This window comes from Ranitomeya imitator, chromosome 2 (genome assembly GCF_032444005.1).
Source record: "Ranitomeya imitator isolate aRanImi1 chromosome 2, aRanImi1.pri, whole genome shotgun sequence".
Taxonomy (NCBI): domain Eukaryota; kingdom Metazoa; phylum Chordata; class Amphibia; order Anura; family Dendrobatidae; genus Ranitomeya; species Ranitomeya imitator.
Window position 1 is genome coordinate 236407584 of NC_091283.1, and position 72089 is coordinate 236479672.

A 72089-nucleotide genomic window follows, 5' to 3' on the forward strand; every position below is an offset into this window, starting at 1 on the left:
TGCATTAGGCCTACAAGTTGGGTCTGGGTTGTAGAGACGGTGTCTTCCGCTCCAAGGTGTTCTCCAGGTTGCCTCTCCATAGCTTCGATATTCTAGCTCTCGTTAAGTAGTTGTTGAAACAACACTGCATTAGGCCTACAAGTTGGGTCTGGGTTGTAGAGACGGTGTCTGCCGCTCCAAGGTGTTCTCCAGGTTGCCTCTCCATAGCTTCTGTCTTCTAGCTTTCGTTAAGTAGTTGTTGAAACAACACTGCATTAGGCCTACAAGTTGGGTGTGGGTTGTAGAGACGGTGTCTTCCGCTCCAAGGTGTTCTCCAGGTTGCCTCTCCATAGCTTCGATCTTCTAGCTCTCGTTAAGTAGTTGTTGAAACAACACTGGATTAGTCCTACAAGTTGGGTCTGGGTTGTAGAGACGGTGTCTGCCGCTCCAAGGTGTTCTCCAGGTTGCCTCTCCATAGTTATGATCTTCTAGCTCTCGTTAAGTAGTTGTTGAAACAACATTGCATTAGGCCTACAAGTTGGGTCTGGGTTGTAGAGACGATGTCTTCTGCTCCAAGGTGTTCTCCAGGTTGCCTCTCCATAGCTTCGATCTTCTAGCTCTCGTTAAGTAGTTGTTGAAACAACACTGCATTAGGCCTACAAGTTGGATCTGGGTTGTAGAGACGGTGTCTGCCGCTCCAAGGTGTTCTCCAGGTTGCCTCTCCATAGCTTCTATCTTCTAGCTCTCGTTAAGTAGTTGTTGAAACAACACTGCATTAGGCCTACAAGTTGGATCTGGGTTGTAGAGACGGTGTTTGCCGCTCCAAGGTGTTCTCCAGGTTGCCTCTCCATAGCTTCGATCTTCTAGCTCTCGTTAAGTAGTTGTTGAAACAACACTGCATTAGGCCTACAAGTTGGGTCTGGGTTGTAGAGACGGTGTCTGCCGCTCCAAGGTGTTCTCCAGGTTGCCTCTCCATAGCTTCGATCTTCTAGCTCTCGTTAAGTAGTTGTTGAAACAACACTGCATTAGGCCTACAAGTTGGGTCTGGGTTGTAGAGACGGTGTCTGCCGCTCCATGGTGTTCTCCAGGTTGCCTCTCCATAGTTTCGATCTTCTAGCTCTCGTTAAGTAGTTGTTGAAACAACATTGCATTAGGCCTACAAGTTGGGTCTGGGTTGTAGAGACGATGTCTTCTGCTCCAAGGTGTTCTCCAGGTTGCCTCTCCATAGCTTCTATCTTCTAGCTCTCGTTAAGTAGTTGTTGAAACAACACTGCATTAGGCCTACAAGTTGGATCTGGGTTGTAGAGACGGTGTCTGCCGCTCCAAGGTGTTTTCCAGGTTGCCTCTCCATAGCTTCGATCTTCTAGCTCTCGTTAAGTAGTTGTTGAAACAATACTGCATTAGGCCTACAAGTTGGATCTGGGTTGTAGAGACGGTGTCTGCCGCTCCAAGGTGTTCTCCAGGTTGCCTCTCCATAGCTTCGATCTTCTAGCTCTCGTTAAGTAGTTGTTGAAACAACACTGCATTAGGCCTACAAGTTGGGTCTGGGTTGTAGAGACGGTGTCTGCCGCTCCAAGGTGTTTTCCAGGTTGCCTCTCCATAGCTTCGATCTTCTAGCTCTCGTTAAGTGATTGTTGAAACAACACTGCATTAGGCCTACAAGTTGGGTCTGGGTTGTAGAGACGGTGTCTGCCGCTCCAAGGTGTTCTCCAGGTTGCCTCTCCATAGCTTCGATCTTCTAGCTCTCGTTAAGTAGTTGTTGAAACAACACTGCATTAGGCCTACAAGTTGGGTCTGGGTTGTAGAGAAGGTGTCTTCTGCTCCAAGATGTTCTCCAGGTTGCCTCTCCATAGCTTCGATCTTCTAGCTCTCGTTAAGTATTTGTTGAAACAACACTGCATTAGGCCTACAAGTTGGGTCTGGGTTGTAGAGACGGTGTCTGCCGCTCCAAGGTGTTCTCCAGGTTGCCTCTCCATAGCTTCGATCTTCTAGCTCTCGTTAAGTAGTTGTTGAAACAACACTGCATTAGGCCTACAAGTTGGATCTGGGTTGTAGAGACGGTGTCTGCCGCTCCAAGGTGTTGTCCAGGTTGCCTCTCCATAGCTTCGATCTTCTAGCTCTCGTTAAGTGATTGTTGAAACAACACTGCATTAGGCCTACAAGTTGGGTCTGGGTTGTAGAGACGGTGTCTGCCGCTCCAAGGTGTTCTCCAGGTTGCCTCTACATAGCTTCGATCTTCTAGCTCTCGTTAAGTAGTTGTTGAAACAACACTGCATTAGGCCTACAAGTTGGGTCTGGGTTGTAGAGACGGTGTCTGCCGCTCCAAGGTGTTCTCCAGGTTGCCTCTCCATAGCTTCGATCTTCTAGCTCTCGTTAAGTAGTTGTTGAAACAACACTGCATTAGGCCTACAAGTTGGGTCTGGGTTGTAGAGACGGTGTCTGCCGCTCCAAGTTGTTCTCCATGTTGCCTCTCCATAGCTTCGATCTTCTAGCTCTCGTTAAGTAGTTGTTGAAACAACACTGCATTAGGCCTACAAGTTGGGTCTGGGTTGTAGAGACGGTGTCTTCCGCTCCAAGGTGTTCTCCAGGTTGCCTCTCCATAGCTTCGATCTTCTAGCTGTCGTTAAGTAGTTGTTGAAACAACACTGCATTAGGCCTACAAGTTGGGTCTGGGTTGTAGAGACGGTGTCTTCCGCTCCAAGGTGTTCTCCAGGTTGCCTCTCCATAGCTTCTATCTTCTAGCTCTCGTTAAGTAGTTGTTGAAACAAGACTGCATTAGGCCTACAAGTTGGGTGTGGGTTGTAGAGATGGTGTTTTCCGCTCCAAGGTGTTCTCCAGGTTGCCTCTTCATAGCTTCGATCTTCTAGCTCTCGTTACGTAGTTGTTGAAACAACACTGCATTAGGCCTACAAGTTGGGTCTGGGTTGTAGAGACGGTGTCTGCCGCTCCAAGGTGTTCTCCAGGTTGCCTCTCCATAGCTTCGATCTTCTAGCTCTCGTTAAGTAGTTGTTGAAACAACACTGCATTAGGCCTACATGTTGGATCTGGGTTGTAGAGACGGTGTCTGCCGCTCCAAGGTGTTCTCCAGGTTGCCTCTCCATAGCTTCGATCTTCTAGCTCTCGTTAAGTAGTTGTTGAAACAACACTGCATTAGGCCTACAAGTTGGGTCTGGGTTGTAGAGACGGTGTCTGCCGCTCCATGGTGTTCTCCAGGTTGCCTCTCCATAGTTTCGATCTTCTAGCTCTCGTTAAGTAGTTGTTGAAACAACATTGCATTAGGCCTACAAGTTGGGTCTGGGTTGTAGAGACGATGTCTTCTGCTCCAAGGTGTTCTCCAGGTTGCCTCTCCATAGCTTCGATCTTCTAGCTCTCGTTAAGTAGTTGTTGAAACAACACTGCATTAGGCCTACAAGTTGGATCTGGGTTGTAGAGACGGTGTCTGCCGCTCCAAGGTGTTCTCCAGGTTGCCTCTCCATAGCATCGATCTTCTAGCTCTCGTTAAGTAGTTGTTGAAACAACACTGCATTAGGCCTACAAGTTGGATCTGGGTTGTAGAGACGGTGTCTGCCGCTCCAAGGTGTTCTCCAGGTTGCCTCTCCATAGCTCCGATCTTCTAGCTCTCGTTAAGTAGTTGTTGAAACAACACTGCATTAGGCCTACAAGTTGGGTCTGGGTTGTAGAGACGGTGTCTGCCGCTCCAAGGTGTTTTCCAGGTTGCCTCCCCATAGCTTCGATCTTCTAGCTCTCGTTAAGTGATTGTTGAAACAACACTGCATTAGGCCTACAAGTTGGGTCTGGGTTGTAGAGACGGTGTCTGCCGCTCCAAGGTGTTCTCCAGGTTGCCTCTACATAGCTTCAATCTTCTAGCTCTCGTTAAGTAGTTGTTGAAACAACACTGCATTAGGCCTACAAGTTGGGTCTGGGTTGTAGAGACGGTGTCTGCCGCTCCAAGGTGTTCTCCAGGTTGCCTCTCCATAGCTTCGATCTTCTAGCTCTCGTTAAGTAGTTGTTGAAACAACACTGCATTAGGCCTACAAGTTGGGTCTGGGTTGTAGAGACGGTGTCTGCCGCTCCAAGTTGTTCTCCATGTTGCCTCTCCATAGCTTCGATCTTCTAGCTCTCGTTAAGTAGTTGTTGAAACAACACTGCATTAGGCCTACAAGTTGGGTGTGGGTTGTAGAGACGGTGTCTTCCGCTCCAAGGTGTTCTCCAGGTTGCCTCTCCATAGCTTCGATCTTCTAGCTCTCGTTAAGTAGTTGTTGAAACAACACTGCATTAGGCCTACAAGTTGGGTCTGGGTTGTAGAGACGGTGTCTTCCGCTCCAAGGTGTTCTCCAGGTTGCCTCTCCATAGCTTCTATCTTCTAGCTCTCGTTAAGTAGTTGTTGAAACAAGACTGCATTAGGCCTACAAGTTGGGTGTGGGTTGTAGAGATGGTGTTTTCCGCTCCAAGGTGTTCTCCAGGTTGCCTCTTCATAGCTTCGATCTTCTAGCTCTCGTTACGTAGTTGTTGAAACAACACTGCATTAGGCCTACAAGTTGGGTCTGGGTTGTAGAGACGGTGTCTGCCGCTCCAAGGTGTTCTCCAGGTTGCCTCTCCATAGCTTCGATATTCTAGCTCTCGTTAAGTAGTTGCTGAAACAACACTGCATTAGGCCTACAAATTGGGTCTGGGTTGTAGAGACGGTGTCTTCTGCTCCAAGGTGTTCTCCAGGTTGCCTCTCCATAGCTTCGATCTTCTAGCTCTCGTTAAGTAGTTGTTGAAACAACACTGCATTAGGCCTACAAGTTGGATCTGGGCTGTAGAGACGGTGTCTGCCGCTCCAAGGTGTTCTCCAGGTTGCCTCTCCATAGCTTCTATCTTCTAGCTCTCGTTAAGTAGTTGTTGAAACAACACTGCATTAGGCCTACAAGTTGGGTCTGGGTTGTAGATACCGTGCGTGCCGCTCCAAGGTGTTCTCCAGGTTGCCTCTCCATAGCTTCGATCTTCTAGCTCTCGTTAAGTGGTTGTTGAAACAACACTGCATTAGGCCTACAAGTTGGGTCTGGGTTGTAGAGACGGTGTCTTCCGCTCCAAGGTGTTCTCCAGGTTGCCTCTCCATAGCTTCGATCTTCTAGCTCTCGTTAAGTAGTTGTTGAAACAACACTGCATTAGGCCTACAAGTTGGGTCTGGGTTGTAGAGACGGTGTCTGCCGCTCCAAGGTGTTCTCCAGGTTGCCTCTCCATAGCATCTATCTTCTAGCTCTCGTTAAGTAGTTGTTGAAACAACACTGCATTAGGCCTACAAGTTGGGTCTGGGTTGTAGAGACTGTGTTTTCCGCTCCAAGGTGTTCTCCAGGTTGCCTTTCCATAGCTTCTATCTTCTAGCTCTCGTTAAGTAGTTGTTGAAACAACACTGCATTAGGCCTACAAGTTGGGTCTGGGTTGTAGAGACGGTGTCTTCCGCTCCAAGGTGTTCTCCAGGTTGCCTTTCCTGAGCTTCTATCTTCAGGCTCTTGTTAAATAGTTGTTAAATGGAACAACTGCATTTGGCCTACTAGTTGGGTTGGGGCCTACTAACAGTGTCTGCCGCTCCTTGCTGTTCTCCTGGTTTCCTTTCCTGAAATTCCATTTTCAGGCTCTCGTTAAGTAGTTGTTAATGTTAGACTGCATTTGGCCTACTAGTTGGGTTGGGGCCTACAATCGGTGTCTGCCGCTCCTTGCTGTTCTCCTCCACTGAACAAAGCTGTGCCGCCTGTTTACTACTGTTGCCAATTTTGAACTGCATTTAGACTACTTACTGATTTGGGCCTACTCTCTGTGTCAGCCTCTCATTACAGTTGTCCTCCACTGCAATGCCCCCTGGTTAGTCCTGTTACCAATTTTGAACTGCATTTAGCCCACTTTATTCTTTGGGCCTATATCTGTGTTTCCTCCTCATCCTGCCCATTGCCCAGCCAGTGATAGATGAGTCTGCTGGTAACATAGTAACATAGTTAGTAAGGCCGAAAAAAGACATTTGTCCATCCAGTTCAGCCTATATTCCATCATAATAAATCCCCAGATCTACGTCCTTCTACAGAACCTAATAATTGTATGATACAATATTGTTCTGCTCCAGGAAGACATCCAGGCCTCTCTTGAACCCCTCGACTGAGTTCGTTATCACCACCTCCTCAGGCAAGCAATTCCAGATTCTCACTGCCCTAACAGTAAAGAATCCTCTTCTATGTTGGTGGAAAAACCTTCTCTCCTCCAGACGCAAAGAATGCCCCCTTGTGCCCATCACCTTTCTTGGTATAAACAGATCCTCAACGAGATATTTTTTATTGTCCCCTTATATACTTATACATGGTTATTAGATCGCCCCTCAGTCATCTTTTTTCTAGACTAAATAATCCTAATTTCGCTAATCTATCTGGGTATTGTAGATCTCCCATCCCCTTTATTAATTTTGTTGCCCTCCTGGTACATTAACCCATAATGCAACATTCCCCGTGCACGCTACACAGCAAGATTGTGACCCTGCTGAAAGTCAGGTTCCTCTTCCCGCATACCATACCACCTTACACGGGGACAAAGAGGAAGGTGCAGATGAAAGTGCAGGTTCCTTCATCAGGTGGGGGGAGGAACACTCGTTGGTGACGTCACTGGCACAGGGCCCCTCATAGTACGCAAAAGTGTCGCTGCCGGTGGGAGGCGCCCCCGCCGTGCAAACACACCGCCGTACTTTGAGGGGCCCTGTGCCAGTGCCAATGCCAACGAGTGCGCCCCCCCTGCTTGTTCAGGATCACAGCACTTGCAAAGTTGAAATACTTACCTCTCCCTGCTCCACTGCCGTGACGTGGTCCAGATTTCCTGCGCCCACTAAATACTTGAACCAGCCCTACCCCCCACAACTTTAGCCAAATGACCCCCAATTTCCAATGCCTTTCTATTATTATAAGGTAAATTAAGATTGACACGCTTCAGTAACAAGAATGGATGTTTTTGCCATTAAAATGGGCACTGTACATGTTTTCCTGGCCTCCACTCACTGCCGACTATGCTCCCCCATTGACTTGCATTGGGTTTCGTGTTTCGGTCGATCCCCGACTTTTCGCGATAATAATAGACTTTTGAGATAGTCGGGTTTCGCGAAACCTGACTCTACCCTAAAAAACTAAAAGTCGCTCAACCCTATAAGCGACTTTACGGGTAGCAGCTCTACATGCCTCAGTGAGTGCCTTCAACTCTGCCTCTTGCACCGACATGTGAGGAGCGAGTGGTTCAACTCGGATTACCTCATGTGAGGATACTACTGCATATCCAGTGTAGAATCGCCCATCCTGGTGGTATCTGGAGCCATCTACAAGGAAAAAACTCAAAATCTGCATTAGGATCAGGTTTATCATGCACATGTGCAAAAGCCACGGTCTCCCGACTCATCTATGCAGTCATGTTCGTGCGTACACGTAAGAGTACTCTTCCTGGACCGCCATGTGTGGGGGCAGCGGTTCCACATTTATGGTTTCATGGACCAACAGCATATTCAGTGTAGAACTGGTCATCTAAGCCATACGGCAATCCATCCACAAAGAGCTCATGGTCTGTGTTATCTAGTGGGACATCGGCAACATGACTGAAACCCCCCTGTGGGACATTATCTGTACACAGTCATGGTCCAGTTGTAGTTCAACTAGCAGGTCAGGCAGGTTCCACTACCACCCACTTCCCTCCTCTTTCCCCCAGAGGCAGCAGGATGGCTGAAATCAGTAGTGCACCATGAATGCTAATGTTATCAGACACAGTGAAACCTGAGATCTGAGCACTGAGAGAAGGGGGAGAGAGAGGGAGGGGGACTATCACAGCAGCACAGCTTCATGACCCTGACTCACCCTAAAGGCCCCTTCACATTAAGCGACGCTGCAGCGATACCGACAACGATCCGGATCGCTGCAACGTCGCTGTTTGGTCGCTGGAGAGCTGTCACACAGACTGCTCTCCAGCGACCAACGATGCCGGTAACCAGGGTAAACATCGCAGGGCCGCGCTTAGTAACCCGATGTTTACCCTGGTTACCATCCTAAAATTAAAAAAAACAAACAGTACATACTTACCTACCGCTGTCTGTCCTCCAGCGCTGTGCTCTGCACTCCTCCTGTACTGTCTGTGTGAGCACAGCGGCCGGAAAGCAGAGCGGTGACGTCACCGCTCTGCTTTCCGGCTGACCGACGCTCACAGCCAGTACAGGAGGAGTGCAGAGCACAGCGCTGGAGGACAGACAGCGGTAGGTAAGTATGTACTGTTTGTTTTTTTTACTTTTAGGATGGTAACCAGGGTAAACATCGGGTTACTAAGCGCGGCCCTGCGCTTAGTTACCCGATGTTTACCCTGGTTACCAGTGAAGACATCGCTGGATCGGTGTCACACACGCCGATCCAGCGATGTCCACGGGAGGTCCAGCGACGAAATAAAGTTCTGGACTTTCTTCAGCGACCAACGATCTCCCAGCAGGGGCCTGATCGTTGGTCGCTGTCACACATAACGATTTTATTAACGATATCGTTGCTACGTCACAAAAAGCAACGATATCGTTAACAATATCGTTATGTGTGAAGGGACCTTAAGAGACTGAAGAGGGGAGAAGGAGGGGGCTATCCCCCTGCGCAGCCTCTGTGTGCATACTTTACACATATAGGAAAGATATATCTTGGTAAAAGGTATCAACCACTGAGGACTCAGTTCAAAATATTTTTCTACTTTACACATTAAATTGTTTGCTCTTCCCTGGTTTATGTAACTGGGGCTCTGGACCAGGTTTTTGCGTGATCAGAGCTGGGAATATGACTTTAATACTCTGAGTAAGACATTATTAGTGGCTCTATAATCACAGACTTTAAACCCTTAACTTTGCCAGAGCCGGGTACAATATTTTCTCCTGATTCAGTAGAATCCTGTTGGATATGATGAAGAATGACTTTCTGGGAGGCTAATCTGTTCCTCTAAATTTCACCAGCAACAGCAGAAAGCATTACTATTTTTTTTTTATCCTCTGTAACAAATGACATGGGAAATATTCCAGGGTCTTTCATTCTACTCATTATGGCCAGCATTTCACTAGGATCCCAGGGACGCCATACACCCTTCTGGGGCTTCTGCCATAACTGATCCCCTAGTCTCAGATGCAACGTGTGGTGGCTATAACCCAGATAAGCACTGCAAGAGAACCGAAGGGGGTTGAGGTGGGCTGCCCACCCTGGCTGAGTAATCGTCCTAGTGAGTCTCAGATGGCAGCAAAAGACAGACGTATTAATAACTGCTACATCCATTTGGATTTTATCAGGAAAAGAACTAGAGGGCAGGGCAGATCCTGAAGGGGGTGCTGGTGCCATCCAGTGCAGGCATAATATTCATTGAGGGCATGGACAAGACTTATGGGGGCATAGCATTTGGGGCACTGGACAAAAGGCACACAATGCACATGAATGGGGGGTAGGCATAACAAAGGATACAATCCTAGCTTAGAAATAGGTTTAATAGTTCCTATATGCCAACAGGGGGCACCACATACGGGACAGGTCTCCACCCAAACTAAATTCTAGTTCCCACATACACAACATGTTCATCCTCTAGGGACAATGAAAGGGGTGGAGACAAACTGGGAGCAGCATGGCGTTCAGCACCATCTTTTCTTTCATACTTTCTTATACCAAACTTATCACCATGTTTTTCTTCCTGCACATCACCTCTAATTCCAGAGGTTTTTCCATAATATCTCAGCCTGATCTAACAAGCCAGCATCATTTAAAGATCCTTTTTTTTTTTCTTTTTTACTTCAATACATTTCCAGAAAAGCCTCATTAAGTCAGTCACCCAACTTTCCTTAGACAGACAGATTTTCTGTTGTTCTGCACCATGCTAAAGTTACTTGCAGCAATTCCTCATCTTCCAACTTCCTTTCTTTCCTTTAATAACTCCCTGCCATTCTAACTACTGTAATCTGCCTTTCTCAGGGAATACACATTTTCTTTAATCACCTCATATTCTATATATACTTCTTCCCCCCTCTGGCAAACACTATCATACAGCAGTCTTATCTGCCATCATCACATTTCCTCCTCTCTTACGGAACTGCAAAAACTTCTCCACTTTCTGCTGGCTTTAGACAAACAAAAAGACAGAGTTATCCAGTCACCAGAAGTCCCAGCCCAAATCTATGAACCGCACAGAGGATGAGACGTGTCTGCTGTATTAACGCCGTGTCTCCCCTTGGACTGCACCGAGTTACCTGGTACCACACAGAATTTGCACACACCCCAGCACCAACACTAATCTCGCCGTAGCTCACGTGCGGTCACAGACAGGACGGCTAATCCCGGAAGAGGGACACCTCTCTCAGACACACATAACCAGACAGACGGACAAACACAAAACTGACCGTCCTCTGTAACTGGGATTTCTATCTCAGACCTTGTGCACAATGCTAGGGTTCAAAGAGGTTTCTACCGTTTTTTGCACTTTGTGGTTCGACCACCCGTGATTCTATCACGCCATGCTCCGCACCAGAGATGCTAGGAGCAACTTTGCGCTCACCATATCATAGACAACCTCCTCTCCCCCTGCATGCTACACACAGGCAGAGACTCAGATAGCTGGTACATTCAAGACAAGACATGAAACAGGTTACAAGCAGTCAATGTGCTCCTCACAGCCAGTAGCCGTGGGTTCTTTAGGCCACCAGGTGTACGTATCCCACACACACCGTGTTAGGGCGGCACAGAACACACAGAATGGTTCGAGAAACACAGGCAAGTACTACAGATTCATAAAGGAATCAGCAGACTTACCGTGTTTTTATGGAGGTGATCAGTCTCCTAGTCGAACCACTCTGGACGTTCTTCCTCGATCCATTCCGGGTGTCAATGTCTGGGGAGTGTACATCCTCAGTGAGCCGCACGTTGTGGCGCCAAAGATGTGAGGGTGATCTCTTAAAGTGAGATCAAAATGACTGCTTGTACCTGACCAAATATAAACTGAGTGCTAGCTTAGAGGCTAAGAATGTATCAGATTCACAGAGACGATGCACACTGCCTCTCTCAGTCAAAGTTGGTGCCCAACTGAACTTTATTCTCAAAACAAAAGAATATACTAAGAGCCGGAAATAGGGGGGTCGCACAACTTCTGTACATTCCAAAGATTCCTTCCAAGACAGTTTCAAGGATCTCCAAGACATCTTAAAAGACACAATCGCCATCTTGCTACACCATATCTGAACTGACTTATATGAGGTTTAATAATTTATTTCATTAGCCATTTTCTCCTTCACAAGTTCACTGCGAAAAAAATATATATGCCATATATTTTGGACTATAAGATGCACCTAGGTTTTAGAGGAGGAAATTAGGCAAAAAAAATAGAAGCAAAAAATGTGGTCAATTCTGTACTTAATATCTCCCTATCCTGGTATATATGGTCTCCTCACCCCCATCCTGATACACATGGCTCCCTCACCCTTATCCTGGTATACATTGATCCCTTATCCATATCCTGATACACATGGCCCCCTCGTCCCTAGCCTGGTATGCATGTCTCCTCATCCCTATCCTAGTATACATGGCCCCATCCCTATTCTGGTATGATTGGCCCCCATACCGGTCCTGGTCTGCATGACTCCATCAGAAAACATTTAAAAAACCAAGATATTACACTTAAGTACCCGGCGCTCCCTCACAGCGTCCTGCTCCGATGCAAGCAGCTGATTTATGCTCGTAAGCAGCACATGGCAGGGACATCACAAGCAGAGCACAGCTACCAGAGTACTCACTGGGATTGTGCGCACAGAGAGCAGCGATGAATCATTGCTCTTCAGTTGTGCGCAGTGTCAGCCACTAGCTTCCTGCTGCTGCCCGCGGTCACGTGTGGCGCTACATAAGAGAAATTAATATTCATTGGATTCATTTATCAGGAGACTATTTACCGTATTTTTCCGACCATAAGACGCACTTTTTTCCCTCCAAATTTGGGAGGAAAGTGTGGGTGCGTCTTATGGTACGGATGTAGCATGTGGGGAGGGGGGCAGCAGTGAGTGGGATCGCACTGTTATCCCACTTCAGGATGTCCCCGCTGCCCAGAATCACCGCTGGGGAATCCATGTGGTCCCGATGATTAAGTGCAGTGAATATTCATTAGCGGCTTCCCGCCCACCTATCAGCTGAGCGGTGAGCTGGGAGCAGCAAATGAATACTGCAGTTAAGCAGGGACACACATGGCTTCTCCAGTGCTGATTCCTGCAGCAGCTGGGGAGGTCTGTGTGTCCGGGGGAGAGGAGGCAGCAGCAGCAGGGGCCAGAGGAGAGAGGAGATCGCTGCATACCTGCCTGCCATGCCTGGGCTGGACGCTGAGTGCTGTGCACAAACAGGACCTATTTGATGTCAGGAGTGGGCGGGCTGGAGCATCACATGGCAGCTCAGAGCCCTCCCTCTTCTTGACATCATCACAGGTCCTTCAGGCTCTCCACTAGAATCTGCAGCTTCCTCATAACCTGTGCTGTGGAAAGGAAATGAGGGAAGGCTCTGTGTGCAGTCATGGGATGCTTTTACCTCACCACAGTGTGGCTGGCTGCCACATTTAAGAGGTTAGTCTTTACAAAACACAATAAAGCACTCTGCCACTCCTTTGGTGAACTATAACTCCCAGCATGTCATAGGATCTGCAGGACATGCTGGGAGTTATAGTTCTCCCATGGGATTTTAAAGCAGCACTCCAGTGTTATTTTGCAGTGCTGGAGTGGTGCTTTCAATATAAGCCCTGTGCCCCCATTCTTATACTCACCCTCCAGCATTTTCATATAGTACTGTACAGACACCACACTGGTCCCGCAGCTTCCAACATAATAACATACTATTATATATAATAACACCACATATAATAGTATGTTATTTATGTTATTAAATATTTTACCACATTTTTTTGCTTCAAATATTTTTTTCCCTATTTTCCACCTCTAAAACCTGGGTGTGCCTGATAGTCCGGTGTGTCTTATAGTCCGAAAAATACGGTAATACTGAACTATATTCAAGTGGGACTAGACGAAGAAAACCCTAAAATCATGTATTATGTTATCTGAAACAGTCAGAAAACTAGCCACATATTGGCAGATCACAGACTTCAAACCATATACTTTGTAAGTTTATACGCCACTCCAGTGTCAAGAATAGATAGTATGTGAAAATACAGTATATACCACTCAGGGAACACTTAACTTTCAGAGATAATTTCCATATTCATACTAAATAATGGCACAGATCTTCCAGACATTATGGTTGCACACATCCCTAGTCTTTATAATGATATTTCACTCATTCCTAGACAGACCACAGCATGGCCATTAGTTAGAAGCTGCTATTAATCTTTGGAGCAGGTAAGTTTCCCTGAGTGGCACATATTGGGCCGTCTGAAAACAAAGTTTAGTCTAGGACAATTTGTCTGCACTACTAATTAACATCTGTTACAATACCAAACTAGGGCAGTCCCTATAGGAGGAAAAACACAAGAATTATACTGTATTTTCACATACTATCTATTACTGACACTGGAGTGGCTTATAAACTTACGAAGTATATAGTTTGAGGTCTGGGATCTGCCAATATGTGGCTAGTTTTCTGACAGTTTCGGATAACACGATACATGACTTTACTTTTTTTATGTCTAGTCTCGATTGAATATAGGTCAATATTAAATAGTCTCCTGATGAGTAGCCTTTGGTGAGGACGATGAAACCTGTAAAAATGAGAGTCTTGGAGAGTGAGTGTGTATACATCCCCTCACCCTGTATACTCAACTGTGGGGTACATGTTTTTTCTATTAGTCACCTACTGAATAACCTTCAGGGGGTGAATTATGGGTATAGTTTTACATTTGGAATTAATAAAGTTTAGTTTTATCCTTTTGTCAGCAAACATGAGGAATGACAAGAGACAACCCATTTAAGAAGATTCAATTTTGGTTCAAACTATTCCAACATTATGAACATAAAAAAAGGCTTCTTCCCAATGAGACAGCTCTGATGTTTATTAACAGTTGATTTCCAAGTAAAATATTTCCCATATTAAGAAAAAATAAAAGGCTTCTCCTTTGTGTGACTGCTCTGATGTCTAACAAGAAGCAGTTTCCATTTAAAACATTTCCCACATTCTGAACAGGAAAAAGGCTTCTCCCCTGTGTGATTTCTGTGGTGACAAACAAGATATGATTTCCGGTTAAAACATTTCCCACATTCTGAACATGAAAAAGGCTTCTCTCCTGTGTGAGTTCTTTGGTGAGTAACAAGACTCCCTTTCTGAGTAAAACCTTTCCCACATTCTGAACATGAAAAAGGCTTCTCCCCTGTGTGAGATATTTGGTGTCTAACAAGACTCCTTTTCTGGCTAAAACATTTCCCACATTCTGAACATGAAAAAGGCTTCTCTCCCGTGTGAGTTATTTGGTGTATAACAAGACTCCCTTTCTGGTTAAAACATTTCCCACATTCTGAACAGGAAAAAGGCTTCTCTCCTGTGTGAGTTATTTGGTGTCTAACAAGACTATCTTTGAGGGTAAAACATTTCCCACATTCTGAACAGGAAAAAGTTTTCTCCCCTGTGTGAGTTCGCTGGTGACTAACAAGAAGCACTTTCCTTTTAAAACATTTCCCACACTCTGAACAGGAAAAAGGCTTCTCTCCTGTGTGAGTTATTTGGTGTCTAACAAGATTATCTTTGAGGGTAAAACATTTCCCACATTCTGAACAGGAAAAAGTCTTCTCCCCTGTGTGAGTTCTCTGGTGACTAACAAGAAGCACTTTCCTTTTAAAACATTTCCCACATTCTGAACAGGAAAAAGGCTTTTCTCCTGTGTGAGTTATTTGGTGTCTAACAAGATGACTTTTCTGGTTAAAAAATTTCCCACATTCTGAACAGGAAAAAGGCTTCTCCCCTGTGTGAGATATTTGGTGACTTACAAGATGCCATTTCTGGTTAAAACATTTCCCACATTCTGAACATGAAAAAGACTTCTTTGCTTTAGGAGCAGTTTGTTTTTTAATGCCTCTTTTGTGACGTTGACTTTCCTTAGTAGTCAGTAATGAATCAGAAGATGGGACCCGTTTCATAGGATCAGATGACAGATCATTGCTGTGAATAGATGATGATATATCTGGAGTAACAGCAATCACTTCAGTTGTATCTTGTAGGATCTTAAGATCATCAGATTTAAAAATTGAAGATGTCAGCTGTCCCTCTGACCTCCTGGTACAGTCATCTGCCAAGATAAAAAAAAATTTTTTTAAATAAAATGTCCTTGAGTTTTATATTTTTGAACATTTCTACTTAAACTCTCCATAAAAATGGCAAGCTATATAAAAAAAAGGTCATTTACCAAGACAATGACAGTTCACAGTCTAATAGAAAACCTTGTTGCATGAACCAGTAGTGCGTGATATTCAACTGTTCATTCTGCCTCCCAAATATCGAATAAAAAGAAACCAATCAATGTTATGTAGGCAAAAATAATACCAATTCTGATCTCACAAAAAACAAGTCCCCACTTAGGTCCATCATCTGTCAACGGAAAAACAGGCTCCCACACTATTAGTGGCTCAAAGCCTGTTGAAAAGCTACAGAGTTTGTATAAACCAATCCAGCAAAATCCGCTCTCACTTCTGAGTCTTGCAGTATGCTCAAACAACATTTAGGATCCCTGTATTTAGCAATGTTATAGTGAGAAGAATCCACTTAATTTGCGGTGTGTGTCTCCTGGAGCCCAATCTGGGCTCTATGTGCTGGGTAATAAAATGGCAAATATGTAATTTTCACTCTCCAACATCCACTTCATGTTAATTTCCAGAAAGTGTCTGTGGAGTCAAAATATTCATTCCACCTACATACGTGGTCAAAATTGTTGGTACCCCTCGTTTAATAACAGAAAAACCCAAAATGGTCACAGCCTTAACTTGAATCTGACAAAAGTAATAATAAATCAAAAATCTATGAAAATGAACAAATGAAAGTCAGACATTGCTTTTCAACCATGCTTCCACAGAGTTTAAAAAAAATAAAACTCATAAAATAGGCCTGGACAGAAATGATGGTACCCTTAACTTAACCGCTTCGTGACCACCAACAGTAGATAAACGTCGGCGCTAGCAGGGCTTTGTGCAGCGCCGGCGTTTGTCTATGGTCGGCGGTTTTGTGCTCATCAGGACCCCCATGTACCTTATTGTTATGATTAGGCAATTCAGTACCACAGTGAACATAGAGGTCAGAGCACACACAGTGATCTGACAATAATCCAAAAACATAGAACGAGCTCTGAGACGTGGGAACTCTGCTGACCGCAATCCCTGATCCTCTCCAACAACACTAGAGGCAGCCGTGGATTGCGCCTAACGCTACCTATGCAACTCGGCACAGCCTGAGAAACTAGCTAGCCTGAAGATAGAAAATAAGCCTACCTTGCATCAGAGAAATACCCCAAAGGAAAAGGCAGCCCCCCACATATAATGATTGTGAGTTAAGATGAAAAGACAAACGTAGAGATGAAATAGATTTAGCAAAGTGAGGCCCGACTTTCTGAACAGAGCGAGGATAGGAAAGGTAACTTTGCGGTCAACACAAAACCCTAAAAACCACGCAAAGGGGGCAAAAAGACCCTCCGTACCGAACTAACGGCACGGAGGTACACCCTCTGCGTCCCAGAGCTTCCAGCAAACAAATAGATAAGCTGGACAGAAGAAAAGCAAACAAAATAGCAAAGGAAAACTTAGCTATGCAGAGCAGCAGGCCACAGGAACTATCCAGGAGGAAAACAAGTCCAATACTGGAACATTGACAGGAAGCCAGGATCAAAGCACTAGGTGGAGTTAAGTAGAGCAGCACCTAACGACCTCACCACATCACCTGAGGGAGGAAACTCAGAAGCCGCAGTACCACTTCCCTCCACCAACGGAAGCTCACAGAGAGAATCAGCCGAAGTACCACTTGTGACCACAGGAGGGAGCTCTGCCACAGAATTCACAACAGTACCCCCCCTTGAGGAGGGGTCACCAAACCCTCACCAGAGCCCCCAGGCCGACCAGGATGAGCCACATGAAAGGCACGAACAAGATCGGGAGCATGGACATCAGAGGCAAAGACCCAGGAATTATCTTCCTGAGCATAACCCTTCCACTTAACCAGATACTGGAGTTTCCGTCTTGAAACACGAGAATCCAAAATCTTCTCCACAATATACTCCAACTCCCCCTCCACCAAAACCGGGGCAGGAGGGTCAACAGATGGAACCATAGGTGCCACGTATCTCCGCAACAATGACCTATGGAATACGTTTGGTATGGAAAAAGAATCTGGAAGGGTCAGACGAAAAGACACAGGATTAAGAACCTCAGAAATCCTATACGGACCAATGAAACGAGGTTTAAACTTAGGAGAGGAAACCTTCATAGGAATATGACGAGAAGATAACCAAACCAGATCCCCAACACGAAGTTGGGGACCCGCACAGCGTCTGCGATTAGCAAAACGTTGAGCCTTCTCCTGGGACAAGGTCAAATTGTCCACTACCTGAGTCCAAATCTCCTGCAACCTGTCCACCACAGTATCCACACCAGGACAGTCCGAAGACTCAACCTGTCCTGACGAGAAACGAGGATGGAACCCAGAGTTGCAGAAAAATGGCAAAACCAAGGTAGCCGAGCTAGCCCGATTATTAAGGGCGAACTCAGCCAAAGGCAAAAAGGACACCCAGTCATCCTGATCAGCAGAAACAAAACATCTCAGATATGTTTCCAAGGTCTGATTGGTTCGTTCGGTCTGGCCATTAGTCTGAGGATGGAAAGCCGAGGAAAAAGACAAGTCAATGCCCATCCTACCACAAAAAGCTCGCCAAAACCTCGAAACAAACTGGGAACCTCTGTCAGAAACGATATTCTCTGGAATGCCATGTAAACGAACCACATGCTGGAAGAACAATGGCACCAAATCAGAGGAGGAAGGCAATTTAGACAAGGGTACCAAATGGACCATCTTAGAAAAGCGATCACAGACCACCCAAATGACTGACATCTTTTGAGAAACGGGAAGATCTGAAATAAAATCCATAGAGATATGTGTCCAAGGCCTCTTCGGGACTGGCAAGGGCAAAAGCAACCCACTGGCACGAGAACAGCAGGGCTTAGCCCGAGCACAAATCCCACAGGACTGCACAAAAGTACGCACATCCCGCGACAGAGATGGCCACCAAAAGGATCTAGCCACTAACTCTCTGGTACCAAAGATTCCAGGATGACCAGCCAAGACCGAACAATGAACCTCAGAGATAACTTTATTCGTCCACCTATCAGGGACAAACAGTTTCTCCGCTGGACAACGATCAGGTTTATTAGCCTGAAATTTTTGCAGCACTCGCTGCAAATCAGGGGAGATGGCAGACACAATTACTCCTTCCTTGAGGATACCCGCCGGCTCAGACAAACCCGGAGAGTCGGGCACAAAACTCCTAGACAGAGCATCCGCCTTCACATTTTTAGAGCCCGGAAGGTACGAAATCACAAAGTCAAAACGGGCAAAAAACAGCGACCAACGAGCCTGTCTAGGATTCAACCGCTTGGCAGACTCGAGATAAGTCAAGTTCTTATGATCAGTCAATACCACCACGCGATGCTTAGCTCCTTCAAGCCAATGACGCCATTCCTCGAATGCCCACTTCATGGCCAGCAACTCTCGGTTGCCCACATCATAATTTCGCTCAGTAGGCGAAAACTTCCTGGAAAAGAAGGCGCACGGTTTCATCACTGAGCAATCAGAACCTCTCTGCGACAAAACAGCCCCTGCTCCAATCTCAGAAGCATCAACCTCGACCTGAAACGGAAGCGAAACATCTGGTTGACACAACACAGGGGCAGAAGAAAAACGACGCTTCAACTCTTGAAAAGCTTCCACAGCAGCAGAAGACCAATTGACCACATCAGCACCCTTCTTGGTCAAATCGGTCAATGGTTTAGCAATACTAGAAAAATTGCAGATGAAGCGACGATAAAAATTACCAAAACCCAGGAACTTTTGCAGACTTTTCAGAGATGTCGGCTGAGTCCAATCATGGATGGCTTGGACCTTAACAGGATCCATCTCGATAGTAGAAGGGGAAAAGATGAACCCCAAAAATGAAACCTTCTGCACACCAAAGAGACACTTTGATCCCTTCACAAACAAAGAATTAGCACGCAGGACCTGAAAAACCGTTCTGACCTGCTTCACATGAGACTCCCAATCATCCGAGAAGATCAAAATGTCATCCAAGTACACAATCAGGAATTTATCCAGGTATTCTCGGAAGATGTCATGTATAAAGGACTGAAACACTGATGGAGCATTGGCAAGTCCGAATGGCATTACTAGATACTCAAAATGACCCTCGGGCGTATTAAATGCAGTTTTCCATTCATCGCCTCGCTTAATTCGCACAAGATTATACGCACCACGAAGATCTATCTTGGTGAACCAACTAGCCTCCTTAATCCGAGCAAACAAATCAGATAACAACGGCAAGGGGTACTGAAATTTAACCGTGATCTTATTTAGAAGGCGGTAATCTATACAAGGTCTCAGCGAACCAACCTTCTTGGCTACAAAAAAGAACCCTGCTCCTAATGGCGACGATGACGGGCGAATATGCCCCTTCTCCAGGGATTCCTTCACATAACTGCGCATAGCGGCGTGCTCAGGCACAGATAAATTAAACAATCGGCCTTTTGGGAACTTACTACCAGGAATCAAATTGATAGCACAATCACAATCCCTATGCAGAGGTAGGGCATCGGACTTGGGCTCATCAAATACATCCCGGTAATCAGACAAGAACTCTGGAACCTCAGAAGGGGTGGATGACGAAATTGACAGAAATGGAACATCACCATGTACCCCCTGACAACCCCAGCTGGACACCGACATGGATTTCCAATCTAATACTGGATTATGGACTTGTAGCCATGGCAACCCCAACACGACCACATCATGCAGATTATGCAACACCAGAAAGCGAATAACCTCCTGATGTGCAGGAGCCATGCACATGGTCAGCTGGGCCCAGTACTGAGGCTTATTCTTGGCCAAAGGCGTAGCATCAATTCCTCTCAATGGAATAGGACACTGCAAGGGCTCCAAGAAAAACCCACAACGCTTAGCATACTCCAAGTCCATCAAATTCAGGGCAGCGCCTGAATCCACAAATGCCATGACAGAATACAATGACAAAGAGCAGATCAAGGTAACGGACAGAAGAAATTTTGACTGTACTGTACCAATGGTGGCAAACCTAGCGAACCGCTTAGTGCGCTTAGGACAATCAGAGATAGCATGAGTGGAATCACCACAGTAGAAACACAGACCATTCAGACGTCTGTGTTCTTGCCGTTCAACTCTGGTCAAAGTCCTATCGCACTGCATAGGCTCAGGTTTAAGCTCAGGTAATACCGCCAAATGGTGCACAGATTTACGCTCACGCAAGCGTCGACCAATCTGAATGGCCAAAGACATAGACTCATTCAAACCAGCAGGCATAGGAAATCCCACCATGACATCCTTAAGGGCTTCAGAGAGACCCTTTCTGAACATAGCTGCCAGCGCAGATTAATTCCATAGATTGAGCACGGACCACTTTCTAAATTTCTGACAATATAACTCTATCTCATCCTGACCCTGACAAAGAGCCAGCAAATTTTTTTCTGCCTGATCCACTGAATTAGGTTCATCGTACAGCAATCCGAGCGCCAGGAAAAACGCATCGATATTACTTAATGCAGGATCTCCTGGCGCAAGAGAAAATGCCCAGTCCTGAGGGTCGCCACGCAAGAAAGAAATAATGATCAAAACCTGTTGAACTGGATCACCAGAGGAGCGAGGTTTCAAGGCCAGAAATAGTTTACAATTATTTTTGAAACTCAGAAACTTAGTTCTATCACCAAAAAACAAATCAGGAATAGGAATTCTTGGTTCTAACATAGATTTCTGATCAATAGTGTCTTGAATCTTTTGTACTCTTGCCGAGAGCTGATCCACACATGAAGACAGACTTCTAATGTCCATTGCTACACCTGTGTCCTGAACCACCCAAATGTCTAGGGGAAAAAAAAGGCAAAACACAGTGCAGAGAAAAAAAAATGGTCTCAGAACTTCTTCTTTCCCTCTATTGAGAATCATTAGTACTTTGGGCTTCCTGTACTGTTATGATTAGGCAATTCAGTACCACAGTGAACATAAAGGTCAGAGCACACACAGTGATCTGACAATAATCCAAAAACATAGAATGAGCTCTGAGACGTGGGAACTCTACTGACCGCAATCCCTGATCCTCTCCAACAACACTAGAGGCAGCCGTGGATTGCGCCTAACGCTACCTATGCAACACGGCACAGCCTGAGAAACTAGCTAGCCTGAAGATAGAAAATAAGCCTACCTTGCCTCAGAGAAATACCCCAAAGGAAAAGGCAGCCCCCCACATATAATGATTGTGAGTTAAGATGAAAAGACAAACGTAGAGATGAAATAGATTTAGCAAAGTGAGGCCCGACTTTCTGAACAGAGCGAGGATAGGAAAGGTAACTTTGCGGTCAACACAAAACCCTAAAAACCACGCAAAGGGGGCAAAAAGACCCTCCGTACCGAACTAACGGCACGGAGGTACACCCTCTGCGTCCCAGAGCTTCCAGCAAACAAATAGATAAGCTGGACAGAAGAAAAGCAAACAAAATAGCAAAGGAAAACTTAGCTATGCAGAGCAGCAGGCCACAGGAACGATCCAGGAGGAAAACAAGTCCAATACTGGAACATTGACAGGAAGCCAGGATCAAAGTACTAGGTGGAGTTAAGTAGAGCAGCACCTAACGACCTCACCACATCACCTGAGGGAGGAAACTCAGAAGCCGCAGTACCACTTCCCTCCACCAACGGAAGCTCACAGAGAGAATCAGCTGAAGTACCACTTGTGACCACAGGAGGGAGCTCTGCCACAGAATTCACAACACCTTATAGCAAGGGGATTCCGGCACCCAACACTTCCTGTGACCCCCCAACCTCATCGAGACTTGATTGGTTCAGGTCCTGATGACGTCAGCGTCACACCAGCCAATGAGACAAATCACTAGGAAAGTTGATTGTAGCAACAAACTTTCTCGGGTGATCAGCCTCATAATAACGCTGCGTCTCCTCAGATCTCCTGTCAGTGAGAGATTAGAGGAGAAACAGTGTCACAAGTGCTGCTGGTAACAGCTGTGTCAGTCAGCGATCTTGTTATAAAGTAAAAAAAAACAGATAAGGCAGGTTAGGGTAAGTGCTATAGTTAGGGTTAGCGTTGGGGCTAAAGTTAGGGTTACTGATATTAACTCTAACTTTAGCCTAATCGTAACTCTAACTTTATTAAGCTAAAGTTAGAGTTACTATAAGGCTAAAGTTAGGGTTACTGTTAGGGTTGCTGTTAGGCTAAAGTAAGGGTTAGGGTTGCTGTTAGGTCCTGTGTCCTGAGCCGAGAGCTTCCCACCGGGATGAGCGGCTCTATCCATGAGCCACGTCCTGCTCCTGGCCTTTGAGGCAGAGGGACTCCCCACCGGGAAGTTTCGGCCTTGGGCCTCTTGACAAGGGGAACGATATCCCCCTGAGCCCGGTAAGCTTGCGCAGCTCCTCGTGTGTCCCTCCATGCAGGAACAGGAAAAACACTGATGGGACGGGACATTTTAACCTCTCGTGTACTTCCTGTCCCTGCAAGGAGGAGGATGTCCCCCATGGTGTTGTCAGGAAATGATATTTTTATCCTGAGCTCGATCCACACAGATGCCACAAGGGCCACTGCAGACCAACAGGGATCCACTACTCTAAAACCTGTGTCTGCCATTGACTACAACAAATATTTGGGGGGTGCGGACCTTGCAGATCAGGTTCTACAGTCATACCAGGTATCAAGGAAATCATACAGGTATAGAAAGTTAGTCATTTATTTGTTTCAGGTGGCCTCATATAATTCTTTTGTGTTATACAAAAAAAACAGGAAATGCAGACACTTTCCTTGATTATCAGGAAAAGGTCATTGAAAATATTGCTTTTGAAAATGTTGTCCCCGCCAATCCTTTAGAATCTGAAGACGTCAGAAGACTCACTGAGCGACATTTTATTGCACTCATTAGAGCAACTAAAATAAGAAAGAACCCCCAGAGAAGATGTCGTGTATGTTCCAAGAGAGGAATGAGGCATGATACCCGCTATTATTGCCCACAATGCCCATCATTGCCGGCCTTATGCCTCCATGACTGTTTAATAATCTTCCACACAGATCCACGTTTTTAAACTGTTTTGATATTCAAGCATTTAGTTTATTTAGTGACAGACACATCTGAGTAGAGCTGACTTAATTTCCGGGGGTAGGTGGGGGGATGTCTCCAGAGACACAAGCTGGGCACAATATATTGGGCACTACAATGACATTTTTGCAATATCTGCTCTAAAACTTCCACTACGTGTTTCTGGAAATCATCCATGTAGTGGAAATGGTCACTACATCCATAGATGAATTCCCTGAGGGGTGTCATTTCCGAAATGGGGTCACTTCATTTGAGATTCTGTTGTTCTGGCACTTAGCGGCTCTCCAAAAAGCCATAAAAGCAGAAGGGACCCCAATTTGGAAATGACACCCCTCTGGGATTTGGAAAAGACACCCCTGTTGTGAATTCTGTGGTCAGGCTCCCTCCTGTGGTCATGAGTGGTACTTCGGCTGGTTCTGTCCATGAGCTTCCTTTGGTGGATGTGAGTGGGGCTGCGGCTTCTGAGTTTCCTTCCTCAGGTGACGATGTTAAGTCGTTAGGTGCTGCTCTATTTAACTCCACCTAGTTCTTTGTTCCTGGCCTCCAGTCAATGTTCCAGTATTGGTCTTGCTCTCTCCTGGATAGTTCTTGTGGCCTGTCTGCATAAGCTAAGTTCTGCTTGTGTTACTTTTGTTTGCTATTTTTTCTGTCCAGCTTGCTTTATTGGTTTGTTTTGCTTGCTGGAAGCTCTGGGACGCAGAGGGAGCACCTCCGTACTGTTAGTCGGTGCGGAGGGTCTTTTTGCGCCCTCTGCGTGGTTGTTTGTAGGTTTTTGTGATGACCGCAAAGCTATCTTTCCTATCCTTGGTCTATTCAGTAAGTCGGGCCTCACTTTGCTAAAATCTATTTCATCTCTGTGTTTGTATTTTCATCTTTACTCACAGTCATTATATGTGGGGAGCTGCCTTTTCCTTTGGGGAATTTCTCTGAGGCAAGGTAGGCTTATTTTTCTATCTTCAGGGCTAGCTAGTTTCTCAGGCTGTGCCCGAGGCGCCTAGGTCTGGTCAGGAGCGCTCCACGGCTACCTCTAGTGTGGTGTGATAGGATTAGGGATTGCGGTCAGCAGAGTTCCCACGTCTCAGAGCTCGTCCTATGTTATTAGTAACTATCAGGTCATTTTCAGTGCTCTTAACCACCAGGTCCATTGTGGTTCTAAATCACCAGTTCATAACAACCCCCCTGGGAATTGGAGATGACACCCCTCTGTGAATTCATCTATGGGTGTAGTGACCATTTACCTATATACCTATTTTCCAATGTAAATTCTGAGGTTTAAACAACATTTTAGTGGTAAAAATGTAATTATTTTTTCTTCACTGCCCAATGGTATAATTTTCTATGGAACAGCTGTGGTGTCAGTATGCTCACTGCACCTCTAGAAAAATTCATTCAAGGAAGTATTTTGTATAATGCAGTCACTTTTGGGGGCTTATGCTGTTCTGATACCTCAGGGGCTCTGACAATGTGACATGTCAGTCACAAACAATTCCAGCAAAAAATCTGCTCTCCAATATGACACTCCTTCCCTTCCGAGCTCTGCCATGCACCAAAATGGTGGTTTACCCCCACATATGGGGTATCAGCATACTCAGGACAAATTGCACAACAACTTTTGGGGTCCAATTTCTCCTGTTACCCTTTTAAAACAAAATTGAGAGCAAAAAAATCATTTTTTGTGGAAAAAAATTATTTTTTATTTTCACGGCTCTACATAATTAACTTCTGTGAAACACTCAAAGTGCGAACCACACATCTAGATAAGTACTGTGGGGGTCTAGTTTCCAAAATGGTGTCAATTATGGGGAATTTCCACTATTTAGGCAAATCTGGGGCTCTAGAAACGCGACATGGCAACCACTAATTATTCCAGCATATTTTACATTCAAAAAGTCAAATGGCACGCCTTTCCTTCCGAGCTCTGCCATGCATCCAAACAGTAGTTTTCCCCACATATGGGGTATCAGCATGCTCAGGAGAACTTGCAAAACAAAATGTATAGACCATTTTCTCCTGTTACCCTTGCGAAAGCAAAAAAAATTAGGTCTAAAGGAAAATTTTTGTGAAAGAAAAGTAAATGTTTATTTTTTCCTTCCACATTCCATTCATTCCTGTGAACCACCTGAAGGGTTAATAAACTTCTTGAATGTGGTTTTGAGTACCTTGAGGGGTGCAGTTCTTAGAAGGGTGTCACTTTTGGGTATTTTCTGTCATATTGACCCCCCAAAACTCACTACAAATGTGAGGTGGTCCCTAAAAAATGGTTTTGTAAATTTTGTTGTAAAAATGAGAAATTGCCGATCAACGTTTAACTGTTATATTTTCCTAATCCCCCCAAAAAAAATTGTTTCCAAAATTGTGCTGATGTAAAGTAATCATGTGGGAAATGTTATTTATTAACTACTTTGTGTGAGATGACTGATTTAAGGGCATAAAAAATAAAATTTTAAAAATTGCGAAATTTTCTGGATTTTTGCCAAATTTCCTTTTTTTTAACAAATAAACGCAAGTCATATCAGAGAAATTTTAACACTACCATAAAGTACAATATAAAGTTTAGAAGACACTGCACACTCTTAATAGATATTTATGCAAATTGTGCAAAATTTATTAAATATAACACTACACATTAGTGACACATGGGAGCAATGTACAATCCAAGGATAGGCGACCACTTGTAGTAACAATTCAATTGACGTTTCGGCTCTCCTGAGCCTAAATCATAATATCGCTACAAAAATACAAAAAACAGAACAAGGGTAAATAAACACAACAAAAAGTATATACATATATACAGCATCCGTGCATGATGAAACAATAAATAACTCTTTAGTCCATTACACCTGCACCTCACCTTCCAAACTGACTGAGTGCACACCATTGTACCTTATTGATAAAGTACAATATGTCCCAAGAAAAAAATCTCAGAATCACAAGGATTCAGTGAGTTATGACCTCATAAAGTGACACTGGTCAGTAGGGTTGAGCGACCTTGACCTTTTTAGAGTTGAGCCGTGTTTCGCGAAACCCGACTATATTAGAAGTCGAGTCGAGTGGAATCGGCCGATTATCGCGAAAAGTCGGGTATCGCCCGAAACACGAAACCCAATGCAAGTCAATGGGGGAGCATAGTCGGCAGTGAGTGGAGGCCAGGAAAACACCTACACTGCCCATTTTAATGGCAAAAACATCCATTCTTGTTAAAGAAGCTTGTCAATCGTAATTTACCTTATAATAATTGGAAGGCATTTGAAATTGGGGGTCATTTGGCTAAAGTTGTGGGGGGTAGGGCTGGTTCAAGTAATTAGTGGGCCCAGTAAATCTGGACCACGTCACGGCAGTGGAGCAGGGAGAGGTAAGTATTTCAACTTTGCAAGTGCTGTGATCCTGAGCAAGCAGGGGGGGCCCACTCGTTGGCATTGGCACTGGCACAGGGCCCCTCAAAGTACAGCGGTGTGTTTGCACGGCGGGGGCGCCTCCCACCGGCAGCAACACTTTTGCATACTATGAGAGGCCCTGTGCCAGTGACGTCGCCAACTAGTATTCCTCCCCCCACCTGATGAAGGAACCTGCACTTTCATCTGCACCTTCCTCTTTGTCCCCGTGTAAGGTGGTATGGTATGCGGGAAGAGGAACCTGACTTTCAGCAGGGTCACAATCTTGCTGTGTAGCGTGCACGGGGAATTTTGCGTTATGGGTCAATGTACCAGCAGACTCATCTATCACTGGCTGGGCAATGGACAGGATGAGGAGGAAACACAGATATAGGCCCAAAGAATAAAGTGGGCTAAATGCAGTTCAAAATTGGTAACACAGGACTAACCAGGGGGCATTGCAGTGGAGGACAACTGGAATGAGAGGCTGACACAGAGAGTAGGCCCAAATCAGTAAGTAGTCGACATGCAGTTCAAAATTGGCAACCGTAGTAAACAGGCGGCCCAGCTTTGTTCAGTTGAGGAGAACAGCAAGGAGTGGCAGACACCGATAGTAGGCCCCAACCCAACTAGTAGGCCAAATGCAGTCTAACATTAACAACTACTTAACAAGAGCCTGAAAATGGAATTTCAGGACAGGAAACCAGGAGAACAGCAAGGAGTGGCAGACACCGATAGTAGGCCCCAAACCAACTAGTACGCCAAATGCAGTTGTTCCATTTAACTACAATTTAATGAGAGCCTGAAGATAGAAGTTCAGGAAAGGCAACCTGGAGAACACCTTGGAGTGGAACACACCATCTCTCTACACCCCATACCCAATTTGTAGGCCTAATGCAGTGTAGTTTTCTACAACTACTAAACGAGAGTCGGAAGATCGAAGCAATGTGGACAAAACCTGGGGAACACCTTGGAGTGTAACACACCGTCTCTCTACACCCCATACCCAATTTGTAGGCCTAATGCAGTGTAGTTTTCTACAACTACTAAACGAGAGTCGGAAGACCGGAGCAATGTGGACGAAACCTGGGGAACACCTTGGAGTGGAACACACCATCTCTCTACACCCCATACCCAATTTGTAGGCCTAATGCAGTGTAGTTTTCTACAACTACTAAACGAGAGCATGAAGATCGAAGCAATGGAGAGGGAACCTGGGGAACACCTTGGAGTGGAACACACCATCTCTCTACACCCCATACCCAATTTGTAGGCCTAATGCAGCGTAGTTTCCAACAACTACTAAACGAGAGCATGAAGATCGAAGCTCAGGAAAGGCAACCTGGAGAACACCTTGGAGTGGAACACACCATCTCTCTACACCCCATACCCAATTTGTAGGCCTAATGCAGCGTAGTTTCCAACAACTACTAAACGAGAGCATGAAGATCGAAGAAATGGCGAGGAAACCTGGGGAACACCTTGGAGTGGAACACACCATCTCTCTACACCCCATACCCAATTTGTAGGCCTAATGCAGCGTAGTTTCCAACAACTACTAAACGAGAGCATGAAGATCGAACCAATGGCGATGAAACCTGGGGAACACCTTGGAGTGGAACACACCATCTCTCTACACCCCATACCCAATTTGTAGGCCTAATGCAGCGTAGTTTCCAACAACTACTAAACGAGAGCATGAAGATTGAAGCTCAGGAAAGGCAACCTGGAGAACACCTTGGAGTGGAACACACCATCTCTCTACACCCCATACCCAATTTGTAGGCCTAATGCAGCGTAGTTTCCAACAACTACTAAACGAGAGCATGAAGATCGAAGCAATGGCGATGAAACCTGGGGAACACCTTGGAGTGGAACACACCATCTCTCTACACCCCATACCCAATTTGTAGGCCTAATGTAGCGTAGTTTCCAACAACTACTAAACGAGAGCATGAAGATTGAAGCTCAGGAAAGGCAACCTGGAGAACACCTTGGAGTGAAACACACCATCTCTCTACACCCCATACCCAATTTGTAGGCCTAATGCAGCGTAGTTTCCAACAACTACTAAACGAGAGCATGAAGATCGAAGCAATGGAGAGGAAACCTGGGGAACACCTTGGAGTGGAACACACCATCTCTCTACACCCCATACCCAATTTGTAGGCCTAATGCAGCGTAGTTTCCAACAACTACTAAACGAGAGCATGAAGATCGAAGCAATGGCGATGAAACCTGGGGAACACCTTGGAGTGGAACACACCATCTCTCTACACCCCATACCCAATTTGTAGGCCTAATGCAGCGTAGTTTCCAACAACTACTAAACGAGAACATGAAGATTGAAGCTCAGGAAAGGCAACCTGGAGAACACCTTGGAGTGGAACACACCATCTCTCTACACCCCATACCCAATTTGTAGGCCTAATGCAGCGTAGTTTCCAACAACTACTAAACGAGAGCATGAAGATCGAAGCAATGGAGAGGAAACCTGGGGAACACCTTGGAGTGGAACACACCATCTCTCTACACCCCATACCCAATTTGTAGGCCTAATGCAGCGTAGTTTCCAACAACTACTAAACGAGAGCATGAAGATCGAACCAATGGCGATGAAACCTGGGGAACACCTTGGAGTGGAACACACCATCTCTCTACACCCCATACCCAATTTGTAGGCCTAATGCAGCGTAGTTTCCAACAACTACTAAACGAGAGCAGGAAGATTGAAGCTCAGGAAAGGCAACCTGGAGAACACCTTGGAGTGGAACACACCATCTCTCTACACCCCATACCCAATTTGTAGGCCTAATGCAGCGTAGTTTCCAACAACTACTAAACGAGAGCATGAAGATTGAAGCTCAGGAAAGGCAACCTGGAGAACACGTTGGAGTGGAACACACCATCTCTCTACACCCCATACCCAATTTGTAGGCCTAATGCAGCGTAGTTTCCAACAACTACTAAACGAGAGCATGAAGATCGAAGCAATGGAGAGGAAACCTGGGGAACACCTTGGAGTGGAACACTCCATCTCTCTACACCCCATACCCAATTTGTAGGCCTAATGCAGCGTAGTTTCCAACAACTACTAAACGAGAGCATGAAGATCGAACCAATAGCGATGAAACCTGGGGAACACCTTGGAGTGGAACACACCATCTCTCTACACCCCATACCCAATTTGTAGGCCTAATGCAGCGTAGTTTCCAACAACTACTAAACGAGAGCATGAAGATTGAAGCTCAGGAAAGGCAACCTGGAGAACACCTTGGAGTGGAACACACCATCTCTCTACACCCCATACCCAATTTGTAGGCCTAATGCAGCGTAGTTTCCAACAACTACTAAACGAGAGCATGAAGATTGAAGCTCAGGAAAGGCAACCTGGAGAACACCTTGGAGTGGAACACACCATCTCTCTACACCCCATACCCAATTTGTAGGCCTAATGCAGCGTAGTTTCCAACAACTACTAAACGAGAGCATGAAGATTGAAGCAATGGAGAGGAAACCTGGGGAACACCTTGGGGAGGCAGACACCGTTAGTAGGCCCTACCAAAGTTGTACACCCAATGCAGTTTTAAAATTCCTAGAGGCTGAAAACAAGACTATTGACGCTCAGCTTTTTTCAAAGGAACACAGCTGAATTGAGTGGCGCAGACAGACACAGGTAGTAGGACTCAAACCAAAAATGTGGCTCACTGCAGCAGAAAAAAGTTACAGGGGTACACAAGCTGCAGTGCTCTGGGCAGTGGAGGACAATTTCAATAGTGAACCGCAGACAGACTTTGTACGCCTACTATTAAAGAAAGGATGCTCTATGCAATTATAAATAGGTTCCAGGGGTACACGGGCAGCAGTGGTGTGGTCAGTGGAGGCCTAGTGGAAGGAGTGACCGCAGACAGGCATCGAAGGCCTAAAATAATAACACATGGCTGTAGGCAATTTTAAATTGGTTCCAGGGGTACACGGGCAGCAGTGGCTTGGTCAGTGTAGTAGTAGTAGAAAGAACGGACCGCAGACAGGCATCGAAGGCCTAAAATAAAAAAATTGGGCTGGCTGTAGGCAATTTTAAATTGGTTCCAGGGGTACACGGGCAGCAGTGGTGTGGTCAGTGGAGGCATATTGTAAGGAGTGACCGCAGACAGGCATCGAAGGCCTAAAATAATAACACATGGCTGTAGGCAATTTTAAATTGGTTCCAGGGGTACACGGGCAGCAGTGGTGTGGTCAGTGGAGGCCTAGTGGAAGGAGTGACCGCAGACAGGCATCGAAGGCCTAAAATAAAAAAATTGGGCTGGCTGTAGGCAATTTTAAATTGGTTCCAGGGGTACACGGGCAGCAGTGGTGTGGTCAGTGGAGGCCTAGTGGAAGGAGTGACCGCAGACAGGCATCGAAGGCCTAAAATAATAACACATGGCTGTAGGCAATTTTAAATTGGTTCCAGGGGTACACGGGCAGCAGTGGCCTGGTCAGTGTAGTAGTAGTAGAAAGAACGGACCGCAGACAGGCATCGAAGGCCTAAAATAAAAAAATTGGACTGGCTCTAGGCAATTTTAAATTGGTTCCAGGGGTACACGGGCAGCAGTGGTGTGGTCAGTGGAGGCATATTGTAAGGAGTGACCGCAGACAGGCATCGAAGGCCTAAAATAATAACACATGGCTGTAGGCAATATTAAATTGGTTCCAGGGGTACACGGGCAGCAGTGGTGTGGTCAGTGGAGGCCTAGTGGAAGGAGTGACCGCAGACAGGCATCGAAGGCCTAAAATAAAAAAATTGGGCTGGCTGTAGGCAATTTTAAATTGGTTCCAGGGGTACACGGGCAGCAGTGGTGTGGTCAGTGGAGGCCTAGTGGAAGGAGTGACCGCAGACAGGCATCGAAGGCCTAAAATAATAACACATGGCTATAGGCAATTTTAAATTGGTTCCAGGGGTACACGGGCAGCAGTGGCCTGGTCAGTGTAGTAGTAGTAGAAAGAACGGACCGCAGACAGGCATCGAAGGCCTAAAATAAAAAAATTGGGCTGGCTGTAGGCAATTTTAAATTGGTTCCAGGGGTACACGGGCAGCAGTGGTGTGGTCAGTGGAGGCATATTGTAAGGAGTGACCGCAGACAGGCATCGAAGGCCTAAAATAATAACACATGGCTGTAGGCAATTTTAAATTGGTTCCAGGGGTACACGGGCAGCAGTGGTGTGGTCAGTGGAGGCCTAGTGGAAGGAGTGACCGCAGACAGGCATCGAAGGCCTAAAATAAAAAAATTGGGCTGGCTGTAGGCAATTTTAAATTGGTTCCAGGGGTACACGGGCAGCAGTGGTGTGGTCAGTGGAGGCCTAGTGGAAGGAGTGATCGCAGACAGGCATCGAAGGCCTAAAATAATAACACATGGCTGTAGGCAATTTTAAATTGGTTCCAGGGGTACACGGGCAGCAGTGGCCTGGTCAGTGTAGTAGTAGTAGAAAGAACGGACCGCAGACAGGCATCGAAGGCCTAAAATAAAAAAATTGGGCTGGCTGTAGGCAATTTTAAATTGGTTCCAGGGGTACACGGGCAGCAGTGGTGTGGTCAGTGGAGGCATATTGTAAGGAGTGACTGCAGACAGGCATCGAAGGCCTAAAATAATAACACATGGCTGTAGGCAATTTTAAATTGGTTCCAGGGGTACACGGGCAGCAGTGGTGTGGTCAGTGGAGGCCTAGTGGAAGGAGTGACCGCAGACAGGCATCGAAGGCCTAAAATAAAAAAATTGGGCTGGCTGTAGGCAATTTTAAATTGGTTCCAGGGGTACACGGGCAGCAGTGGTGTGGTCAGTGGAGGCCTAGTGGAAGCAGTGACCGCGGACAGGCATCGAAGGCCTAAAATAATAACACATGGCTGTAGGCAATTTTAAATTGGTTCCAGGGGTACACGGGCAGCAGTGGCCTGGTCAGTGTAGTAGTAGTAGAAAGAACGGACCGCAGACAGGCATCGAAGGCCTAAAATAAAAAAATTGGGCTGGCTGTAGGCAATTTTAAATTGGTTCCAGGGGTACACGGGCAGCAGTGGTGTGGTCAGTGGAGGCATATTGTAAGGAGTGACCGCAGACAGGCATCGAAGGCCTAAAATAATAACACATGGCTGTAGGCAATTTTAAATTGGTTCCAGGGGTACACGGGCAGCAGTGGTGTGGTCAGTGGAGGCATAGTGGAAGGAGTGACCGCAGACAGGCTTCGAAGGCCTAACATAACAAAAATGTCAATACAATGGTATTGTCAGTGGCAGGCATTGAAGGATGTCAGCGCATAGACTAAACATTGGTGGAGCTGAGAGATAATTTTGCAAGTGGTAGAGCACTGTTTGAGCTGGGGGGGGGGGAACTGTCTTGTGGCCGGTGGTACAGGCCCAGGGCCCCTCATATTACAACGGTGTGTCTGACGTTGGGTGCGCACCACCACCGCCAGAGACACTTTATTGTACTAGGAGGGACCCAGTGGCAGTGCCGTCGACCAAAAGCGGGCACACCCACCTCTTCAGACAAACAGCACTCTCACGGGTGCTGTCGCCAAGTGTCGATACCACGGCCCCGTGTGGGGAGTTTGGCCATTTAGTGAGGTGTAAACATGTCGTATGCTGGACAATCAGGTGCATAAAATTACGAGATTGGAAAAGGCATTCAGAATAGTCCACAGGCAAGACCTTTTCATAGGAAAGCTAGGTGTCAGCCGGGCAAGGTGGGGCAAAAGATTTCGAAATCCAGTTGTGGTTCATTTTAATGAAGGTTAGATCATCTACATTTTGGGTAGCCAGACGAGTCCTTTTTTCTGTTAGTATTGAACCTGCAGTACTGAGTACTCTTTCTGATAGGACACTAGCTGCCGGGCAAGCAAGCTCCTGCAATGCATATTCTGCCAATTCTGGCCAGGTGTCTAATTTTGATGCCCAGTAATCAAATGGGAATGACGGTTGAGGGAGAACATCGATAAGGGATGAAAAATAGTTTGTAACCATACTGGACAAATGTTGTCTCCTGTCACTTTGAATTGATGCTGCAGTACCTGTCCTGTCTGCGGTCATAGCAAAATCACTCCACAACCTGGTCAGAAAACCCCTCTGGCCAACGCCACTTCTGATTTCTGCCCCTCTAACTCCTCTGGTCTGCTTGCCCCTGCAGCTCGTGTGTGAACAATCACGGGCGCTGTGTGCAGGGAATGCCAGAAGCAAACGGTCAACAAGAGTTGATTGTTTGGTTGCTAATATTAGTTCCAAGTTCTCATGTGGCATTATATTTTGCAATTTGCCTTTATAGCGAGGATCAAGGAGGCAGGCCAACCAGTAATCGTCATCGTTCATCATTTTAGTTATGCGTGTGTCCCTTTTGAGGATACGTAAGGCATAATCCGCCATGTGGGCCAAAGTTCCAGTTCTCAAATCTGCGGTTGTGCTTGGTTGAGGGGCAGTTTCAGGCAAATCCACGTCACTTGTGTCCCTCCAAAAACCAGAACCCGGCCTTGCCGCGCCACCAATTTCCAGTGGCCCCGGAAAAGCTTCCTCATTAAAAATATAATCATCCCCATCATCCTCCTCGACCTCCTCCTCCTCTTCGCCCGCTAACTCGTCCTGTACACTGCCCTGGCCAGACAATGGCTGACTGTCATCAAGGCTTTCCTCTTCCTCAGCTGCAGACGCCTGATCCTTTATGTGCGTCAAACTTTGCATCAGCAGACGCATTAGGGGGATGCTCATGCTTATTATGGCGTTGTCTGCACTAACCAGCCGTGTGCATTCCTCAAAACACTGAAGTACTTGACACATGTCTTGAATCTTCGACCACTGCACACCTGACAACTCCATGTCTGCCATCCTACTGCCTGCCCGTGTATGTGTATCCTCCCACAAAAACATAACAGCCCGCCTCTGTTCGCACAGTCTCTGAAGCATGTGCAGTGTTGAGTTCCACCTTGTTGCAACGTCTATGATTAGGCGATGCTGGGGAAGGTTCAAAGAACGCTGATAGTTCTGCATACGGCTGGAGTGTACGGGCGAACGGCGGATATGTGAGCAAAGTCCACGCACTTTGAGGAGCAGGTTGGATAACCCCGGATAACTTTTCAGGAAGCACTGCACCACCAGGTTTAAGGTGTGAGCCAGGCAAGGAATGTGTTTCAGTTGGGAAAGGGAGATGGCAGCCATGAAATTCCTTCCGTTATCACTCACTACTTTGCCTGCCTCAAGATCTACAGTGCCCAGCCACGACTGCGTTTCTTTCTGCAAGAACTCGGACAGAACTTCCGCGGTGTGTCTGTTGTCGCCCAAACACTTCATAGCCAATACAGCCTGCTGACGTTTGCCAGTAGCTGCCCCATAATGGGAGACCTGGTGTGCAACAGTGGCAGCTGCGGATGGAGTGGTTGTGCGACTGCGGTCTGTGGACGAGCTCTCGCTTCTGCAGGAGGACGAAGAGGAGGAGGAGGGGGTGCGAACGGCTGCAGCCAACTGTTTCCTAGACCGTGGGCTAGGCAGAACTGTCCCAAACTTGCTGTCCCCTGTGGACCCTGCATCCACAACATTCACCCAGTGTGCCGTGATGGACACGTAACGTCCCTGGCCATGCCTACTGGTCCATGCATCTGTTGTCAGGTGCACCTTTGTGCTCACAGATTGCCTGAGTGCATGGACGATGCGCTCTTTAACATGCTGGTGGAGGGCTGGGATGGCTTTTCTGGAAAAAAAGTGTCGACTGGGTAACTCGTAGCTTGGTACAGCGTAGTCCATCAGGGCTTTGAAAGCTTCGCTTTCAACTAACCGGTAGGGCATCATCTCTAACGAGATTAGTCTAGCTATGTGGGCGTTCAAACCCTGTGTACGCGGATACGAGGCTAAGTACTTCCTTTTTCTAACCATAGTCTCATGTAGGGTGAGCTGGACTGGAGAGCTGGAGATCGTGGAACTAGCGGGGGTGCCGGTGGACATGGCAGACTGAGAGACGGTGGGAGATGGTATTGTTGCCGCCGGTGCCCTAGATGCAGTGTTTCCTACTACGAAACTGGTGATTCCCTGACCCTGACTGCTTTGGCCTGGCAAAGAAACCTGCACAGATACTGCAGGTGGTGCGGAAAATGGTGGCCCTACACTGCCGGAAGGGATGTTGCGTTGCTGACTAGCTTCATTGGCCGAGGGTGCTACAACCTTAAGGGACGTTTGGTAGTTAGTCCAGGCTTGCAAATGCATGGTGGTTAAATGTCTATGCATGCAACTTGTATTGAGACTTTTCAGATTCTGTCCTCTGCTTAAGGTAGTTGAACATTTTTGACAGATGACTTTGCGCTGATCAATTGGATGTTGTTTAAAAAAATGCCAGACTGCACTCTTTCTAGCATCGGATACCTTTTCAGGCATTGCAGACTGAGCTTTAACCGGATGGCCACGCTGTCCTCCAACAGGTTTTGGCTTTGCCACGCGTTTTGGGCAAGATACGGGCCCGGCAGATGGAACCTGTTGCGATGTTGATGCCTGCTGCGGCCCCTCCTCCTCCACTTCAGAACTGCTGCCGCCTGCACCCTGTTCCCCCAATGGCTGCCAATCGGGGTCAAGAACTGGGTCATCTATTACCTCTTCTTGTAGCTCGTGTGCAACTTCGTCTGTGTCACCGTGTCGGTCGGTGGTATAGCGTTCGTGATGGGGCAACATAGTCTCATCAGGGTCTGATTCTTGATCATTACCCTGCGAGGGCAATGTTGTGGTCTGAGTCAAAGGACCAGCATAGTAGTCTGGCTGTGGCTGTGCATCAGTGCACTCCATGTCAGATTCAACTTGTAATGGGCATGGACTGTTAACTGCTTCACTTTCTAAGCCAGGGACGGTATGTGTAAAGAGCTCCATGGAGTAACCCGTTGTGTCGCCTGCCTGCATTCTTCTCTGTTGTTGTTTTTGCTGAAGAGGACAAGGAAGCGACTTGTCCCTGACCGTGAACATCCACTAACGACGCGCTGCTTTGACATTTACCAGTTTCACGAGAGGAGGCAAAAGAGCTAGAGGCTGAGTCAGCAAGATAAGCCAAAACTTGCTCTTGCTGCTCCGGCTTTAAAAGCGGTTTTCCTACTCCCAGAAAAGGGAGCGTTCGAGGCCTTGTGTAGCCAGACGACGAACCTGGCTCCACAGCTCCAGACTTAGGTGCAATATTTTTTTTCCCACGACCAGCTGATGCTCCACCACTACCACTACCCTCATTACCAGCTGACAATGAACGCCCCCGGCCACGACCTCTTCCACCAGACTTCCTCATTGTTTTAAAAACGTAACCAAACTAACGGTATTTGTTGCTGTCACACAACTTACACGGTGAGCTATAACTTCAGTATGATTTAGCTACCCCTTTACAGGTGAGTGAGACCACAACGAAAATCAGGCACAATGTTACACACTCTGTTGTTGGTGGCAACAAATGAGAGAGATGCCACACACCCAGGACTGTCACTGAAGCACAAATGTAAATATTAATCTCCCACTGATTTGATTTTTTTTTTTTTTCAGGGAGACTTTAGGAAGAAAAAAAAATAGAATAAAATGATTTTTTCAGGAAGAATTTAGAAACCAAATAAAATTAAATGATTTTTTCAGGGAGAATTTAGAAAACAAATAAAACAAAAAAAGGCTTTCTATGGCCCACTGAGTGAGAGATGGCGCACACAGGAGTCAGGAGTGGCACACAAGCCCAGAGGCCAATATTTATCTCCCACTGATTGATGTAGTGATTTTTTCAGGTAGATTTTGGAACCCAAATCAAGCTAAAAAAATAATAGGCTTTCTATGGCCCACAATTGGAGAGAAAGAGAGAGATGGCACACCCAGGAGTCAAGACTGGCACACAAGCAGAAAGGGCAATATTAATCTCCCACTGATTTGATTTTTTTTTTTTTTCCAGGGAGACTTTAGAAAAAAAAAATAATAAAAAAAAATGATTTTTTCAGGAAGAATTTAGAAACCAAATAAAATAAAAATGATTTTTTCAGGGAGAATTTATAAAACAAATAAAACAAAAAATAGGCTTTCTATGGCCCACTGAGTGAGAGATGACGCACACAGGAGTCAGGAGTGGCACACAAGCCCAGAGGCCAATATTTATCTCCCACTGATTGATTTATTGATTTTTTCAGGTAGAATTTAGAACCCAAATCAACCAAAAAAATAAATAGGCTTTCTATGGCCCACTATTTGTGAGAGAGATGGCACGCTCAGGACTGGCACACAAGCCCAGAGGCCAATATTAATCTCCCACTTTTTTTTTTTTTCAGGGAGAATTTATAAAACCAAAAAAAAAAAATAAATAGGCTTTCTATGGCCCACTATTTGTGAGAGATGGCACGCTCAGGACTGGCACACAAGCCCAGAGGCCAATATTAATCTCCCACTTTTATTTTTTTGTTCCAGGGAAAATTTATAAACCCAATAAAAAAAATAATAAATAGGCTTTCTATGGCCCACTATCTGAGAGAGAGAGATGGCACGCTTAGGACTGGCACACAAGCCCAAAGGCCAATATTAATCTCCCACTGATTGATTTATTGATTTTTTCAGGTAGAATTTAGAACCCAAATAAAGCAAAAAAAAAAAAATAGGCTTTCTATGGCCCACTGAGTGAGTGATGATGCACACAGGAGTCAGGAGTGGCACACAAGCCCAGAGGCCAATATTTATCTCCCACTGATTGATGTAGTGATTTTTTCAGGTAGATTTTGGAACCCAAATCAAGCTAAACAAATAATAGGCTTTCTATGGCCCACAATTGGAGAGAGAGAGAGAGAGAGATGGCACACCCAGGAGTCAAGACTGGCACACAAGCAGAAAGGGCAATATTAATCTCCCACTGATTTGATTTTTTTTTTTTTCAGGGAGACTTTAGGAAAAAAAAATAATAGAATAAAATGATTTTTTCAGGAAGAATTTAGAAACCAAATAAAATAAAATGATTTTTTCAGGGAGAATTTAGAAAACAAATAAAACAAAAAAAGGCTTTCTATGGCCCACTGAGTGAGAGATGACGCACACAGGAGTCAGGAGTGGCACACAAGCCCAGAGGCCAATATTTATCTCCCACTGATTGATGTAGTGATTTTTTCAGGTAGATTTTGGAACCCAAATCAAGCTAAAAAAATAATAGGCTTTCTATGGCCCACAATTGGAGAGAGAGAGAGAGATGGCACACCCAGGAGTCAAGACTGGCACACAAGCAGAAAGGGCAATATTAATCTCCCACTGATTTGATTTTTTTTTTTTTCAGGGAGACTTTAGGAAAAAAAAAAATAGAATAAAATGATTTTTTCAGGAAGAATTTAGAAACCAAATAAAATAAAATGATTTTTTCAGGGAGAATTTAGAAAACAAATAAAACAAAAAAAGGCTTTCTATGGCCCACTGAGTGAGAGATGACGCACACAGGAGTCAGGAGTGGCACACAAGCCCAGAGGCCAATATTTATCTCCCACTGATTGATGTAGTGATTTTTTCAGGTAGATTTTGGAACCCAAATCAAGCTAAAAAAATAATAGGCTTTCTGTGGCCCACAATTGGAGAGAGAGAGAGAGATGGCACACCCAGGAGTCAAGACTGGCACACAAGCAGAAAGGGCAATATTAATCTCCCACTGATTTGATTTTTTTTTTTTTTTCAGGGAGACTTTAGGAAAAAAAAATAGAATAAAATGATTTTTTCAGGAAGAATTTAGAAACCAAATAAAATAAAATGATTTTTTCAGGGAGAATTTAGAAAACAAATAAAAGAAAAAATAGGCTTTCTATGGCCCACGGAGTGAGAGATGACGCACACAGGAGTCAGGAGTGGCACACAAGCCCAGAGGCCAATATTGTTCTCCCAATGATTGATGTAGTGATTTTTTCAGGTAGATTTTGGAACCCAAATCAAGCTAAAAAAAAATAATAGGCTTTCTATGGCCCACAATTGGAGAGAGAGAGAGAGATGGCACACCCAGGAGTCAAGACTGGCACACAAGCAGAAAGGGCAATATTAATCTCCCACTGATTTGATTTTTTTTTTTTTTTTCCAGGGAGACTTTAGAAAAAAAAAATAATAAAAAAAAAATGATTTTTTCAGGAAGAATTTAGAAACCAAATAAAATAAAAATGATTTTTTCAGGGAGAATTTATAAACCAAATAAAACAAAAAATAGGCTTTCTATGGCCCACTGAGTGAGAGATGACGCACACAGGAGTCAGGAGTGGCACACAAGCCCAGAGGCCAATATTTATCTCCCACTGATTGATTTATTGATTTTTTCAGGTAGAATTTAGAACCCAAATCAACCAAAAAAATAAATAGGCTTTCTATGGCCCACTATTTGTGAGAGATGGCACGCTCAGGACTGGCACACAAGCCCAGAGGCCAATATTAATCTCCCACTTTTTTTTTTTTGTTCCAGGGAAAATTTATAAACCCAATAAAAAAAATAATAAATAGGCTTTCTATGGCCCACTATCTGAGAGAGAGAGAGATGGCACGCTTAGGACTGGCACACAAGCCCAAAGGCCAATATTAATCTCCCACTGATTGACTTATTGATTTTTTCAGGTAGAATTTAGAACCCAAATAAAGCAAAAAAAAAAAAATAGGCTTTCTATGGCCCACTGAGTGAGTGATGATGCACACAGGAGTCAGGAGTGGCACACAAGCCCTGAGGCCAATATTTTTCTCCCACTGATTGATGTAGTGATTTTTTCAGGTAGATTTTAGAACCCAAATCAAGCAAAAAAATAAATAGGCTTTCTATGGCCCACTGACTGAGAGATGGCACACACAGGAGTCAAGAGTGGCACACAAGCCCTGAGGCCAATATTTTTCTCCCACTGATTGATGTAGTGATTTTTTCAGGTAGATTTTATAACCCAAATCAAGCAAAAAAATAAATAGGCTTTCTATGGCCCACTGAGTGAGAGATGGCACACACAGGGATGGCACTCTAGCAGAAATGTCAATCTTAATCTCCCACAAAAAAAAACAAAAAAAAAACAGGGAGTGTCCAACAATTACTATCTCCCTGCAGTAATCTCAGCCAGGTATGGCAGGCAGCAATAAGGAGTGGACTGATGCACAAATTAAATAAAAAGTGTGGACAAACAAAAAAGATAGCTGTGCAGAAAGGAAGGAACAAGAGGATTTGTGCTTTGAAAAAAGCAGTTGGTTTGCACAGCGGCGTACACACAGCAATGCAGCTATCAGGGAGCCTTCTAGGGCAGCCCAATGAGCTACAGCGCTGAGGGGAAAAAAAAAAAATGTAGCTTCCACTGTCCCTGCACACCGAAGGTGGTGTTGGGCAGTGGAAATCGCTACAGCACAAGCGGTTTGGTGGTTAATGGACCCTGCCTAACGCTATCCCTGCTTCTGACGAAGCGGCAGCAACCTCTCCCTAAGCTCAGATCAGCATCAGTAACATGGCGGTCGGCGGGAACGCCCCTTTATAGCCCCTATGACGCCGCAAACAGCAAGCCAATCACTGCAATGCCCTTCTCTAAGATGGTGGGGACCAGGACCTATGTCATCACGCTGCCCACACTCTGCGTTTACCTTCATTGGCTGAGAAATGGCGCTTTTCGCGTCATTGAAACGCGACTTTGGCGCGAAAGTCGCGTACCGCATGGCCGACCCTGCACAGGGGTCGGATCGGGTTTCATGAAACCCGACTTTGCCAAAAGTCGGCGACTTTTGAAAATGAACGACCCGTTTCGCTCAACCCTACTGGTCAGAATTGAAAAAATTGGCCCAGTCACAAAGGCAAAAACATTTCAAAAATAGTGTAGGACCTGGTATAAAAGAGATGCCCTAAAGTAGCTACCAGATACACATAAAATTGGCCACTTTTATGCGCTACACGCTCTCATTTTTCATATTTCTAGTGCAGTAATGCAGTTCAATTTTCGTGTTTCATGTATGCATGTTTCAGCGCTGCAGTGTGCTGCCTTATTTATTTGACAAAGGCAAAAACAGGCTCTGGCACGAAAGGGTTAATATTTTGCTGCACAACCTTTTGAGGCAATCACTGCAATCAAACGACTCCTGTAACTGTCAATGAGGCTTCTGCACCTCTCGACAGGTATTTTGGCCACTCCTCAAGAGTAAACTGCTCCAGTTGTCCCGTGTCTGAAGGTTGCCTTTTCCAGATGCCATGTCTCAGCTCTTTCCAAAGATGCTCAACAGGATTTATGTCAGGGCTCATAGAAAGCCACTTCAGAATAGTCCAATGTTTTCCTCTTAGCCATTCTTGGGTGTATTCAGCTGGGTGTTTTGGGTCATTATCCTGTTGCAAGATCCATGACCTGTGACTGAGATCAAGGTTTCTGACACTGGGCAGCACATTTCTCTAGAATCCCTTGATAGTCTTGAAATTTCATTGTACCCTGCACAGATTCTAGACACCCTGTGACAGATGCAGCAAAGCAGACCCAGAACATAACAGAGCCTCCTCCATATTTCACAGTAGGGACAGTGTTCTTTTCTTGATATGCTTAATTTTTCCATCTGTGAACATAGAGCTGATGTGCATTGCCAAAAAGTTTCATTTTTGTCTCATCTGTCCATAGGACATTCTCCCAGAAGCTTTGTGGCTTGTCAACATGTAGTTTGGCAAATTCCAGTCTGGCATTTTTATGATTTTTTTTCAACAATGTTGACCTCCTTGGTCATCTCCCATGAAGTTCACTTTGGCTCATACAATGACGGATGGTGCGATCTGGCACTGATGTTCCTTGAGCTTGAAGTTCACCTTTAATCTGTTTAGAAGCTTTTCTGATCTCTTTTGTTACCATTCGTATTATCCATCTCTTTGATTTGTCATCAGTTTTCCTCCTGCGGCAGCATCCAGGGAGGTTGGTTACAGTTCCATAGATCTTACGTTTCTGAATAATATGTGCAACTGTAGTCACAGGAACATCAAGCTGCTGGGAGATGGTCTTATAACTCTTACCTTTAACATGTTTGTCTATAATTTTCTTTCTAATCTCCTGAGAGAACTCTTTCCTTCACTTCCTCTGGTCCATGTTGAGTTTGATACACACCATGTCACCACACAGCACAGTGAGTATCTGTAGCCCTATATACAGGCCACGCACTGATTCCAAGACTGTAGACACCTGTGATGCTAGTTAGTGGACACACTGCGATTTAACGTGTCCCTTTGTCACATTATTTTCAGGGGCACCATTATTTCTGTCCAGGCCTATTTCATGAGTTTTATTTTTTTATTTTTTTTAATTAAGTGGAAGAATGGTTGAAAAGCAATGTCTGACTTTCATTTGTTCATTTTCATAGATCTCTTATTTCTTATTACTTTTGTCAGATTCATGTTATTTCTGTGACCATTGTGGTTTTTCCTGTCATTAAACGAGGTGTACCAACAATCAATTTTGACCACATATGTATAGATTATAACCCTCAGTTCATTAATTTATAAAATGGAATCACTTTATGAGGATTTCGACTATTCTGGTTTTCTGTCATTTAGTCATATTAGGTCTTCTGCATATGGCGTGTCCAATCTCATCTGGGATCTGTTCCTGCTGTCCAGCTGGAGTAATCTGCTCCCTACTTCAGCCAATTGGAAAGTACCACACCCTACTAAAGCTCAAAGCACATGGCCGGAATCTGCCAGAAACAGCGTTGTTCTCTTCTGGTTCAGTCCTCTGTGCTCAGCTTGTGGCTTGTGTATTTGTTCCCTGTTGTGACCATGGCCCGTTTACTGACTACTCTTGTGTCTTCTGATTCTGTATTCTGTCCTTCCGGTTCCTGACTCAGCTGCCTGACTATTCTTCTTGCCATCTAATACCACAGAATAGCAGGTAACACCATGGTCCAAGCCTAGTGGTCCCAGTGTAAGTCCAGATCCATGTAATGGTGTTAAAGGGTGATGAGCAAGGCAATCCTTGGGATATGGAAAGCAGAGAAGATAGTGCCAAGCATGTTCATGGTGGAGATCTTTTGAGCTGCCAGTTGACCATGAACAGTGCTCCCAATACATTGTGTCTGCAAACTATTCCAGCTAGATCTGCATTCAAACAGCTAAATGGCGCTCCTTCCCTTCTGAACACTGCCATGTGCCCAGAGAGTAGTGTACAATCGTATGTAGGGTATTGTGAGAAGGTGGAAAATAATTTGTAAGATCCATTTGTTTTCTATTATCCTTTGTGAATAATTCCAAAGTTATCACCACATAAAGTGACACACGTCAGATTGTAAAAATGGGGCCGGATTAAGAACACAAAACTGGAAGAGGATAAATCAGAGGATTCTGGACACTACTGTAATCAAAAACTGACTATAGACAATAACGTCTACTGAAATGCTCAAACTGAACAGTCTCCATCAGTAATAAATGAGCAGCTAGTGGTGAAACCTCTCTGGGGTAATTAGAGCACGGGGCTCGGTGACTTCACAATCTAAACTATCGGAAGCTCCAATATTTTCTGTCAGATGAGTTTCAAGAAGAAATATTACACATTTAAAGAGAACTGTGTATAGTAGTGCAGAGTGGAGATGTCTTAAAGGGATCATGCCAGCAGGATTGTGCTCAGTGACTACAGACACTGTCAGGTCGGTGCCGTTATACTGATTACACTGATACCTGGTGATGAAATCCGTCTTGTGGTTGTTGTGTAATCTGTATTTGTAGTTTTCAGCTAATGAGATTCTCGTGCTTCGGGGTGGGGCTTTGTGGTGCTCTGATTACATATGCATCTCTATTGGCTTATGAGAGGTCACTGACTTACACTACAGGGGATAACAGCCCCTTTGCTTTTGCATCCTAGACCCCGTGGCATGATGCGTGGTCCCGATCGCTGTCATGGAGACCCGATGTCGTCATGATGACATCCGGGTCTCCAGACCTGAGAGGCTTCCTGTTATGCGCAATGATGATCAGGAAGTCTCTCAGGGCAGTGTATAGAAGGAGAATGCTGTGGTCTAGAGGCAAAATGGTGATCATGGTAATACGGCCGGACTACACCACCGATAAAGCAGCCACAGCCGGTGACTCAGAAGAATCTGTGACCTCTCTGCATTTAGTGGTTACTGGGTACTACTCACCTGGGTAGCCATATGTGGGAATCTCCTCTTTACACCGCTCATCACCCCTCACATATGTCTCTGTAGTATTAATATGGGTCAGATCTTCAGCCTGAAACAAATATTGTAAAAGTCACCGACAGATGGAGAAGTCACATCTATGATCAGCTCTAATCCTGCCATCTCCACCGCTCTCATTACACAAGTATAAAACATATAATACTGGTGGATAAAACAAGACTGAGCACAAGACCTTCACCGGCATCTACACATCATAGGGGAGATCTCCTGACACCTTCTCTCCATCTACCTGATGATCCTGAGGAGCATTGGGATCTTCTTGGTTACAGTCCTGTGGAAGAAGAGGACGGGGACATGTCTCTGCTGCTGTTCTCTTACTGGATAGATCTGGAGGAAACACATACAGGGAGTGAATTCATTCTTTACATACAGATAATTATAGGCCGTGTGTATTTATTCCTGTCTATTACCTGGAGATGTGAGGGGCTGGGGAACCTCCATTATGACGTTCTTGTAGAGATCTCTGTGTCCTTCTAAATACTCCCACTCCCCCATGGAGAAATAGACAGCGACATCCTGACACCTTATAGGAACCTGACACATACAATGATACCGTCATCCCCCGATCCCTTCATAGCGTTACTGTATAATGTCCCAGCATTCCCAGCAGTAACATACATAGTAACATAGTTAGTAAGGCCGAAAAAAGACATTTGTCCATCCAGTTCAGCCTATATTCCATCATAATAAATCCCCAGATCTACGTCCTGCTACAGAACCTAATAATTGTATGATACAATATTGTTCTGCTCCAGGAAGACATCCAGGCCTCTCTTGAACCCCTCGACTGAGTTCGCCATCACCACCTCCTCAGGCAAGCAATTCCAGATTCTCACTGCCCTAACAGTAAAGAATCCTCTTCTATGTTGGTGGAAAAACCTTCTCTCCTCCAGACGCAAAGAATGCCCCCTTGTGCCCGTCACCTTCCTTGGTATAAACAGATCCTCAGCGAGATATTTGTATTGTCCCCTTATATACTTATACATGGTTATTAGATCGCCCCTCAGTCGTCTTTTTTTCTAGACTAAATAATCCTAATTTCGCTAATCTATCTGGGTATTGTAGTTCTCCCATCCCCTTTATTAATTTTGTTGCCCTCATTTGTACTCTCTCTAGTTCCATTATATCCTTCCTGAGCACCTGTGCCCAAAACTGGACACAGTACTCCATGTGCGGTCTAACTAGGGATTTGTACAGAGGCAGTATAATGCTCTCATCATGTGTATCCAGACCTCTTTTAATGCACCCCATGATCCTGTTTGCCTGTGTTACCTCTCCAGTCAGCAGCTCAATCATCTTGTAGATGAGTTCTAGGATCTTCTGGTCATTGATGTCCTCATGGATCAGGGGGTGAGGTGGAGGCCCCGTGATTGGGCTCAGGGGTCTTCCCCATCCCTCAGACACAGGGTCCTGACAGCGATCACTAGAGGTCTTCTTCACCACTGTGCAATCCTGGTTATGGAGAGACATAGTAATAAATCTCACTACAGACATTTCCAGAGTCCTCACCTCTCCAGTTCTGTCCTTCTGTTATTCCCATAGATAAGAATGATGTAATGTGACATCATCAGAATCTCTCACCTCTCCAGTAAGCCGGAAGAGGATCTCTAGGGTGAGGTGTAATATCCTCTCCACCATCTTGTCTCTGTTCCTATCCATCTTTGATGGGTAAACCAGGAAAATTCTCTTTTGTGGAAGATCTTCACTGAGAGGATCCGATATTTTAGAGACCTGAATGAGAAGATGAGCCGATGTAACATCAGAAGAATCCTGTAATAATACAATTACTGGAGATAATAAGGGAAACATATGAGGAGATTTATTATTTTACAGTATTTAGTTTCCTTCTTTACATCTACTAATAAATCCTATATATTTAGGCTACAGACAACAAGCAGTTTCCTCCTCGGAGTCGGCAGCTGAATACGTTCCTCATAGACTCATCTTCCATAACGCTAATTCTCGTCTCATTTACCGACCCTGGAATCAGCATTAGCAATACTGCAGGAGATATTCATTACACGCGACATGAGAAATAACTACTTCATGATGAGGACGACATCTTCATCTTCTACTATGGCTCTAGAAACATATTTGTCCAGAGTCGGTCACTGACTCCATCACCACCGGCCTCTATATGAAGGTTTCCCATCTTTCCCGCACTGTAATCTTCTATCACATTAGATCTCAGGTCTGATTCACACACAGAAGTTTGTTTATAGCCTAGGAAGGGGGTAATACCCATGGAGCTTCCCAGGCTAGTAATATCAGCTCACAACTGTATACTTAACCTTTAGTGGCTATTAAAATGGGGGACCCACCCAAAAAGTGATGTAGGGTCCCCCTATATTTAATAACCAGCAAAGACTATGCAGACAGTTGCGGGTTGATATTAATAGCCTAGGAAGGGGCCATGGATACTGCAACCCCAGGCTAAATATATCACCTCTCGGTCACCTGGAAAAGGCACATATCTAAGAATAACCAATTCAGGCACTTAGCATCTCTCTTCCCACTTGCCTTTTAGTGGATATAACTGAAATTGTGATGATGGGGGGGCGTGGCCTAACTGCACGAGAGGAAAGACGTGCCAGAAGAGAGCTCCTGCAAAAAGCTAAATATCCAAAGATCTGGAGGTCTTATATTGGAGGCAAAGACCACTGAAGTGTCCCCCAGAGCTGCCTGCATAAAAACGACAACGCAAGTGTGACCTGAGAGGAGCCAGAGGCTTGAGCTGGACCGGAGACCCAGAGTGGTGCGAGGGGTGAGAATGGGCGCCATTTTCAACAACTGAGAGGCCGCTCCTGGCGGGAGAGCCAAGTGAAAAGATCAGCCTGCAAAGGTAACAGCGGCGACCCGAACCCTCCTGTGGTCTGACACGCCTGCCCCGACTTACCTCCAAGAACGCAGCGTGACTACCTGCTGGGATCCTGGGCCACCCCGTGCGGCTGAGCAGAGACCCCAGGGAGCTCGCCTACCTGGTCGGCGCGCGCCTGATCAAAGCTCTGCACGGAAGACTCTGGGCGGAAGAAGCGGAGCCGCTGAGAAGCTGAGCCGGGATCCTTGTCTGCGGCGGTGAGTCGAACGCCGAGCGGGCGATCCTACCGCACATCAACTGGCTAAGACGATGGTGCAGACAACAAGGATTCGGATTCCTGGACCACGGTGTGAATTACTTGTACGATGGACTTCTCGCCAGAGACGGACTACACCTCAACAAACCTGGGAAACACACATTCGCCAGAAGACTCGCTACACTCATCAGGAGGGCGTTAAACTAGAAGAAGAGGGGATGGGAAGAAAAACATTAGACTTGAACAAAGAAGATCCAGGAAAACATACTCAGAAGGGAGGTAAGAACATTTCTAAAACAATCCACAGCGAGGAGATTGGAACAAAACAAAATCCTCTAAACTGCATGCTTGCAAACGCCAGAAGCCTGACAAACAAGATGGAAGAACTAGAAGCAGAAATATCTACAGGTAACTTTGACATAGTGGGAATAACCGAGACATGGTTAGATGAAAGCTATGACTGGGCAGTTAACTTACAGGGTTACAGTCTGTTTAGAAAGGATCGTAAAAATCGGAGAGGAGGAGGGGTTTGTCTCTATGTAAAGTCTTGTCTAAAGTCCACTTTAAGGGAGGATATTAGCGAAGGAAATGAGGATGTCGAGTCCATATGGGTCGAAATTCATGGAGGGAAAAATGGTAACAAAATTCTCATTGGGGTCTGTTACAAACCCCCAAATATAACAGAAACCATGGAAAGTCTACTTCTAAAGCAGATAGATGAAGCTGCAACCCATAATGAGGTCCTGGTTATGGGGGACTTTAACTACCCGGATATTAACTGGGAAACAGAAACCTGTGAAACCCATAAAGGCAACAGGTTTCTGCTAATAACCAAGAAAAATTATCTTTCACAATTGGTGCAGAATCCAACCAGAGGAGCAGCACTTTTAGACCTAATACTATCTAATAGACCTGACAGAATAACAAATCTGCAGGTGGTCGGGCATCTAGGAAATAGCGACCACAATATTGTACAGTTTCACCTGTCTTTCACTAGGGGGACTTGTCAGGGAGTCACAAAAACACTGAACTTTAGGAAGGCAAAGTTTGACCAGCTTAGAGATGCCCTTAATCTGGTAGACTGGGACAATATCCTCAGAACTAATAATACAGATAATAAATGGGAAATGTTTAAGAACATCCTAAATAGGCAGTGTAAGCGGTTTATACCTTGTGGGAATAAAAGGACTAGAAATAGGAAAAACCCAATGTGGCTAAACAAAGAAGTAAGACAGGCAATTAACAGTAAAAAGAAAGCATTTGCACTACTAAAGCAGGATGGCACCATTGAAGCTCTAAAAAACTATAGGGAGAAAAATACTTTATCTAAAAAACTAATTAAAGCTGCCAAAAAGGAAACAGAGAAGCACATTGCTAAGGAGAGTAAAACTAATCCCAAACTGTTCTTCAACTATATCAATAGTAAAAGAATAAAAACTGAAAATGTAGGCCCCTTAAAAAATAGTGAGGAAAGAATGGTTGTAGATGACGAGGAAAAAGCTAACATATTAAACACCTTCTTCTCCACGGTATTCACGGTGGAAAATGAAATGCTAGGTGAAATCCCAAGAAACAATGAAAACCCTATATTAAGGGTCACCAATCTAACCCAAGAAGAGGTGCGAAACCGGCTAAATAAGATTAAAATAGATAAATCTCCGGGTCCGGATGGCATACACCCACGAGTACTAAGAGAACTAAGTAATGTAATAGATAAACCATTATTTCTTATTTTTAGGGACTCTATAGCGACAGGGTCTGTTCCGCAGGATTGGCGCATAGCAAATGTGGTGCCAATATTCAAAAAGGGCTCTAAAAGTGAACCTGGAAATTATAGGCCAGTAAGTCTAACCTCTATTGTTGGTAAAATATTTGAAGGGTTTCTGAGGGATGTTATTCTGGATTATCTCAATGAGAATAACTGTTTAACTCCATATCAGCATGGGTTTATGAGAAATCGCTCCTGTCAAACCAATCTAATCAGTTTTTATGAAGAGGTAAGCTATAGGCTGGACCACGGTGAGTCATTGGACGTGGTATATCTCGATTTTTCCAAAGCGTTTGATACCGTGCCGCACAAGAGGTTGGTACACAAAATGAGAATGCTTGGTCTGGGGGAAATTGTGTGTAAATGGGTTAGTAACTGGCTTAGTGATAGAAAGCAGAGGGTGGTTATAAATGGCATAGTCTCTAACTGGGTCGCTGTGACCAGTGGGGTACCGCAGGGGTCAGTATTGGGACCTGTTCTCTTCAACATATTCATTAATGATCTGGTAGAAGGTTTACACAGTAAAATATCGATATTTGCAGATGATACAAAACTATGTAAAGCAGTTAATACAAGAGAAGATAGTATTCTGCTACAGATGGATCTGGATAAGTTGGAAACTTGGGCTGAAAGGTGGCAGATGAGGTTTAACAATGATAAATGTAAGGTTATACACATGGGAAGAAGGAATCAATGTCACCATTACACACTGAATGGGAAACCACTGGGTAAATCTGACAGGGAGAAGGACTTGGGGATCCTAGTTAATGATAAACTTACCTGGAGCAGCCAGTGCCAGGCAGCAGCTGCCAAGGCAAACAGGATCATGGGGTGCATTAAAAGAGGTCTGGATACACATGATGAGAGCATTATACTGCCTCTGTACAAATCCCTAGTTAGACCGCACATGGAGTACTGTGTCCAGTTTTGGGCACCGGTGCTCAGGAAGGATATAATGGAACTAGAGAGAGTACAAAGGAGGGCAACAAAATTAATAAAGGGGATGGGAGAACTAAAATACCCAGATAGATTAGCGAAATTAGGATTATTTAGTCTAGAAAAAAGACGACTGAGGGGCGATCTAATAACCATGTATAAGTATATAAGGGGACAATACAAATATCTCGCTGAGGATCTGTTTATACCAAGGAAGGTGACGGGCACAAGGGGGCATTCTTTGCGTCTGGAGGAGAGAAGGTTTTTCCACCAACATAGAAGAGGATTCTTTACTGTTAGGGCAGTGAGAATCTGGAATTGCTTGCCTGAGGAGGTGGTGATGGCGAACTCAGTCGAGGGGTTCAAGAGAGGCCTGGATGTCTTCCTGGAGCAGAACAATATTGTATCATACAATTAGGTTCTGTAGAAGGACGTAGATCTGGGGATTTATTATGATGGAATATAGGCTGAACTGGATGGACAAATGTCTTTTTTCGGCCTTACTAACTATGTTACTATGTTACTATGTTATCATCAGGAGCTCCAGACCGGCACTGCAGCGCAGAGTGGGGGTTCCCTCTTGACCTGGTGTGGGCGCCATCTTAGGTCCCAGCCACCTGCAACAGCGCAGAGCGCACTAGGCACAGCCGCTTGTAAGCGGTAACTGTCACTGACCCAGCGGACCCCACAAAAAACACCGGATCCCACCACCTTTATGCACATCGCATAACTCACTGAGGTGGACTAATCTGGGGGCCAGCTCTCTCGTGCAGACCGCACATCAGACCCCATCTCCACCCCCCTACCCCCCATTTCCCCAGCATCAGACTCTGTTTAGCCTCCATCTCTATACAGACATTGGGGTAGACATTAAGCTACTATCTGCAATTGAAACAACGAGCATACCTTCCATGCAAGTTAGTGGGGGAACCAAAATGCTGTGCTGAACCTGTTGCACTGCCATCAGGAGGAGAATAATATTTATTTTACAACTCAATAAGCCTCATTAAAGACATGGGGAAAACTGGAACTAAGACCCCAAAAGGATCATCTAAGGTCTCTAAATCGGTTACACAAGCCGATGTAGACAACTTTTTTAAAAAGCAAACATATTCAGACCATAACAAAGCTACAAAACTGTTTGACTCTCAAGTGGAGGAAGACACGGACTCAGATCTCGAAAGTGACTCTGACAGAGGTAGCACTATAAAAGAGAAACTGGTGACCCGTTCCTTCATTAAAAGGATCCTAGCACAGGCTATGGAACCCATAAGCAGAGAGTTGGCAGAGATAAAGCAAGACCTAACACAGCAGGGTCACAGAATTGAATTAGTTGAAACCTCTCAAACAACCCTATCACAACAGACCAACAACTTGCTCAGCTGCCTTAATGAACATGAAAACCAAATCCACTCCATCCATTCCACCCTAGAAGACCACGAAAATCGGAAGAGGCGGAACAATATTCGTGTCAAGGGCCTACCGGAGTCTGTGGCATTTGAAGCGCTAAATAAAGCTTCGACTGAGATATTTAACAAATTATTGCTAGAAGACGACCCACATGACATAGAGATCATCAGAGTACATAGATCTCTTCGCCACAAACCCAAACAAGGGGATCCCCCACGGGATGTGATCTGCCGTTTCTTAGACTACAGAACAAAAGACTTAATCCTCCGCAGAGCGCGGGAAACCCAGGAAGTTAAATATGAAGACTCTCAAATAAGACTTTTTCAAGACCTGTCTGCCACCACCCTTAAAAAACGCAGACTCTTAAAACCATTCACAGAAGCTCTTTTCAAAATGGGGCATCGCTTCCGATGGCTGTTCCCGTTTGGGATCTTTATTACAGCGGGCGACAGAAAATTCCAGGCTAGAACATCTCCGGAGATTAAAGAGGTGTGCAAGGCCCTGGACATTTCCATGGAGACCTACCCAGACCTGGAACCCTTCCACGCGGCCTCCCAACAACTCCCCCTGATAAACCCAACTCCGTGGCAACTAGCCGGAACCCCGAAAACCCAGAGGCAAAAAAAGAAATCTACTAAATCCCCATCTTCAAAAGGTGCCGAGGAAGAAGTGGGATGAAGAGGCACCCTCCACTGGCCCTAACACATTACGATGATCCTATAGAAAGACTCAACTCCACTTGTCTTGCACCAGCCCGGAAGACATTAAAGAACTGTTAGTTTTTGTTAGAGTTATATCCCCAGATGTGGCTCCTTTGTTGCAGTTTCTTTTTGGGCTGGTTTGAGGTGATAATAACCTCATTATATTCTCTCTCTAGATGGCATAGTTACTGTGCTAAACCATGACCTTTACTGTTTGCTTGGTACTAGATCTGTTTTTCAAAAAACTTAATCTAATTTTCTTTTTCTATCCCTTCCTGACTCATATCCTTTCTTCTCCTACCCACCCCTCTCCCCATCGTATCTCCCCTTGCATCGTGGGTCTTCTAGAATTCCTGCAGGCTTCCAGGCGACGACACCAATCGCGACACCAAACCATCTCCAATGGCTACCCGTGATAAGGTAATTACATTCGCCTCTCTCAATGTAAATGGGTTTAACTCGCCAGTACCTAGGCGACACACACTAGATCATCTTAAAAAGCAGAAAGCTGACATCTTAATGATACAAGAGACTCACTTTAAGCCCAAAAAGTTACCCAACTTTGAAAAAAATTACTATGATACATGGTTTCACGCCACCACAGCACAAGTGGGCTCAAGAGGAGTATCGATTGCAATAGCTAGAGGAATACCCTTCCAAGTCCACAAAACTCTGAAAGACCCTTGCGGTCGTTATGTGTTAGTTAAAGGTCTCCTCGCTGGGAATCTAACAACTATTTGTAGCCTATACGCTCCCAACAAAAAACATCTGAAATGGATACTGAGAACGCTTAGGGTAATAGAAAACTTCAGAGAAGGAACTCTTATCATAGGGGGCGACTTAAATATCGCGCTGGAGCCCGTGTTGGACACCACGACGAGAAAAAGTGCAATATCCCTTAAGGATCTCACTAGAATTAAAATCCAACTCAGCTCTATGCAGATGCTCGACGTTTGGAGATACTTGCACCCGACAGACCGTGACTACTCCTACTATTCCCATCCCCATGGAACGTATCATCGGTTGGACTATATATTTATCCCCAGACAACTTTTCTCCAATGCACGCACTGCTAATATTCTTCCTAACATACATTCGGACCACTCAGTGGTTACATTACAAATAACACTAGCGAAACCCTTCAAAATAAACAGAACATGGCAACTAAATGAATCAATACTAACTTGCCCAAAAATACGCGCGCGCATCGCCAAAACTATCACACAATATTTTGACCACAATGATACAGGGGAACTACCGACTCCGGTGGTTTGGGAAGCACATAAATCAGTCATCAGAGGGGAGCTTATCTCAGTTTCCTCATACCTAAACAAAAAGAGACAGCAGGAAGTAACAGAGCTTTACAACGAAATATAATCCCTGGAAAAACAGCATAAGAAACAAACGAATGCACAGGTGATGTCTAAACTGACGATAAAACGACAGGAATTGAAAGATATGCTAAACAAAAAATCAGCAAAATGGTACGCTTCATGGCGTAATAGGATGTTTGTGCACGGTGATAAGGCCTCTAAACTCATGCTATCTAGGATAAGACATCGACAGGCCCGCACATATGTACATGCCATTAAAAAACCTAACGGACAAAGCATGCACAACTACTCACAAATAGAAGCACAGTTCTTAAACTACTACAAACATCTATACAATTTACGCCCAACTGAGTCAGACTCAGAAAACCTAAAGACATGATATTAGAATCTTCTTGGCACGACTGAACCTACCCCAATTGACAGAATCACAGCGGTGCCAATTGACCAGACCTTTTAACATGAGGGAACTCCAGTCCACCCTGTCGGGGTGCCGGCCTGGTAAGGCTCCTGGTCCGGATGGACTCCCAATAACTTACTATAAATACTTTTCACCCACTCTCCTCCCACACCTGCTGAAAACGTACAATGATATACAAGGGAGCGATTGTTTCCCCACACAGACACTGGAAGCACGAATCTCATTAATTTACAAAGATGGTAAGGATCAGGAGCTCTGTAGTAGCTACAGACCAATCTCACTATTGAACGTAGATCTGAAGATATTTGCCAGTCTTTTGGCTCACAGGATAGCTGAATTCTTGCCGACGATAATTTCTCTAAATCAGACGGGTTTTGTGGGAGGAAGGGAGAGGAAGGACAACACGCACAAAATACTGCATCTTATGCACTATGCGAAGATAAACAAACTCCCTCTGGTCCTTTTGGGAACGGACGCGGAGAAGGCCTTTGACAGGGTGGACTGGACCTACCTAGAAGAGACAATGGGGAGCTTTGGTTTCCCGAGCCAACTGATCTCCACTATAATGAAGATGTATAGGGACCCTTCAGCTCGCATAAAATCAATTGCTCAGTGACCGACAGATTTTTCATAAGAAATGGAACACGGCAGGGGTGCCCGCTGTCCCCTTTGTTATTCGTGCTAACAATGGAACCCCTGCTGACTACTATACAACAGTGCCAAGAGATAGAAGGCATCAGAATTGGGGGAACACATCATAAAACTGTGGCTTTTGCTGACGACCTTCTGGTCTTGATGACCAAGCCCCTTGGGGGCTTAGCCGCCCTCTTGAGGATTTTGAATAGATTTGGAGATATGTCAAATTTCAAGGTTAATATGTCCAAATCCGAAGCACTAGACCTAAATATTCCACAAAACATTCTTAAAAAAGCGAAAAACACATTCCCATTCGCATGGCCCAAAAGATACATTAACTACCTAGGAATTAAAATAGGAAGAACAGATAAAGAGCTACTGGAACTCAACTATTACCCACTGCTTAAACAAGCAGCTGCAAATATCCAATCCTGGAGGGACCCATATCTCTCTTGGACGGGTAGGAAGAACTTAAAACTTAATAAAAAGCTTGATATTGCCCAAATTTTCATATATGTTCCAGGCACTGCCCATACATATACCGTCCACTTTCTTAACTAAAGTAGATTCCCTGTTTTCTAAATATATCTGGAAAAGTATGAAACCGCGCATAGCCTTTCGCACATTGACTTTACCTAGGAACAGGGGGGGGATGGGAGCCCCGGACATAAGGAAATATTACTATGCCACAGTACTATCTAGGTCAGTTGGTCTAATCAGACAATCCCAAGGCAGCATAGCAATAGACATAGAAAGAGGAATTTCACCCTTCCCTCTCAGACCATTTTTATTAACCTTTATGGGGGGGCGACCATTTCCTCCACACCCTAACCCGCTCACACGTACACTCATAAAAATATGGTCGAAAACATACAACATCCTATCACCCCCCTCCTCACCATTGTTAACCCTCTCTGATATCGTAACTAATACAATTGGAAAACGAGCTAAATGCTACCCAATAGATCAAATGATAAGTGAAGGAACGCTTCTTACATTAACAGAATTACGCGAAAGACCTGACCTGACAAATCTTAATTTCTTACAATACTCTACGCTTAAAGAAACTCTGAAAAAAATACACTATTTTACGGATACTAAACGCAAACCTACCTCGTTCGAAACACTGTATTCTAGGTCGTCCAGACCCACTAAAGTACTCTCTATAATCTACCAAACACTTTCATTAGACGAGCTAAATCTCAAGAGAGCATATATTTTAGGATGGGAAAAAGATTTAGGATGCACCTTCACGCAGGCGCAAGTAACGCACATTTATAAGTATTCACATGGTCCTACAAGCTGCGTTAAAACCCAGGAAAACTCTTAGAAGATAGTTTCCAGATGGTATATCTCACAAACGCAGCTTCGGCCCTTGAGATTGAGTTCACACGACAACTGCTGGAGATGTGAAACAGGAGAAGGCGGATACCTTCACCTCTGGTGGTCCTGTCCAGAAATTCGTGGTTTCTGGACAATGATAGAACAATTGATAAGAGACGTGACTGGTAAGAAGATACAATTATCCCCAGAAATAGCGCTCTTAAATTTCCCTGTGTGGCCTAGATACACATGGCTCACCATACTAGCTCAAAACATATTAGCTGCAGCCAAATTGTTAATCCCTACATTCTGGAAAACCACGAACATTCCGACGTACCAACAAGTGCTGAAAAGATAGACCAATTATACCACATGGCTGAACTGGTAACCTTGGTTAACCATTCTCAACCTAAATTTGAGGGGATCTGGCTCCCTTGGGTCACATTCAGATCGTCCACCAAGCTGGCAGCAGTTGAAGATTAATTGAACCAAGTAATAGGGCCTACGATGCACCCCCCCCCCCCCAGCACACCCCACCCTCATCTACCCTAAATTCTCAACCCTTTCTACCCCCTCTTTCTCCTCTCTATCTCTTAATCTCCTTTGCTACTATATTGGACTTCAAAGAATTGTTATAAATCTACATAATTACTGATGGAGACCTTGACTCTAGTACTATTATTATTCTTAATTGAGCTGATTACTCTGTAAAAAGGAGCTCCTTCTCCATCGTTTATTGTTCAAAGAAATTAATGACATGCTTGTTATCTGTTATTACAAATGTTCTCTTTTTTCTGTCTATGTGATTACCTTTCAATAAAAAGAACATTGAAAAGAAAAGAAATTGTGATGATGGGAAGGAGAGGGTGACCAATACCCCACCCCACAGAGCCCTGTCAATTCATAGGCATCATAGCAACCGAGTCGGCTATCGTCTTGGATACAATGCTGCCTATCCAACTACCAAATGGTAAATATCTCATAGATTCTGGGTTTATTATTAACTGCACCAAGAATGAGGCTAAGTGATTATTTATTACGGTAATTGTCGGTGGTCGGAGGTAGTCAGTGAGGTGGATGGTACCATATTGTGCATGTAGGGGAAAGTACTGTGGGAACATTAAAAAGTGGGAGGATGGCAGTACTGTGGGGACATTATACTGTGTGTGGTGGGATGATGGTACTGGGGGAAATTTATACTGTGTGTGGGGGTATAGCGGTACTATGAGAACATTATACTGTGTGGGGGTATGGCAGTACTGTAGGAATATTACACTGTGTGGGGCCAAGAAAGGGGCCCTGTACTAGGAGAACAATCCGCTCCCTCACTTCCTGTCCTCCATAGTTGGCTCGTATGTATCTATTACAGGAAACAGAACAACAATGTTATGATTCTTATAAAGTGGCAACAAGAACCCCAAAAGAGTGTCAGTGCAGAAGGGGTTAATGTTCCCACGCTCAGTAATGGGGAATCTCCACATACCTCCACCTGCAGAGCCGCACTCCACATATATGGCTGCTCTGTGCGCACAGGACCTGTGATGAGGTCACAGGAGGGAGGAGTCAGGGGTCACGTGATCAGGGGCCTCAGGGAATGAGATGGTTGTGGTAAATTTCAGTCGGCTGTAGCTCTGGTCCTTCTGTGCACTGGGATTCCGCTTTCTCACACAGTTGGATATTTCCCGGTTGCAGACGGACCGGTTCCTGTAGTGACTTGGATTTCGCCTGCTCTATATAAGAATGCTGAATCCCAGTAGACAGAAGGACCCTTATTGTATATAGATATATATGAATCCTGTCATGTGATTTTTTTGCAGTAATATTGAGCTGCAGAGTAGATATGACTAGGGTTGAGCAACTTTTAGTTTTTTAGGGTCGAGTCGGGTTTCGCGAAACCCGACTATCTCAACAGTCGAATTGAGTGGAATCGGGCCAATTATCGCGAAAAGTCGGGGATCGACCGAAACACGAAACCCAATGCAAGTCAATGGGGGAGCATAGTCGGCAGTGAGTGGAGGCCAGGAAAACATGTACAGTGCCCATTTTCATGGCAAAAACATCCATTCTTGTTACTGAAGCTTGTCAATCTAATTTACCTTATAATAATAGTAAGGCATTGGAAATTGGGGGTCATTTGGCTAAAGTTGTGGGGGGTAGGGCTGGTTCAAGTATTTAGTGGGCCCAGGAAATCTGGACCACGTCACGGCAGTGGAGCAGGGAGAGGTAAGTATTTCAACTTTGCAAGTGCTGTGATCCTGAGCAAGCAGGGGGGGCCCACTCGTTGGCATTGGCACTGGCACAGGGCCCCTCAAAGTACGGCAGTGTGTTTGCACGGCGGGGGCGCCTCCCACCGGCAGCGACACTTTTGCGTACTATGAGGGGCCCTGTGCCAGTGACGTCGCCAACGAGTATTCCTCCCCCCACCTGATGAAGGAACCTACACTTTCATCTGCACCTTCCTCTTTGCCCCCGTGTAAGGTGGTATGGTATGCGGGAAGAGGAACCTGACTTTCAGCAGGGTCACAATCTTGCTGTGTAGCGTGCACGGGGAATGTTGCGTTATGGGTCAATGTACCAGCAGACTCATCTATCACTGGCTGGGCAATGGGCAGGATGGGGAGGAAACACAGATAGAGGCCCAAAGAATAAAGTGGGCTAAATGCAGTTCAAAATTGGTAACAGGACTAACCAGGGGGCATTGCAGTGGAGGACAACTGTAATGAGAGGCTGACACAGAGAGTAGGCCCAAATCAGTAAGTAGTCTAAATGCAGTTCAAAATTGGAAACAGTAGTAAACAGGCGGCACAGCTTTGTTCAGTGGAGGAGAACAGCAAGGAGCGTCAGACACCAATAGTAGGCCCCAACCCAACTAGTAGGCCAATTGCAGTCTAACATTAACAACTACTTAACGAGAGCATGAAAATGGAATTTCAGGACAGGAAACCAAGAGAACAGCAAGGAGCGACAGACACTGTTAGTAGGCCCCAACCCAATTAGTAGGCCAAATGCAGTTGTTTCATTTAACAGCTATTTAACAAGAGCCTGAAGATAGAAGCTCAGTAAAGGCAACATGGAGAACATCTTGGAGCGGAAGACACCGTCTCTACAACCAATACCCAACTTGTAGGCCTAATGCAGTGTTGTTTCAACAACTACTTAACGAGAGCTAGAAGATCGAAGCTATGGAGAGGCAACCTGGAGAACACCTTGGAGCGGAAGACACCGTCTCTACAACCCAGACCCAACTTGTAGGCCTAATGCAGTGTTGTTTCAACAACTACTTAATGAGAGCTAGAAGATAGAAGCTATGGAGAGGCAACCTGGAGAACACCTTGGAGCGGGAGACTGTCATGATCCCAATGGCAGGGGATCACAAAAGGACAAGCACAAAAAACAAAACAAGCTCTAGGGTGATGGAAACTGAGCTGACCGCGATCCTGAACCTCAACACACAACTAGCTGTAGCCGGGGAACGTGCCTACGATGATTCCTAGACATCTCGCGCCAGCCGAAGAACTAACTTTCCCTATTAGAAGAAACACAGACCTCTCTTGCCTCCAGAGAAACACCCCACAGAAATAGCAGCCCCCCACATGTAATGACGGTGAAATGAGAGGAAAGCACATACGTAGTTATGAAAACAGATTCAGCAAAATGAGGCCCGCTAAAGCTAGATAGCAGAGGATACAAAAGTGAACTGCGCGGTCAGCGAAAAACCCTACAAAAAAACATCCTGAAATTACTTGAACTCATGTTCCAACTCATGGAACATGAGGAGTAATATCAGCCCACTAGAGCAACCAGCAAAAAGGAATCACATATCTGCAAGCTGGACTAAGACAAAAATTAAGCAAAACGTGGAACAGGAAAATCAAAAACTTAGCTTGTCCTGAAGAATACAGAAGCGGGAAGCAGAGGTAACAAGACACACTGATTACATTGATAGCCGGCGAGGAAATGACAAGAAAGCCAGGTTAAATAGGAAACTCCCATATCCTGATAGAACAGGTGGACACCAGAGACCGCAGAGAACACAAGTCACCCAGTACCATCTGTAACCACCAGAGGGAGCCAAAAACAGAATCCACAACAGTACCCCCCCCTTGAGGAGGGGTCACCGAACCCTCACGAGAACCACCAGGGCGACCAGGATGAGCCCTATGAAATGCACGGACCAAATCAGCAGCATGAACATCAGAGGCAACCACCCAAGAATTATCCTCCTGACCATAACCCTTCCACTTGACCAAATATTGGAGTTTCCGTCTGGAAACACGAGAATCCAAGATCTTCTCCACAACAAACTCCAATTCTCCCTCCACCAGCACCGGAGCAGGAGGCTCAAGCGAAGTAACAACAGGTACCTCATACTTCCGGATGGAACACATTATGAATAGCAAACGATGCCGGGAGATCCAAACGAAAGGACACAGGGTTAAGAATTTCCAAGATCCTATAGGGACCGATGAACCGAGGCTTGAACTTAGGAGAAGAGACCTTCATAGGAACAAAACGAGAAGACAACCACACCAAGTCCCCAACACGAAGTCGAGGACCCACGCGGCGACGGCGATTAGCAAACTGCTGAGCCCTCTCCTGGGACAACTTCAAATTGTCCACCACGTGACTCCAAATCTGATGCAACCTATCCACCACCATGCCCACTCCAGGACAATCAGAAGGCTCCACCTGACCAGAGAAAAAACGAGGATGAAACCCCGAATTACAAAAAAAAGGAGAAACCAAGGTAGCAGAACTAGCCCGATTATTAAGGGCAAATTCGGCAAGCGGCAAAAAGGTAACCCAGTCATCTTGATCAGCAGAAACAAAACACCTTAAATAAGTTTCCAAGGTCTGATTAGTTCGTTCCGTCTGGCCATTCGTCTGAGGATGGAATGCAGACGAAAAGGACAAATCAATGCCCATCTTAGCACAGAACGTCCGCCAAAATCTAGACACAAACTGGGATCCCCTGTCAGAAACGATGTTCTCCGGAATCCCATGCAAACGAACCACGTTCTGAAAAAACAGAGGGACCAACTCAGAGGAGGAAGGTAACTTAGACAAGGGTACCAGATGAACCATCTTAGAAAAGCGGTCACACACAACCCAGATGACGGACATTTTTTGAGAGACAGGGAGATCCGAAATAAAGTCCATGGAAATGTGCGTCCAAGGCCTCTTCGGTATAGGCAAAGGTGACAACAATCCACTGGCCCGAGAACAGCAAGGCTTAGCCCGAGCGCAAACTTCACAAGACTGCACAAAAGAACGCACATCCCTCGACAAGGAAGGCCACCAAAAAGACCTGGCCACCAAGTCTCTAGTACCAAATATTCCAGGATGACCTGCCAACGCAGAAGAATGGACCTCGGAGATGACTCTACTGGTCCAATTATCCGGAACAAACAGTCTTTCAGGCGGACAACGATCAGGTTTATCCGCCTGAAACTCCTGCAAAGCACGTCGCAAGTCTGGGGAGACAGCCGACAAAATCACCCCATCACTAAGGATACCAGTGGGTTCAGAATTTCCAGGGGAGTCAGGCACAAAACTCCTAGAAAGAGCATCCGCCTTCACATTCTTTGAACCTGGCAGGTATGAAACCACAAAATCGAAACGGGAGAAAAACAGTGACCAACAAGCCTGTCTAGGATTCAGACGCTTGGCAGACTCAAGGTAAATCAGATTTTTGTGATCAGTCAAGACCACCACACGATGTCTAGCACCCTCAAGCCAATGACGCCACTCCTCAAATGCCCACTTCATGGCCAAAAGCTCCCGATTACCAACATCATAATTCCGCTCAGTGGGCGAAAACTTTCTAGAAAAGAACGCACATGGCTTCATCACTGAGCAATCGGAGCTTCTCTGTGACAAAACCGCCCCCGCTCCAATCTCGGAAGCATCAACCTCAACCTGAAAAGGAAGCGAAACATCTGGCTGACGCAACACAGGAGCAGAAGAAAACCGGCGCTTAAGTTCCTGAAAGGCCTCCACAGCCGCAGGAGACCAATCAGCAACATCAGCACCCTTCTTAGTCAAATCCGTCAAAGGCTTAACAACACTAGAAAAATTAGCTATGAAACGACGATAAAAATTAGCAAAGCCCAAGAACTTCTGTAGACTCTTAAGAGATGTAGGCTGCGTCCAGTCACAAATAGCCTGAACCTTGACGGGATCCATCTCAATAGTAGAAGGGGAAAAAATATACCCCAAAAAAGAAATCTTCTGGACTCCAAAGAGACACTTTGAACCTTTTACAAACAAAGAATTGGCCCGCAGGACCTGAAACACCTTCCTGACCTGCTGAACATGGGACTCCCAGTCATCCGAAAAAACCAAAACATCATCCAAATACACAATCATAAATTTATCCAGATATTCACGGAAAATATCGTGCATAAAGGACTGGAAGACAGAAGGAGCATTAGAAAGTCCAAAAGGCATCACCAAATACTCAAAATGGCCCTCAGGCGTATTGAATGCGGTTTTCCACTCATCACCCTGCTTTATCCGCACAAGATTATACGCACCCCGAAGATCAATCTTAGTGAACCATTTAGCCCCCTTAATGCGAGCGAACAAATCAGTCAACAATGGCAAAGGATACTGATATTTAACTGTAATCTTATTCAAAAGACGGTAATCTATACAAGGCCTCAAGGAACCATCTTTTTTGGCCACAAAAAAAAAACCTGCTCCCAAAGGGGACAAAGATGGACGGATATGTCCCTTTTCCAAGGACTCCTTAACATAATCCCGCATAGCAGTATGCTCTGGCACTGACAGATTGAACAAATGACCTTTAGGAAATTTACTGCCAGGAATCAAATCTATAGCACAATCGCAATCCCTGTGAGGAGGAAGCGAATTGAGCTTAGGCTCCTCAAAAACATCCCGATAATCAGACAAAAATACCAGAACCTCAGAAGGAGTAGATGAAGCGATAGAAATCGGAGGTGCATCATCATGAACCCCCTGACATCCCCAGCTTAACACAGACATCGTTTTCCAGTCCAAGACTGGGTTATGAGTTTGTAACCATGGCAGACCAAGCACTAAGACATCATGTAAATTAACCAGTACCAGGAAGCGAATCACCTCCTGATGAACGGGAGTCATACGCATGGTCACTTGTGTCCAGTACTGAGGTTTATTCATAGCCAAAGGTGTAGAGTCAATTCCTTTCAAAGGAATAGGGACTTCCAGAGGCTCCAGACTAAACCCACAGCGGTTGGCAAATGACCAATCCATAAGACTCAGGGCAGCGCCTGAATCCACATAGGCATCGACGGAAATGGCTGATAATGAACAAATCAGAGTCACAGACAGAATGAACTTAGACTGTAAAGTACTAATGGCAACAGACTTATCAACCTTTTTTGTGCGTTTAGAGCATGCTGATATAACATGAGCTGAATCACCACAATAAAAACACAACCAATTTTTCCGCCTATAGTCTTGCCGTTCACTTCTGGACTGAATTCTATCACATTGCATTGTCTCAGGTGCCTGTTCAGAAGACACCGCCAAATGGTGCACAGGTTTGCGCTCCCGTAAACGTCGATCAATCTGAATAGCCATAGTCATAGACTCATTCAGACCTGTAGGCGCAGGGAACCCCACCATGACATCTTTAATGGCCTCAGAAAGGCCATCTCTGAATCTTGCAGCCAGGGCGCACTCATTCCACTGAGTAAGCACCGACCATTTCCGAAATTTCTGACAATATATTTCTGCTTCATCTTGCCCCTGAGAGAGAGCCAATAAAGCTTTTTCAGCCTGAATCTCTAGGTTAGGTTCCTCATAGAGCAAACCCAATGCCAGAAAAAACGCATCCACATTTAGCAACGCAGGATCCCCTGGTGCCAATGCAAATGCCCAATTCTGAGGGTCACCCCGCAGGAAAGATATAACAATCCTGACTTGCTGAGCAGGGTCTCCAGAAGAGCGAGATTTCAAAGAAAGAAACAACTTGCAATTGTTCCTAAAATTCAGAAAACTAGATCTATCTCCAGAAAAAAACTCTGGGATAGGAATTCTAGGTTCAGACATAGGAGCATGTACAACAAAATTTTGTATATTTTGAACCTTAGCAGCAAGATTATTCAGGCTGGAAGCCAAACTCTGGACGTCCATGATAAACAGCTGAGGTCAGAGCCATTCAAGGATTAAGAGGAGGTAAGACTTCCTCAGACTACTTTTCCTCCTACTTCAGCCAATACGATTACCATTTTTTGGCCGGCTATACTGTCATGATCCCAATGGCAGGGGATCACAAAAGGACAAGCACAAAAAACAAAACAAGCTCTAGGGTGATGGAAACTGAGCTGACCGCGATCCTGAACCTCAACACACAACTAGCTGTAGCCGGGGAACGTGCCTACGATGATTCCTAGACGTCTCGCGCCAGCCGAAGAATTAACTTTCCCTATTAGAAGAAACACAGACCTCTCTTGCCTTCAGAGAAACACCCCACAGAAATAGCAGCCCCCCACATGTAATGACGGTGAAATGAGAGGAAAGCACATACGTAGTTATGAAAACAGATTCAGCAAAATGAGGCCCGCTAAAGCTAGATAGCAGAGGATACAAAAGTGAACTGCGCGGTCAGCGAAAAACCCTACAAAAAACCATCCTCAAATTACTTGAACTCATGTTCCAACTCATGGAACATGAGGAGTAATATCAGCCCACTAGAGCAACCAGCAAAAAGGAATCACATATCTGCAAGCTGGACTAAGACAAAAATTAAGCAAAACGTGGAACAGGAAAATCAAAAACTTAGCTTGTCCTGAAGAATACAGAAGCGGGAAGCAGAGGTAACAAGACACACTGATTACATTGATAGCCGGCGAGGAAATGACAAGAAAGCCAGGTTAAATAGGAAACTCCCATATCCTGATAGAACAGGTGGACACCAGAGACCGCAGAGAACACAAGTCACCCAGTACCATCTGTAACCACCAGAGGGAGCCCAAAAACAGAATCTACAACAGGAGACACCGTCTCTACAACCCAGACCCAACTTGTAGGCCTAATGCAGTGTTGTTTCAACAACTACTTAACGAGAGCTAAAAGATAGAAGCTATGGAGAGGCAACCTGGAGAACACCTTGGAGCGGAAGACACCGTCTCTACAACCCAGACCCAACTTGTAGGCCTAATGCAGTGTTATTTCAACAACTACTTAACGAGAGCAAGAAGATCGAAGCTATGGAGAGGCAACCTGGAGAACACCTTGGAGTGGAAGACACCGTCTCTACAACCCAGACCCAACTTGTAGGCCTAATGCAGTGTTGTTTCAACAACTACTTAACGAGAGCTAGAAGATAGAAGCTATGGAGAGGCAACCTGGAGAACACCTTGGAGCGGCAGACACCGTCTCTACAACCCAGACCCAACTTGTAGGCCTAATGCAGTGTTGTTTCAACAACTACTTAACGAGAGCTAGAAGATAGAAGCAATGGAGAGGCAACCTGGAGAACACCTTGGAGCGGGAGACACCGTCTCTACAACCCAGACCCAATTTGTAGGCCTAATGCAGTGTTGTTTCAACAACTACTTAACGAGAGCTAGAAGATAGAAGCTATGGAGAGCCAACCTGGAGAACACCTTGGAGCGGAAGACACCGTCTCTACAACCCAGACCCAACTTGTAGGCCTAATGCAGTGTTGTTTCAACAACCACTTAACGAGAGCTAGAAGATCGAAGCTATGACCAACAGGTAAATTCGGACAGATTACATGACTCCTTCATTATTGATTTGCTTAATTTTGCTTTGAGGCACAATTTCTTTTTATTTGACAGGACATATTTTTTACAAACATCTGGAGTGGCTATGGGGGCGCGTTGTGCCCCCGCGTTTGCAAATCTTTTTTTGGGGTGGTGGGAGTCCAATATCATCTTTGTATCTCATTTTTTTAAGAACCGAGTGCGACAATGGTCGCGCTTTATAGACGATATATTTTTCATCTGGTCAGGTTCATCGGAGGAATTTCTCCAGTTCTTGGATTTCCTGAATGATAACCCCTTTAATATTTTTTTGACTCATCACTTTTCTTCTGTTACAGTTAATTTTTTGGATTTGGAGGTCAGATGTCTGAATGGCACACTGTCCACATGCCTGTATCGGAAACCTACAGCTGTGAATGGCTTTCTGGAATATCGGAGCTTTCACCCTAAACATACGAGGGATGGGGTTCCGACGGGTCAGTTCCTCAGGGCCAGGCGGAATTGCACACAGGACTCCGATTTCAGGAGAGAAGCCCAGGACCTTACGAATAGATTCAGAAGTAGGAGTTACCCCAGAAAATGCATCTCTCGGGCCTATCAGAGGGCTAGTCGGCAGACACAAGATGCCTTACTTGCTAACACCAGAAAGAGATCTGACAACTATGTGCGCTTCATTACGGGGTTTCATACTCAATGGCCTCAGGTGAGTAAGATCTTTAATGATCATTGGGGGATTCTCACCACTGATACACATACATCCCAGGTTGTTAGCACTAGGCCATTATTGACGGCCAGGAGGGCACCTAACTTTAAGGACATACTCACCCAGAGCCACTACAAGAGACCCTCACAAAGGCTTAGCCGTGGTATACTTTTGAAGGGTTCATTCCCTTGTGGGGAGTGTAGTATATGTCCACATATGCATCCTGTTCGGGATACCTTTCGGAATCCTGTAGATCAGACACAGCACAAATTAAAGGCATATATCAATTGCAAAACCACTCATGTAGTTTATGCCTTGATTTGTCCATGTCCTTGTATTTACGTAGGCCAAACGTCGCAGGAGCTGCGACGGAGAATACAGGCTCATTTCTCCACTATCAACACAGCAGCCGTGGACAGTCGGAAAGGAAAGACACTCACCACAGTGGCCTCACACTTTCTTTTCCATCATGGAGGCAACTGCGCCAACACCAGAATTGTGAGTTTGGAGCAGGTCAAGAGTTTGGGTAGGGGCGGTTCTCGACAGAGGCAACTCTTACAAGTAGAGTCCCGATGGATCTATCAACTGCATTCCATAGCACCCCAGGGAATTAATGAGGATCTTCTGTTCACAGGTTTCCTGGGCTGAATCTGAATCTTTTGGTATCTGTGGTCAGTTTTGACGAATGGGACTCTGGACGATATCGTGTGTATACTTAGGCATACGAGAGGACGTATTATCATCGTGGGACATATTGGATTTTTCCCTGATGGTTTCGGACCTGGTCAGAAAAGAAAATGGACTTATGTGAGTTTCAGCGGACATTGGATTCTTTATGTGGTCCGCTGCCATGATGGTTCCGGACCTCATCATAAAGATATGGACTCATGTGGACTTAGCGGACACTTATTATGACATGAGAATGCGGATTTACTTAGGGTAGATGGTTAGATTTTCTTTAGTATTATTTTTTTCTTTATATATATATATATTTTTTTTTTCTTTTTTTCTTTATTTATTTGTGTTATATTGTATATGTTTCTTTGTTTTGCATTTATATTCTTGTTCAAATGTTTATTGGGATGGGATGACACTTTGCGGGTCATCTTCTGTGTTTACTTATGTTAACAATTTCCTTTGCCTTTTAGGATCACTTCCCTAGATTAATATGGTATTTCTTTGTTTAATTTAATGAATTCCATCATATTTATCTCGTTCCCCCTTCCCTTTTTTCTGGTCGGCCCATGTGGGTGGTAAATTCAATATTGTTGATCGCCTTGTTTCATCCCAGTTCTCTCTCCCCCCCCCCTTTTCCCTGTTTTCTATGCTGACCGCCGGCGATTGCCGGCGCGTGCGCACTGAAACAGTATGGGCAGAGACGTCTGCCCATTCCTGGCGTCCCCTCTCGTTTGCGCAAATGCGGGGATTTCCTGCTCATTTGACCTACTGCGCTTTCTCCTTCCGGCCCTACGCTTCCAGTCCGGACATGCCCACACAGCGGCGTTCACTGATGACCACTTCTTGTTATATATAAGGACGGCATCATTTGCGGTAAGTCACTTCCCCTGACAAAGCGGTCCTTTGTAACCGCGATACGCGTTGGGATCTCCCACCGTCTGGTCTGGTTCTGCACATTGGCTGCGGGGTTACCCTTCCTATTTTAGGTAGTATTGGATGTCAGCGTTTACACTGCTGTGGGACTTTTTCAGCTGGGTCCCCCTCCACCTTTTTTCCTGAGGTTCCCTCACCATGGATGGATTTTGTTACCATGGGTAGGAGGTTCTTTATCTGGTTACATTTAGGATTTATATGTACATACCAGTGGATTTGGCAGATCTGTTTATTTATATATATAGGCCTGTATATCTGCAGTAGCAGGCACATGTATTTCTTGATCACACTGACAGTGTAACATTATTTGATTATATAGAGCGTGCAGGACTTTGTGTATCATGCCATTTATGCAGTTATTTCTTTTGAATCGGACCTGATGGGGGAGTTGTTCATGTATTGGTTTTAACTGTTTTTAAATTGTTTGTTACCAATAAAGCTGTTCCTTTTTGATATGGTTAATAGGTGGTGTGCGGATTTTTTGGGTGGCTTCTTTTTTCTTCTTTTTTTCTGATGTTATTATTAGCCACTTTTCTGCACCCCCGTCATTATAGATAATCTATAGGTAGTGCGCCAGCTATATTGTTGTATTTAACGAGAGCTAGAAGATCAAAGCTATGGAGAGGCAACCTGGAGAACACATTGGAGCGGAAGACACCGTCTCTACAACCCAGACCCAACTTGTAGGCCTAATGCAGTGTTGTTTCAACAACTACTTAACGAGAGCTAGAAGATCGAAGCTATGGAGAGGCAACCTGGAGAACACCTTGGAGCGGCAGACACCGTCTCTACAACCCAGACCCAACTTGTAGGCCTAATGCAGTGTTGTTTCAACAGCTACTTAACGAGAGCTAGAAGATAGAAGCTATGGAGAGGCAACCTGGAGAACACCTTGGAGCGGCAGACACCAACTCTACAACCCAGACCCAACTTGTAGGCCTAATGCAGTGTTGTTTCAACAACTACTTAACGAGAGCTAGAAGATAGAAGCTATGGAGAGGCAACCTGGAGAACACCTTGGAGTGGCAGACACCGTCTCTACAACCCAGACCCAACTTGTAGGCCTAATGCAGTGTTGTTTCAACAACTACTTAACGAGAGCTAGAAGATCGAAGCTATGGAGAGGCAACCTGGAGAACACCTTGGAGCGGAAAACACCGTCTCTACAACACAGACCCAACTTGTAGGCCTAATGCAGTGTTGTTTCAACAACTACTTAACGAGAGCTAGAAGATCAAAGCTATGGAGAGGCAACCTGGAGAACACCTTGGAGCGGCAGACACCGTCTCTACAACCCAGACCCAACTTGTAGGCCTAATGCACTGTTGTTTCAACAACTACTTAACGAGAGCTAGAAGATCGAAGCTATGGAGAGGCAACCTGGAGAACACCTTGGAGCGGCAGACACCGTCTCTACAACCCAGACCCAACTTGTAGGCCTAATGCAGTGTTCTTTCAACAACTACTTAACGAGAGCAAGAAGATAGAAGCTATGGAGAGGCAACCTGGAGAACACCTTGGAGCGGCAGACACCGTCTCTACAACCCAGACCCAACTTGTAGGCCTAATGCAGTGTTGTTTCAACAACTACTTAACGAGAGCTAGAAGATAGAAGCTATGGAGAGGCAACCTGGAGAACACCTTGGAGTGGCAGACACCGTCTCTACAACCCAGACCCAACTTGTAGGCCTAATGCAGTGTTGTTTCAACAACTACTTAACGAGAGCTAGAAGATCGAAGCTATGGAGAGGCAACCTGGAGAACACCTTGGAGCGGCAGACACCGTCTCTACAACCCAGAGCCAACTTGTAGGCCTAATGCAGTGTTGTTTCAACAACTACTTAACGAGAGCTAGAAGATAGAAGCTATGGAGAGGCAACCTGGAGAACACCTTGGAGCGGCAGACACCGTCTCTACAACCCAGACCCAACTTGTAGGCCTAATGCAGTGTTGTTTCAACAACTACTTAACGAGAGCTAGAAGATCGAAGCTATGGAGAGGCAACCTGGAGAACACCTTGGTGCGGCAGACACCGTCTCTACAACCCAGACCCAACTTGTAGGCGTAATGCAGTGTTGTTTCAACAACTACTTAACGAGAGCTAGAAGATAGAAGCTATGGAGAGGCAACCTGGAGAACACCTTGGAGCGGCAGACACCGTCTCTACAACCCAGACCCAACTTGTAGGCCTAATGCAGTGTTGTTTCAACAACTACTTAACGAGAGCTAGAAGATAGAAGCTATGGAGAGCCAACCTGGAGAACACCTTGGAGCTGAAGACACCGTCTCTACAACCCAGACCCAACTTGTAGGCCTAATGCAGTGTTGTTTCAACAATCACTTAACGAGAGCTAGAAGATCGAAGCTATGGAGAGGCAACCTGGAGAACACCTTGGAGCGGAAGACACCGTCTCTACAACCCAGACCCAACTTGTAGGCCTAATGCAGTGTTGTTTCAACAACTACTTAACGAGAGCTAGAAGATCGAAGCTATGGAGAGGCAACCTGGAGAACACCTTGGAGCGGCAGACACCGTCTCTACAACCCAGACCCAACTTGTAGGCCTAATGCAGTGTTGTTTCAACAGCTACTTAACGAGAGCTAGAAGATAGAAGCTATGGAGAGGCAACCTGGAGAACACCTTGGAGCGGCAGACACCAACTCTACAACCCAGACCCAACTTGTAGGCCTAATGCAGTGTTGTTTCAACAACTACTTAACGAGAGCTAGAAGATAGAAGCTATGGAGAGGCAACCTGGAGAACACCTTGGAGTGGCAGACACCGTCTCTACAACCCAGACCCAACTTGTAGGCCTAATGCAGTGTTGTTTCAACAACTACTTAACGAGAGCTAGAAGATCGAAGCTATGGAGAGGCAACCTGGAGAACACCTTGGAGCGGAAAACACCGTCTCTACAACACAGACCCAACTTGTAGGCCTAATGCAGTGTTGTTTCAACAACTACTTAACGAGAGCTAGAAGATCAAAGCTATGGAGAGGCAACCTGGAGAACACCTTGGAGCGGCAGACACCGTCTCTACAACCCAGACCCAACTTGTAGGCCTAATGCAGTGTTCTTTCAACAACTACTTAACGAGAGCAAGAAGATAGAAGCTATGGAGAGGCAACCTGGAGAACACCTTGGAGCGGAAGACACCGTCTCTACAACCCAGACCCAACTTGTAGGCCTAATGCAGTGTTGTTTCAACAACTACTTAACGAGAGCTAGAAGATCAAAGCTATGGAGAGGCAACCTGGAGAACACCTTGGAGCGGCAGACACCGTCTCTACAACCCAGACCCAACTTGTAGGCCTAATGTAGTGTTGTTTCAACAACTACTTAACGAGAGCTAGAAGATCGAAGCTATGGAGAGGCAACCTGGAGAACACCTTGGAGCGGCAGACACCGTCTCTACAACCCAGACCCAACTTGTAGGCCTAATGCACTGTTGTTTCAACAACTACTTAACGAGAGCTAGAAGATTGAAGCTATGGAGAGGCAACCTGGAGAACACCTTGGAGCGGCAGACACCGTCTCTACAACCCAGACCCAACTTGTAGGCTTAATGCAGTGTTGTTTCAACAACTACTTAACGAGAGCTAGAAGATAGAAGCT

General features: G+C 45.3%; 1 protein-coding gene across 1 annotated transcript; it reads right to left on the reverse strand.

Moving 5' to 3' along the window:
- Window positions 1–13779: 13779 nt before the first annotated feature.
- On the reverse strand, window positions 13780–57938 carry LOC138662817 (gastrula zinc finger protein XlCGF57.1-like). The gene is made up of 7 exons (XM_069748777.1): window positions 57905–57938; window positions 46403–46552; window positions 46094–46273; window positions 45232–45355; window positions 45051–45148; window positions 44762–44852; window positions 13780–15237 (listed from the first exon to the last, which is right to left on the reverse strand). The coding sequence occupies exons 1-7, from the start codon at window positions 57929–57931 to the stop codon at window positions 14048–14050; spliced, it is 1860 nt and encodes a 619-aa protein (XP_069604878.1). The 5' UTR covers window positions 57932–57938; the 3' UTR covers window positions 13780–14047.
- Between the last annotated feature and the right edge of the window lie 14151 nt (window positions 57939–72089).

Bases quoted from the DNA above. Each gene is read 5' to 3' on its own strand.
- LOC138662817 (XM_069748777.1), bottom strand. From the start codon at position 57,931: ATGTGGAGTGCGGCTCTGCAGGTGGAG. The intron at 45,149-45,231 runs GTAATAGACAGG...TGTTTCCTCCAG, and splicing joins CCAGCCCCTCACATCTCCAG to ATCTATCCAGTAAGAGAACA. The intron at 44,853-45,050 runs GTAGATGGAGAG...TATTTGTTTCAG, and splicing joins ATGCTCCTCAGGATCATCAG to GCTGAAGATCTGACCCATAT.